Raw genomic sequence first — 72,089 nt, forward strand, 5'->3', positions numbered from 1 at the left:
TCCACAAGTATTTTCTGCCCTTGTCCTTCTGGATTCCCATGGTCTTGGATTTGGAAGATATTGTGGAAGAAGCCATGATGAGTTTCTGCAGTTCTGTTACATACTGTTTCCAATGAATGTCAGTGGTGCAAGTCATTGATGTTTGTGGATATTGTGACAATTAAGTGGCTGTTTTGTCCTGGATGGTTTCCAGCTTCTTCAATGTCATTGGAACTGTATTCACCCAGATGACTGGAGAGTATTCTATCACAGTCCTGACTTTTGCTTTGTGAACAGGAATTGGGGAGTCATGACGTAAGTTGATCACTGCTGGACTCCTAGTGTTTAATCTGCTCTGGTGGCTACCATACATGTTGAACTAGTCCACTTCTGTTTCTGATCACTGCTAACCTCCAGGGTGTTAGTATTGGTGAAATTCAGCAATGAGAATGCCATTGACTATCAAGTGAAAATGATTAGATCCTATCTTAGGGCACTCTACCTAAATGCATGCAGCACTTGCATCGAGGTAGATGATCTAGATGCATAGATAAAGATATATGGCTCCAAAATAATTGTCGGGACAATTAAATTTGATATCACTCTAAATGAGTATTTTCAAATGGTGCTGAACATTTTTCAATCTTTAGCAAACACCCCAGTATCTGACCTTATTCTGGAGAGAAAATCATTGATGAAGCAGAGAAAGACATGTAAGCCTAAGGTACTCCCCTAAGGAACTCCTGCCGTGACTTTCTGGAGCTGAGATGACTAACCTCCAACAACTACAACCATGTGGTTTTGTGCAGGTTATAACTCAAACCAATGTAAAGTTCTCTCTGATTCCTATTGAGTCCAGATCTGCTGAGGCTATGATATTAACAATACAGTGGTTTTATTTTGGAGTAATTTGTTAATATAACCACTATGCAAAAGGTGAACACAGCTCTTTACAACTCATCAAATGCTGACATGATGTTAGCACATTGTTATCAACACAAACTTCAGTGTAATGTTTATTATATCCAAGAATGATCAATTATCCATTATCTAGCAGTGGATCATATAAGTTTTCCATCACAGTAAAAACTGGTGTTAAAGTAAAATTGTTCTGGTATCAGTATAGGGCCATGTTTGAAGTGCGCAATGTCCCTCGAACTTTGCTGTTGGCCTGATTAAGTTGGAATATTCAGCAACAGTTAAACTTCACATTTTGCATAGTGTTTATATTGATTATATGACTCCACAATAAAAAAAAATTCGTTTGTGAATATCATGACTTGGCTATAAAGGAATTCATTTACATTATCTAGCTCTGTGCCGTGGGCTGAGGAGGGGTTGGCATGTGATAGGAGTTCAAATTGGCCTACCTTGCTTACAAACATCTTTTTTTCATTGTCACTCACTCTATATAATTCTGCAGCAGACTGTTAGACTTTAATCAACAACAAAAATTAGAGTAACCTTGAAACGCATTCATTATTTAAATGCGAAGGTTGCCCAAAAAAGGTTGCAGGCTTAATGGAACAAATGGCCTCCATCTGCGCTGTAGGGATTCTCTGATTCTACTGTATGATCCTAAAGTTAATTACCTGGGTCTGTATCAGCATCTGCATCATCCATCTTAATCCCTTCACAAACATTGCCAAGAAATTCAGTGATCAAACATCGCCTGTTTATGTTGGCTGTAATATCAATAAGGTCACATGCATCTCTACTGGAATATTGTGTGTAATTCTGGTCTCCCTCTTGTAGGAAGAATACTGTGAAACTTGAAAGGATTCTGAAAAGATTTCCAAGGTTGGAGAGTTTGAGCTATAAGGAGAGTTTGAATAGGCTGGGGCTGTATTCCCTGGAGTATTGGAGGGTGAGGGGTGACCTTATGGAGGTTTTTAAAATTATGGGGGGCATGAATAGTGTAAATAGACAAGGTATTTTCCCTGCGGTGGGGGAGTCCAGAACTAGAGGACATAGATTTAAGGTGAGAGGGGAAAGGTTTAAAAAAGATTGAAGGGCCAACCTTTTCACACAGGGGTTAGTGCATGAATGAGTGATCTGTCAGGGTAAGTGGTGAGGGCTGGTATAATTAGCATTTCAAAGGCATTTGAATAAATATATCAGTAGGAAGGGTTTAGAGGGATATGGGTCAAGTGCTGTCAAATGGGACTAAATTAATCTAGGATATCTAGTCAGCATGGATGAGTTGGACCGAAAGGTCTATTTCCGTGCTGTACATCTCTATGTCTTTATGTCCCTAAATACGGGTCGATTAGCTCATTTGGCTTGAACAGGTAATTTTCAATGCATAAAAATATCAACAGTGTGGCCTTGTACTATCTGAGCTCTCCATCAAGGCCCCATCTTCTGAGCTTCACCCCTCATCTTGGGTGTGGTGATCCTCAGGTTAACCCACCATCAGTCATCTTATTTTTCTGATGAGAGTGCAGTCATTTTGGACTTTGACAATATTACCTTGACCTGTTTTTAAACCTCTAATTCCAGTTTTTCCTTTCCATCTCCCCTTATTGTTTTTTGGGAGCTATCAGTTATTTGTTGCAGCAATGACGAATGGAATGTTGGCTCTTATTTCAAGGGGTTTCAAGTATAAGAATAGTGAACTCTGCCTGCCACCATACAAAAGGCTGATGAGTCCACATCTGGACTATTGTGAACAATTTTGGTCTCCTTATTTCAGGAAAACTGTTACTTCATTGGTGGAACTTCAGAGAAGATTCACTGGTCTGATCCCCGGTATGAAAGGATTGGCTTACGAAGTTGGGGCTCCATTTATGGGAGTTTAAAAAAAAGAGAAGTAATCTCATTGAAACATATAGGAGGCTTGACAGAGTATATGCTGAGGGGTGTCTCCTTTCATGGGAGAGTTTAGGACCGGTGGACACAGTCTTAGTCAAAGCAGTGTCAATTTATGACAAAGATGAGGAAGAATTTATTCTGTCAGAGGGTTGTGAGACTTCAGAACTCCTTGACACAGACAGCTGTAGAGGCAGAGTCCTTGTGTATGTTTAAAGCTGAGATAGGTAGATTCTTCATCAGTAGAAAAAGCAAGGGTTATGGGGAAAGGGCAGGGGGGAACACCAGATCAGTCATGATCCATTTGAATGGCACAGAAATATTGAGAGGCCAAATGGTTCACTCCTGACCTATTTGTTATGGTTGTATAATAGAATCCATACATTGTGGATGCAGTCCATTTGGCCTATCGAGTCCACAATGACATTCCAAAGACAATAACATCCAGACCCACTCCCCTACCCTAGCGCTGTAAACGTGCATTTCCCATGGCTGTCTGACCTATTCTGCTCATTCATGGACACTCTGGACAATTTAGCATGGGCAATTCACTTAACCTTTGGACACAGCACCCAGAGGAAACCCACACAGATATTTGGAGAATCTGCAATCGCCATACAGGCAGTCACCTGAGCACTGTGAGGCAGAAGTGCTAAACACTGAACCACTGTGCCTGCTATTTATCCTCTTAATTTCAATTCCCACATCCCTAAAGGGCATGACACCCTCAAGAATTCTCTGTGCCTCTATGTCAATGTAGAGTCATCTTTGCAATCAGATGCATGGCTGTTACAAAATCCATGGTTTTACTTTGGTAATTACAAAGCAGCTAAACCTTATTAAAATTTAGAAACAGCCTATTGCTAGCACAGATCTAGGTCTCACATGAATGGTGTCAAAGTGCCAAGGCAAAGGCTTGACAGGTGGATCTAACACTGAGAATCTTCATCCCTTTTCCATGCAAACCATGTGAACTTCACATTTTGCATTCTCTAAGAGAAAATAAATCATCCTTTTGATGTTACAGAGAATTGAGGTTCAAGCTAGAAATCAATGAAGAGCATGATCCAATAATCCCAAATTTCCATGAGGGATGCAGCTCTAAAACACTCAAGTTTCCCAATGCCATCCAGGGGAAAGCAACCTGTTTTAGTGACACCACATCTACCACCTCCCTTCACTTGTTCACCAGCATTCACGTCAAATACCATATACACACAGTGCAGTACCATGGACAAGATGCAATGTAACAACACACCAAGATTCTTTGACAGCATCATGCCTCCAAGAAAGACAAGGGTAACAGATGCACGGGTACAGGATGACTTGAAATTTTCAGTCCAAGCCATACACTTTTTTGAACTGAAAATAAATCACTTATCCCAAACTTATTCTGCATTAAAGTCTGGGAATTGCATTTCAAAGATAACTGTTGGTGCACTCTCTTCCACAGATCGCAGTTGGTCAAGAAAGCAGCTCACCACCACCACCTCCAGCGTGATAAAAAAAACAACAAATGCTGAGACCCCTTGTGACGTCCACATCCAACAAATGATCACACAATAATAGTCACAAATGCCTGGAGAAACTCAGCATATATGGCAGCAGCTGTGAACAGAAGACCAGAATTAATGCTTCCAATCCTATTTGATTGTTCTTCGAGATTCATACTGTATCAAAATTGTAACTGTTTCTCTCTCCTCAAATGCTTTCAGACCTGTCCAATCTCACTAAAACTTTCAGTTTTTATTTCAGATTTCCATCATCTGCAGTATATCACTTTGCTTTTGAATGAACAACCAACATTGTCTCTTTGATTTTCAAAGGCAAGAGTTTGATTGACTTAAAAAATTATCCCGCAAAACAAATCACAGATTATTTTTCTGCATACTTTAGGCTTTCTGAAAACTCACAACCTATTCTAAAAATATCATCATAGAAATTAAATACATTTTATGGCCATTAGGGGGCGGTTTGCTCTGCCATGCTTTTGTCAACCGAAAACCAGTTATGAGCTGCATTCCATCTTCCAGCTCTTGATATATGTTGTGCAGGGTACCAGGCATCAAGCACATATCCAAATACTATTGACCAACCAGGGTCATACCCTCTATCTGTCTTCACCTATCCCCACTTCACCACCTAGCCCCTGCCTCCCCCTTTATCTGCAACTCTGCCCATATCCACCCCTAGTCCTGAAGAAGGTTTACACCCAAAACATTGACTTCTGCACCTCTTGTTGCTGCCAGGCTTGCAGAGTTCTTCCAGCCTCTGCCTGTCTCCTCCTGTGCTGCTAATTGACAGGAATAATTTACTCCTGCTCCATTTAGGAGAAAGTGAGGACTGCAAATGCTGGAGATCAGAGCTTAAAAATGTGTTGCTGGAAAAGCGCAGCATCAAAGGAATAGGAGAATTGACATTTCGGGGATAAACCCTTCTTCAGGAATGAAGGGCTTATGCCTGAAACGTCGATTTTTCTGTTCCTTTGATGCTACCTGACCTGCTGCGCTTTTCCAGCAACACATTTTTAAGCTCCTACGCATTTACCCTTGCTTACTAAATTGTGCTTTTTTTTGGTAAAAATGGTATCTTTCTCAGAAACCATACTGAGCCACCACAGTTTAATTGCCTCTCAATGACAGTAGCACCTGGCTTTTGCAGGAATCATTGCAAACCATTCCATATATGCCACTGAAGAATAATTCAACTCTTCCAGAGCAGTTGTTGAATCATGAAATCAGACTCACTACAACAGAATGAGATTTAATGCAAGAAATTGAGGTACATGAACTTACAATTCACAATAATTAATATATTTTATTTTATTTGCCTTGCCCCAAATTACAAACCATGGTGTTACTGATTAATGTGAATCATTTCCTAGAACCAGAAATTGAGTTGGGACGAGAGCAACAAGAGCAAAAGTGTAAGATATGCAGGTTAGATGGATTGGCAATGCTAAATTGCCCAAAGTGTCCAGGGATATGTCAGCTAGCTCGATAAACCATGGGAAATGCAAGATTACAAGGATAGGGTAGGAGGTACACTGAGATGAGATGCTCTTCAGAAAGGCAGTGTGGACTCAATGGACCGATTTGCCTGCTTCCACAATGTAGGGCTTCTGTGATACTAAGTTAGAGATAAAGAAACTGCAGATGCTTGAATCCAAAGTAAACAAACAAGAGGCTGGAAGAACACAGCAAGCCAAACAGCATCAAGGAGCTAGAGAAGTCAACGTTTCAGGTATAACCCTCCTTCAGGAATGGAGGTAGGTGTAAGAGGAGCTGCAGATAAATAGTGGGGAGGGTTATGGGTGCAGATGGTGTCAGATTGGTGAAGTAATGACAGGTGAATACAGGTGGTGGGTACAACCTGGTGGGAGGAATGAATCTCGTTGGTAGTTGGAATGAAGGATTGGTAGGAGGAATGGAAAGGAGGAGGTGGGTCTGGCGAGGGAGTTGAGCGATGGGTGGGAAGATTATTTGAAATAGGAGAACTCATTGTTGAGCCCTCTGGGCTGATGGTGGCCCAGGCTGATGATAAAGTGTTATTCCTCCAATTTACAGTCTGATACACAGGGGCAATGGAGGAAGCCGTGAATGGATATGACGAAGAGGGAGTGGGAAGGGGAGTTGAAATGGGCAGTGACCCTTATGGGCTGGCTGAGATGAATGACTAAACATTCACATAGTTTATGTTTGGTCTCTCTGATGTCAACAGAACTAACAATGAATGTTGGCAACTTGCTGTTAAAAATCGCAACAAACCATCCCGCATCCTAACATTTTTTTAAGCACCCCTTTTCCCATTTTAGTTCAGAAAAGTACAGGTAAATGGAAAATAAATTATCTTTAAGTTTAATTGCATGTCTGCTTATATGAGTCACTGTATGTTAACTTCTGCTTGTTCTAACCTTGTTCATGATCAATGGCTTCTCTAAGCTTTGGTTGGCTTGTCAACACATAAATAGGACATGATCAATTTCTCAGATTTTCCAGGCTTTATATACCCAATTACTAGTTGGCTTTCAAAATCTGATAGTGTATCCTGCTATTTCCTGACTGACTCCCAAAGGTGTCAGTCACTTATGATAATATCCTTTTTTTGATTCCAGCTTTTCCCCATTAGTTTATTGAAGTTATAGCCCCCTCCCATGATAATTATGATCCACATTTAATCTCTCTGTCTGATGATGTCTCTTTGATATACCTATGCATTTTGCACTGTTCAAAGACATATCAATATATTCCAGTTAAAATAAACATTTGTTAATGTTTGACAACACAACAACTGCTCATGACTGGAAGAAATGAATATATTCACAATTGTTTTTTTTCTCTTGAGACCTTGGGGTCAAATTCCAAGCGTTAAAACTAATCACTATAGTGAGCGACAACACAATTCCAAACTTTTGTATCAATGCATGTTACACGCTTTAAATCATTACCTCTTCTCATACATCAGGAGCGTTTCAGAACTGACAGCCAGACTACTGCGACCCTTAGGACTCATAACGGCACACAAACCAACAGCCACGCTCAGACAACAACTCACTAGAACAAAGAACCCGATACCCAACATGAGCCAAACTAATGTAGTTTACAAAATACCATGCAAGGACTGCACAAAACACTATATAGGACAAACAGGAAGACAGCTAACAATCCGCATACGTGAACATCAACTAGCCACGAAACGACACAACCAGCTATCCCTAGTAGCTACACACGCAGACAACGAGCAACATGAATTCGACTGGGAAAACACTACTATCATAGGGCAAGCCAGACAGAGAACAGCCAGGGAATTCCTAGAGGCATGGCATTCATCCACAAACTCCATCAACAAACACATCGACCTGGGCCCAATATACCAACCATTACAGCGGACAGCTGAAACTGACACCCGGAAGCGGCAAGGACAGACCACTATAAATGCCGGAAGAAACATCAAAGAAGCGCTTCGCAGGAGGCTCCAGAGCACTGATGATGTCGCCTAGCCAGGGGACGAAACGTTTGCAACAAAAACTTCCAGCTCGGCGAACAGAACCACAACAACGAGCACCTGAGCTACAAATCTTCGCACAAACCTTGATCATAATACTTGGCTCACTTCATTGATTTACATGCAACTAAACTGTAACTAATTGTTGAGTACTAAACTCAGTCCTATCCTTATAATTCCTTTCACAGCTATGCATGATGCATCCACTTCCAAAGAGGTATTATGTCTAACTGGAAACAATCTGCTGAGAGTTATAAGATGTCTCTCTAAATTTCTACCTAGGTTATTTTTACTGTAGCTAGCTCTCTCATCATAAAGATTTCAAGTCCTCCATGACTACATTCTGAATCCACTTCCTCACCTCACTCATAGTCACACCCTTTGACCAGGGACTAAATTAGACAGCACTAAGATAAAAGAACAGTGTGTCACTTGCCCTACCTGTTCTTTTATCCTTTCTTGAATCGATGCTCCACTCATTTTTTAAAAATTCTCAGTCAAAATAAAGAGGAATTGTTCACCCCATCGATCAAATAAAATTAACTGCTATTCATAAAACACATTACAACTGAAAAAATCTTTGTTATTACTAAAATAAATTGAGTTCTGAAAAGTAAAACAAAACCTGATGAAGGTGCAGTGCTGCGAAAGCTCATGCTTCCAGTTAAACTGTTGGACTATAACCTGGTATTGTGTGATTTTTAACATTATCATTTCCAGTTACTGTTACTGCTGATGGTCATAACCAAGGCTTTCATATGCAGTAAGACAGAAGTAAATCATGATGGTTAAAGAAGATCTAAGGCTGATTAAATAGAAAGTCAACAATATTTCATAGAAACCATAACCCATCTTTTGTTCATCTTGAGGTGATGAAATCCAAGATGGAGGACAGGAAAATTTCTGATTATAACAGGCTGCTCCTTTTTTGAGCTATTTTAGGTATTGGAGGTGATTTCCTGGAATTCCAGGAGCAGCAATTACTGTTCTATATGCTGTTGCATTATTTTGGCACTTTGGTGAAAAAACACAGCACTTCTAAAATGGAGAGAAACAGACAAAGGTAGCACATGGTCAGGCAGTGCAGGAGAGAGAGAGAGAGAGAGAGAGAGAGAGAAAGAAACCCACACTGCTCCCTGACACAGCAGTGAACCTGTGCAGTTACTGCCTTTGCTGTTTGAATTCATGTATTGCATCTGGGAAAATTAACAAACAGTGAAATTCACTGGATAGTTTTGGTAAACAGAGTTAAGGAGAATCCAAAAGTTTTTTTACAAATACATGAAGGACAAAAGGGTAACTGGGAAGAGAATAGGTCCCTTCAAGGATCAGCAAGGCATTCTTTATGGGGAGCCGTTAGTTGGGGGAGATACTAAATGAATATGTTGCATGATTGGTTCTGTGAAAAAAGACATGGAAGATATAGCATGGGGGAAATAGATGGTGACGTCTTGAAAATGTCCATATTACAAAGGAAGAAGTGCTGAATGTCTTGAAATGCTTAAAAGTGGATAAATTACCAGGACCTGTTCAGGTGTACCCTAGAACTCTAAGGAAAGCTAGGGAAGTGATTGCTGGGCCTCTTGCTGAGGTATTTGTAGCATCAATAGTCACAGGTGAGGTGCCAGAAGACTGGAGGTTGGCTAACGCGGTGCCGCTACTTAAGAAAGGCCATAAGGACAAGCCAGGGAACTATAGACCGGTGAGCTGGATGTCACTGGTGGGCAATCCTGAGGGACAAGATGTAAATGTATTTGGAAAGACAAGGACTGATGAGGGATAATCATGATGAGGGCTTTGTGGATGAGAAATCATGTCTCAAAGACTTGATTGAGTTTTTTGAAGAAGTAACAAAGAGGATTGATGAGGGCAGAGTGGTAGACATCATCTATATGGATTTCAGTAAGGCGCTTGACAAGGTTCCCCATGGGAGAATGGTGAACCAGTTTAGATATCATGGAATACAGGGAGATATAACTATTTGGATATAGAACTGGCTCAAAGGTAGAAGACAGAGAATGGTGGTGGAGGATTGCTTTTCAGACTGGAGACCTGTGACCAGAGGAGTGCCACAAGGATCTGTACTGGGTCCACTACTTTTGGGAAAGCAAATCTTAGCAGGACTTTAACACTTAATGGTAATATCCAAGGGAGTGTTACTGAACAAAGAGACCTTGGAATGTAGGTTCATAGCTCCTCAAAAGTAGTGTGGCAGGGAGATTGGATAGTGAAGAAGGCGTTTGGTATGCTTTCCTTTGTTGGTCAGAGTATTGAGTACAGGAGGACATATTGCGGCTCTACAGGACATCGGTAAGGCCACTTTTGGGATATTGCATGCAATTCTGGTCTCCTTCCTCTTGGAAGAACGTTGTGAAACTTGAAAGGATTCAAAAAAGATTTACAAGGATGTTGCCAGGGTTGGAGGATTTGAACTATAGGGATAGTTTGAGTAGGCGGGGGGGGGGGGGGGGTGACATTATAGAGGTTTATAAAATCATTAGGGTCATGGATAGGCTAAATGGACAAAGTCTCTTCTCTAGGGTGGGGGGGGGGGGGTGTCCAGAACTAGAGGGCATAGGTTGAGGGTGAGAGGGGAAATATATAAAAGAGACCTAAGGGGCAACTTTTTCATGCTGAGCATGGTACATGTATGGAATGAGTTGCCAGAGGAAGTGGTGGACGCTGGTACAATTAGAGCATTTAAAAGGCATCTGGTTGGGTATAAGAACAGGAAGGGTTTGGAGGGATATGGGCCAGGTGCTGGCAGGTGGAACTAGATTGGGTTGGGATATCTGGTTTGCATGGATGAGTTGGACCGAAGGGTCTGTTTCCTTGCTGTACACCTGTATAACTCTATTTTCATAAGATGTGAATCTTGTGCAAGGCCAGAATTTCTTCTCCACTCCTAAATTGGTTAATATCCATCAACTTATACGGACCAATATGATTATCGGTAGGAGGAATTCCTTCCCTTGACAGATATGTCAATAACAATTGTGATGTCACCAAATAAAATATATATTGTCAGAATTAAATTTAGAGGTTGCATATTGAATGATTAGTGTGTAATTTGTGATGTGTGTGTGTGAATGGGTTTAGTTACTAACTGTTCAGTTTTTCTGGAGCCATGATTGTTTTAAAACAGCGAGAGACAGAGACAAAGAGAGACAGCGACAGAGACAGGGAGTTCCGTGTGTGATATTGTGAATTTGTTTGCATTGTGAGAAATTTATGATGCGTTATGATGATTTGGCCAGGTCATATCCATCTACCAGTTCAATGAGAAGCAGATTAGTTGTGATCTTCTCCTGTCAGAGAAAAGGTCAAGGTTGAAGTTCCACTTGTTGCAAAGGTATGTCATAACACATGTAAAAATTAAATTTAAAAATATGGACCCTAAATTTTCTACAAGTATCATTTATTTAATTTGCATGCAGTACATATGACAAAACTGAAATAGAAACCTAAAATGAATGCTTACAACTAAATTACTATTGCTGAATTGGTTGAGCAATTGAAAAAAAATTATATATTTGCATTGCTATATTCCTATATGAATGTAGATGCAAACTATAAAGACAGGTTTATATCTTTCTCGAAAGACCTTCTCTTTCTATGCAACAGTTTTCATTGATACAACTGTAAAAATGATAAAATGTAGTTTCATGCGTAATAACTTCATTGATTTTTTAAAAAATCAGTAACCATGGTTCATTGACTGAACAAACTCTGTACACTGCATCTTTAATTTGTTCTCCCTCAATTGTTTGATGAAATTGCAGTTATAAAAGTACAATTTTATTTTTTTTTGTCATTCATTCAGTCTCATTTCGTAAGAATTATTAAGTTGCATCTTTATGTTCTGCAATTTTAAATGTTGATGTTGATGTAGAGGCTGATATTTTCCTTACTAAACCTTGTTTTGCCCCAAAATACCATAAAGGAATAAAGCTCCCATATGTTTAAGATACATATTTCTTTCAGGAATGAATAATGAATAAGAATCTGTCCTTAAACAGTTAGCATTCAAAGTCTTGTTCACAGTCTTAAAGCTCATTATGACATGATAATGAGCCCTCCTGTTAATTAAACTAAACACCCAGAAAAGCTCAGCTCACGTTGTAATCTGTTAAAACATGAGGGACAGAGAACTCCCAAATTCCACTATTTAAAGAAAATAATATCAGTTTATTCTCTAACTCTAAAGGTGAACATTAAACAGCAACTATTCACAGCTCTAAGCCTCCCCTTTCACTTAACTGCTTATTACCTGCCTCCACCTTGAGAAAAATATGGTGTTCCAATAAAATGACATCAACTTAATTTCAAAACCACACAACGGCTGCCGTCTTCAGTGTCTTTCTTCTTCTGATTGAAGATCTCCCTGGGTTTTCTTCTTTCTCTTCACTGAAAATATGCTTCATATGAAAAGGTACCTTTGGTAGAGAGTGTTTCCTCATTTCTTGGATCCGTGTTGATGGCAGTTGCTCTATCCAATTTTCAAAACGCCTGCATTTTTCTATTCCCAACATTGGTTTGATGTTTGCAAAACAATACATTCAAACTTGATTGGGTTTTAGTATACTGGAACATATTTTAACTAATTGGTTACATTCAAATTGTTGTCAAAATACCAATATCCATTTCACAGCCAAATGTTACATATTTTAAATTTTCCAGTATACTCTGAGACAGCCATCTATTCACATCACACAGGTACTTGTAAGCTCTTAGTTCAGAACAGCTTTCACTCTTTCTTAAAGATACAGTACATGCCTTCAACTTCATAACACCAAAAATTCACATATATGGAAGCGATCGATAGACTGCTCACACAGAACTGAATTAGACTGAGTATGTTCAATATGAAAGACCACAATTATTTTCCTATTTCATTCATTTAACTATTTTACAACAAGCTGCAACATGTCATTATAATAACATTACAAATTAAATTGAATAACGAAACATAATTAACCAATGTGAGATATTTTGTCACACATTTTTCCTTAGTAAGGCCAGTGGTGAAAGTCATCACAGCTCCTTCTCAAATTATTGAATGTCATCATATTCTCTTCCAAATTTAGCATCTAATGAAGTAAATGAATCTAGAAAATAAAAATGAGCTTTTGTAATGAACTTATTATTTTCAAGTTAAACCCAAAAATAATCAGTATATTTTTCTGACATTTTATGAATCCAGTGCAGTGCCAACTGGTTTATTATCAATTAGATTTCTTTTAGATTACTTACAATGTGGGAACCTTTGGCCCAACAAGTCCACACCAACTCGCTGAAACGCAACCCACCCAGACCCATTCCCCTCCATTTACCCCTGCCCCTTACACTACAGGCAATTTAGCATGGTCAATTCACCTAACCTGCACATTTTTGGACTGTGGGAGGAAACCGGAGCACCTGGAGGAAATCCACGCAGACATGGGGAGACTGTGCAAACTCCACACAGTCACCTGAGGCGGGAATTAATATTACTCCATGTATTCATTCAGTTATCACCAACTCGACAAGCTATTATAACTATTTTAAATGAGAGCCCTAGTTACTGTGTGTTGTTGATTCCTCAGAAACCTACTTAATGTTTCAGAATAAAGTGATTTATATTTAAAACTGGACATAGCTTAAAGCAAGATGCATGGAAAAAGGACTTTCCCGTTGATTTGAAAAAAATGCTTAATTTCTATTTCTGTTTGCTGAGGACATGATCAATTTGTGTCTTTTCCATTAGCAATACTTCAAACAGCTTTAATAAATGTCATATAATGATACAGAATTTGACCATGAAGCCACTACATTTCTTTTTTTCTCTTCTTAACACTGAACAGAAGGATACTTGGAACATTTACAGTTATATTGAATCTGTGGTAGCTCTATCTATTTTGTTAATTGTCCAGAAAGTATTTCTGCATTCTTTCATCCAAAAAAATGCACTTTCAACTGCATAGTCCTAAAATTACCATATCAATTATCTAAAAATGAATTTGTATGATGTCCATCACAATGCATACAGAATTCAGAGTAAAATCATTCTTATAACTGCGGAGGGTTACAATAACGAGTCACTATCTCTTGAACCATACTGACAGTATACTCCACTTGGATAATGCAGCTTGAGTTAACATTCATATGTTACATAATATTCATAGTAATTAATGACTCCAAAGTAAGACAAAAGACTCTTGCTAATCTGGGAGTTTAACTATGAGGGGTTTATTGTATTTTATCTTACTCTCCATTGCAGATTAGTAATGGAATGGTGCAAGAGTGGGATGAAAATTGGCCTACCTTGCATATGTATATCATCGCATTCCTGTAACTCACTTCCTGTATAATATTCCAGCTTGTCCAGTGAAATATTGGAGTGTACATCTACACATGGAAAACATTGGAAACTTAAAATTAACATTGCATTTAAAAATAAAGGTATCAAGTGTTTAAAGCTTAAAGATAACTACCTGGGTTTGTATCAAGGTTGTGAATGTCAATCTCTTCATAAGCAGGGTCAGGAAAGCTACTAGGTGAATATGGTGTCTTTTTCTTGCCTGTGGAATGAAGAACAGCAGATTATACATGGACATGTGTCAAGGGTTACATCTATTACTAAAACCTGCTTTTTGCCTTCCATCTTCCTTTATCCTGCAAATTAGCAGTTATTGAATTTTTGTATAACATTTTAAATTGTATTTGCTGAACACGAAAGGATGCTATGCTCTCAAGAAATCTCTGCATCTGTCCATCAATTTGTATTGTCTTGGCAATGAAGTGGAAATGTTCATGAAAGCCAAGGTCATATTGAAAACAGCAATGTGGCTAAACCTCGTTAAAACCACAGCCTGCTGCAACTGCAGACCCAGGCTCCATGAGCAATGCTCTTAAAATGACAAGAGCTGAAAAATGTGTTGCTGGAAAAGCGCAGCAGGTCAGGCAGCATCAAAGGAGCAGGAGAATCGACGTTTTAGGCATAAGCCCTTCTTTAACCATCTTAAAATGACAATCCAAGGCTTTGTGCTGTGGCTATAATATTCAGTAACTTTGAATCTCTTCAATGCAAATCACTGATCAAGAACATTTCTCATGCTCTATGAGTAAAATCAGAATTTCTTTAATTGCAGAAAATCAGAGTTCAACCTAATATTGAGTCAGGAATGTGACAGAATAATCTCCACTTGCTTGGAAGGACACAAATCCAACAACGCTCAAGAAGAATGTTGTTGGAATTGCTGACAGGTAACAGTGTCTCAACTTCACATCGAGGACACATACCATTGCATCATTTGGCTCTACTACCATGCTAAATGGGATGAGCAACTGAAGGCAAGATATCCATGTGGCACTCCAGGCCATTAGCAACAGCAGAACTGTACTTCAATATAATCTGCAACCTCATTGCTCAGTACGTCCCTAATTCTACTAATACCATAAAGGCAATTGGTCAACTCTGGTTTAAATGAAGAATACACGATGGCATGCCAGGAGCAACATCATGAATAGGCGACTTGCTGAAGTGACATAACAAGCTGACTGATTTCAAAAAGCAAAGGCAGCAAACGATAAATAGGTCAAAGAAATTCCAAGCCGTCAGTTCTGATCTAAACTGATCTAAGTACTGCCAAAACCAGTGGTGATTAGTGATAGGTAACTGAAAAAAATCACTGGAGGATAAGGCTCGACAAATATTTCCATGCTCAATAACATGGAAACAGTGCAAAAGATTACACTGAAGCATTTGCAACCAGAAGCACTGCCTAATTCATCCAGATTGGTTTCCTACAGAGCTCCCCACAGTTACAGATGACAGTTTTCAGCCACTTCAGTAGATATTTTAAAAGAATGGTGAAAGGCATTGCCACTTAAAAGATGAAGGACCTTGAGAAAATGCCAGCAATAGCATTGAAAATGTGTACTCCAGCACTTGCCACACCCCTAGCAAAGGTATTCCAATATATTTAAAGCAATGGCAAGTTGAAAATTGCCCCAGAGTTGTCTTGTGCAAAAAAGAAAGAGGAATCCAACTTGGCCAATTACCACCTCATCAGTCTTTTCTTGATCATCAGGAAAATGATAGAAAGTGTCATCAACAGTGCTATCAAGCAGCACTTTCTTAGCAATAATCTGCTCACTGACACAGAGTTTGTGTCCCACCAGGTTTAGATCCTGACCTCGTGACAGCCTTAGTTCTCACATCAAGGTCATCTTTGACTGAATGTGGAATCATGGAGCCCTCGCAAAACAAGATTCACTAGAACTCAGGAGGAAAGTTGTCCATTGGTTCGAGTCATAAAACATAGAATCATAGGAAAATAGTTGTGCTTGTTTGAGATCAGTTATCTCAGCAGGAATTCCTCAGGGTAGTATTCTTGGTCTAACCATTTTCAGCTGCTTCATTAATGAACAGCATCTCATCCAGACTCACCACCCTCACACAAACACAGTAATACCACATTTATCATGTTTAATCCACCTAGCCTCCAGATCTCTGATCATGGAGCGCAATTTAGGATGGTCAAGCCACCTAACCTGCACATCTTTGGACAGTGGGAGAAACGCCAAGTACGCAGATGAAACTCATGCAGATGCTCATGCCACTGCTATGCTCTTGGGCCTAGCAACATCACGTGGATGACAGCAATTCAAGAAAGCAGCACAACACAACCTTGTTCAGGTTTAATAAGGATTTGCAATAAATTTTGTCCGGCTAGTGACTCCCGGAAATAATTATGAATTTTCAAAAAGAGTATCAACATCACCCAAACCATGAAGGCTTTTTGGTTTGCATACTGCCTATCATCTTCAACATCTGCCCGACTCACCAACAAAAAAAAAGTTTCATCAGTGTGTACTATTGACACAATGCGCTGGAGTAATTTACCAAGGCTTCCTCCAGAGCACCTTGCAAACCCTTAACCTCTATCATCTGGAAGGACAAAGACAGCAGACATTTTGGAGCACCATCACCTGCACGGTGTCCTTTAGCCATACATCCTCCATACTCCTCTTATACCAATATTAGTACTCCACTATCATCGGTTAAAACTCCCTTACCAGTAACAGTGTGGTTGCCTTGACAGTACATAAATGGCAGCATTTCAAATAAGCAGTTCACTATCACTAACCCCTGGGCTTCCTGGGATGGACAACAAATGCTGGATGATCCAGTGAAGTGCACAACCTATGAATGATCTTTTTTTGAAAAAGTCTAATTCATTTTTGGAAATGAGAAGTTGATTAATTTGACAGATTAACTGTTAGAGTGGATTTGTGCATGAATACTTACTCACAGTTTCATTTCTCTGGATATTCCATGATTCACAGCCCATTCAAACATATTAAACACTGATCAAAATTCATGAAATCATCCAAAGAACAAGAGGCTGTTTGCTCCCTATATAGTCCTAAAAGCAGCCACACTGCCTCAGGTTATACAGTCTAGATTAATATAGTTTACATATGTAGAGTCAGAGAGTTATTGAAATGTACAGCACGGAAACAGACCCTTCGGAACAATTCATCCAGACCACAGAACAATACAGCACAGAACCGGCCCTTCAGCCCTCGATGTTGCACCAACCTGTGAACTAATCTAAGCCCATCCCCCTACATCATTCATATGCTTACCCAAGGACTGTTTAACCTGGCTGAATTAACTACATTGGCAGGCAGGGCTTTCTATGCCCTTACCACTCTGAGTAAAGAACCTGCCTCTGACATCTGTCTTAAATCTATCACCCCTCACTTTGCAGCTATTCCCCATCGTACAAACTAACACCATCATCCTAGGAAAGAGACTCTTACTGTCTACCCTATCTAATCCTCTGATCATCTTGTAAGTATCTGTTAAATTCCCTCTTAGCCTTCTTCTCTACTATGACAACAGATCCAAGTCCCTCAGGCATTCCTGATGAGACTTTCCCTCCAGACCAGGCAACATCCTAGTGAAATCTACTCTGCACCATTTCCAATGCTTCCAGATCCTTCCTGTAATGGGGCGACCAGAACTTTACACAATATTCCAAGTGATGCCGCACTAACGTTTTGTACAGTTGCAGCATGACATCATGGCTCCGGAACTCAATCCCTCTACTAATAAAACCTGACACACCGCATGCCTTCTTAACAGCACTAACAACCTGGGTGGCAACTTTCAGGGATCTATGTACATCGACACAAAGATCCCTCTACACATCCACAGTACTAAGAATCATTCCTTCTTACAGAAAGCCAGCTTCTAATCCAAACTGCTAAATCACCCTCAATCCCATGCCTCCACATTTCCTCCAATAGCCTACCATGTGGAACCTTATCAAAGGCATTACTGAAGTACATGTGCACCATATCAACTGCCATACTCTCACCCACATGCTTGGTCACCTTTTCAAAAACTCAATGAGGTTTGTGAAGCACTACCTACCCTTGACAAAACCATGTTGACTATATCCAATCAAATTGTTGCTTGCCAGATGATTATAAATCCTATCTCTTATAATCCTTTCCAAAACTTTTCTTACAACACAAGTATGGCTCACTGGTCTATAATTACCTGGGTCATCGCTACTGCCCTTCTTGAAAAAGGCACAATCCTCCAGTCCTTTGGTACTAAACCTGTAGACAGTGACGACTCAAAGAACAAGGCCAAAGGCTCCGCTATCTCCTCTCTAGCTTCCCAGAGAATCCTTGGATAAATCCCATCTGGCCCAGGGGACTTTCTACTTTCACACCTTCTAGAATTGATAACACCTCCTCCTTACTAACCTCAACCCTTTCTATTCCAATAGTCTATATCTCAGTCTTCTCCTCTACAAGATTCTCCTTTCCCTGAGTGAAAACACATCACAAATATTCATTTAGCACCTCTCCAACCTTCACAGGATCCACACAGATCTTCCCACTTCTGTCTTTGACTGGCCCTATTCCCACATTAGGTCACCCTTTTATTCTTCACATACCTATAGAGAGCTTTAGGGTTCTCCTTTATTCTACCTGTTAAAGTCTGCTCATGTCCCCTCTTTGATCTTCTTAACTTTCTCCTTAAATCCTTCCCAGCTAACTCTTCATCACCTCATCTGAACCATCTCATCTCAATGTCACATAAGCCTCCCTCTCCCGCTTAACAAAAGATACAATTTCTTTAGTAAACCACAGTTCCCTTCCATTATCACTTCCACCCTGCTTGACAGTGACATATCTATCATGGACATCCAATATCTGTTCCTTAAACTGGCTCCACATTTTCATTGTCCCCACTTTGCTACCCCATTCCATGTCTCCTAAGTCTTGCCTAATTGCATTATAAATGCCCTTCCCCCAACTATATCTCTTGCTCTGTGGCATGTACCTATCCCTTTCCATCACTAAACTAAAGGTCACCAAATTATGGTAACTCTCTCCATAGTGCTCATCTACCACTAAATCAAACACCTGGCCTGGTTCAGTACCAAGTACTAGATCCAGTTTGGCCTCCCCTCTTGTCGGCCCTTCGACATACTGTGTCAGGAAACCCATCTGCACACGGACAAAAACCGATCGATCCAACATACTGGAGTTACAGCATTTCCACCGCCTCATGCTCCCACAAGGAGGTTGAACAGTTCAACTTTACCAACACCTTCCACTCTGACCTCAAGTTCACCTAGACCATCTCGGCAACATCCCTCCCCTTCCTGGACCTCTCCATCACCGTCTCTGGTGACCGACCAACCACAGACTCCCACAGCTACAAGCCCATTGACTTCCACAGCTACCGAGACTACACCTACTCCCACCCTACCTCCTGTAAAAACACCATCCCTTATTTCCAATTCATCCGCCTCCACTGCATAGCACCTCAGAAAGTCCTAGATGGCCTCCTTCTTCCACGATTGCAACTTCCCTTTCCACATTGTTGACGATCTCCTCCACTTCATGCACCACCACCCTTGGATACCACCCCTCCCAAAACACCTTCCACCCTACCAACCTCCGCATCCAATGCATTATCCTCTGCCACTTCTGCACAGATCCCACCACCAGAGATATATTTCCCTCACCACCCGTATCAGCATTCCAAAAAGACCATTCCCTCCGCGACTCCCTCGTCAGGTCCACACACCCCCACCCTCCCCCACCAGCCCACACCACACTCCTGGCATCCTTCCCTGCCACCGCATGAAGTGCAAACACTGCATCCACACCACTCCCATCAGCTTCGTCCAAGGCCCCAAGGGATCCTTCCACATCCATCAGAAATTCACCTATACTTCTACCAATGTCATCTCCTGCATCTGTTCCACCTGATGTGGTCTCCTCTACCTTGGGGAGACAAGACATCTCTTGTAGATTGTTTCAGAGAATATCTCTGGGACAGCCGCACTCACCAACCCCACTGCCCTATGGCTGAACATTTCGACTCCCCCTCTCACTGCATTAAGGACACACAGATCCTGTGCCTCCTCCCCCGCCAAACCATTACCACCAGATGTTTGGAAGAGGAATGCCTCATAATTTAGCCTCGGGACCCTAAAACCCTACAGGATAAATGTGGATTTCAACAGCTTCCTCATTTCCCCTCCCCCCACATTATCCAAATCCCAAGCCTCCAACTTGGCACTGCCCTCCAGACCATCCATCACTCTCCCCTATGACCTATCACCTTCTCCCTCACCTTCATCTACCTATCATATTCCCAGCTACCCACCCCTCCAACTCCACCCCCCCCCCCCCCACCCATTTATGTCTCAGCCTCTTTCCTGATGAAGGGCTTATTTCTGAAACATCAATTCTCCTGCTTCTTGGATGCTGCCTGATGTGCTGTGCTTTTCCAGCACCACACTCTCAACACGTGAAGCATTTCTAGTCAATGTTGGGGAAGTTAAAGTCCCCTTTAATGACCATCTGTTTCTTTCACTCCAACCCAGAATCATTACGCCAATCCTCTCCTCCACATCCTTGGAATTTTGCGGAGGCCTATAAAAGACTCCCAGCAGTGTGGATGTCTCCTCTCCGCTTTCTAACCTTAGCCCATACCACCTCAGTAGACGAGTCCTCGTCAAAAATTCTTTCAGCCACCATTATACTGTCCGTGACTAACAAAGTCACACCTCCCCCACTTTTACCACCTTCCCCAATCTTAATGAAAGATCTAAACTCTGGAACCTGCAACATCAATTCCTGACCCTGCTCTAGCCATGCCTCCGAATTGACCATGACATTGAAGTCTCAGGTACCTATCCATGCTGCAAGCTCACCTATTTTATTCCGGATGCTCCTGGCGTTGAAGTAGACACACTTCAAACCAGCTTGCTGTCTGCCAGCACACTCCAGTGACTGTGAAATCCTGTCCATGTCCTCCTTACTCTCATTCTCCTGTGCATTGGAACTACACCACAGGGTCCCATCACACTGCTGAGCTAGTTTAAACTCATCCGAATAGCATTAGCAAATACCCCAGGATATTAGTACCCCTCTGGTTCAAATGAAGACCATCCTGTTTGTAGAGGTCCCACCTACCCTAGAATGAGCCTCAATTATCGATGTACCAGAAATCCTCCCTCTTGCACCATCCCTCCAGCCACGTGTTCAGCTGATATCTCTCCCTGTTCCTCACCTTGCTATCACATGGCACAGGTAACAAACCAGAGATAACAACTCTTTGTTCCAGCTCTCAGCTTCCACCCGCTCCCTGAAATCCTGCCTTACCTCCCTAACCCTCTTTCTACCTATATTGTTGGTAAGTATGTGGACCACAACTTGGGGCTGGTGTGAGGGAAAAAAAAACTCACTTATGTAGCTGAGGAGAAAGAAAAAAGTCCCTCCTTTCCCTGAAACCTGTAATCTCCGATTAAATGTGAAGATTTAAAATAGTGACATCTTTCCCGGCAGGCCCGTGGTCCAAGCTCCCGCTCTTCCTGTTGCTGAAAACAGAAACGGAGGGCTCCGATGCTCGAGGTAACATTTTAAAGATTTGAATTGAATTATACCAACCAGATGTCCTAAATTAATCTAATCCAATTTGCCAGCATTTGGCCAATATGCCTGTAAACACTTCCTATTCATATATCCATCCAGATGCATTTTAAATGTTGTAATTGTACCAGCCTCTATCACTTCCTCTGTCAGCTCATTCCATACGCGCACCACCATCTGTGTGAAAAAGTTGCCCCTTAGCTCCCCTTTAAATCTTTCCCCTCTCAACTTAAACCAATACCTTCTAGTTCTGGACTCACCCACCCCAGGGAGAAGGCCTTGTCTAATTACACTATCCATGCTCCTCATTATTTTATAAACCTCTCTAAGGTTACCCCTCAGCCTCTGATGCTCCAGGAAAAATATCCCCAGCCTATTGAGCCTCTTCCTGCAGCTCAAACCCTCCAAACTTAGCAACATCCTTGTAAATCTTTTCGGAACCTTTTGACATTCCTCATCCACTATACCCATGCTCCTCATTGCTGAATTACATCAATTTAATCTCCCTTAAGCCTCCTCTATGAAACAAGTAATTGCTATATAATCAAATACTATCCAATCTTTGCTCACAACAAAAATTGTGTAAACTTTTCTGATAGGAAACTAGATATTAAAGCTGTTTGTCTTGCACTCATCTGAACGATAATGCAAGAAACATGACATTTGCAAAGCAAAGTTGTTTTTAAGATGGCTAATGTCGGCTGTATTCTGATAGCAATGCCCTGGCCAACCCTAAACTACTTGATTGGTCTGAGAACTAAAATGGGCAGTTAACTGTACCACTTGCCTCATCTCTGTGCCAATTATGCTCTCATCAACTAGCACCCTCTTCTCATGCTATATAAAATGCTGTCTCTCTTTTTCAATCTGATTTCACATCAACTCGTCTGATGAGTGCTAGATAAATATCTGGTCTCCTTTCAGCAGCATTTAGCTAAAATTCTCCAATTTGTGTAACATCATTGCAGATTGTCTCTGTAACTAACATGATCACATCTTTCTTGCAAACTGTCAGAGTTGGATAATGAAAAGATTAGCAGGAATCAACCAAAATATTTATGGGCAGGGCTATTAATGTTGAATTAACCAACCTTTCTGGGAGCTTCTTTGTAATTCTGCAGCCAAAGCAAGTGACACAGCAATCAAAAGGGTCACAAAAATACAAGGTATGATAAAAATCAGAGGTCTCTGCTGGTTGAAGGACTCTGTGAATTTTTGATAGCCTGAAAGCAAAAACATTTAATAATAACACAAAGTAAAATGGCCTCATGAATTTCATTTACTTACAAATACACCAACAGTATGCAGGAGCAATGAAAACTTACAAAGGCAGTAATATGAAGGTTGAGGCATATATTAAAGGTTAACGTTGACATGTAGAGAGTTGGCAAAGTAATGAGAAACCTGCAAATGATACATGAACTAATTGGTGGCAAATAATGCTCAGTCTAGGTATGCATTCAGTGACACTGTTTCGACTTAAGATTGATGGATTAGAGTATATTCTAAATAAACAAATTATGGAAATGGTGAAAGGATTGTAATTGGTGATACACACAATGCAACAATTGGAGAATTCTAACAGTTGTAGTACAATTTTAGATCAGAGAGAGAGGACAATAAGAGCATGGAGTGTTTTGAATGCAAGAATGAGTGCGTTAAAATCAAGATTCAATTTAAAATGGCATACCAGAGCAAATCAAATTGACATCTTCTTTATGTTCACAGTCATGATTGCCCATAACTGACAATTGGCAGTCCCACAGGAATAATTCACTCCCCTTGCATTTAATTTCATCAATCCATATTGTGCCATTTCCTCTTTCAAATAGCATCTCTTCCGGAGCTGACACTGGATGACCACAGTTTAACTGTCTACAGACGACAGCAGCAACATGCTTATTCCAGGAATCATCACAAACCGTTCCCCATATACCATTGAAGAATATTTCAACTCTTCCAGAACAATTATTAAATCCCGCAGCCAGCCGCAATTCTGCAGAAACAAAACATTACGTCTGAGAATTTCAGCTGTTTTAACTTTCATTTGAATACAATTACTTTATTTTGGTTGTCTTGCTCAGAATGAAAAAAAAATTATGACACAGTTTGTTCCATTTACAAAATGGGCTGCAGTAACTCACCAAACCTCCTTCAACGGCTTTTTCGATACACAAAACCTCCAACTCAAAGGTAAACACGGTCACTATATGCATGGGAGGACCAGCAGCTGCAATGTCACTGCAATCTAGACCTCATCTAGATTTTCACCTTTTTTCATCTTGTCTTTATTGTCGCTCAATCAAAGTCACCTACGTCCCCTACAGAGCAGAACTATGAGTGTTCCTACATCCCAAGGAGTGCTGTGGATCATGAAAGCAGATCACCACCCCACTCTTATGAGGAATTAGGGACAAAGGATAAACTCTGGATTAGTCAGTAACAGCCAGGTCTCATAACCAATTTTTTAGAACAAAACTAAACACACAGGTCTGGAATAATTTGCTGCAATATAAAGTATAAATTAATTAGCTAATTTGTATAGCAGAAGAAGTTAACTCCTCACTCTCGTTTTTACTAATGTTTAAAAAAAAAGAGTTTAAAACATGGAAATGGCATCATATTCATTTACATTAAGCCTAAGTGTAACTGAAAGTGTGACATACAGTTATGCAGAACTTTGCCAAATTTCAAAAGGTTTCAATGACCTCTAAAAGGAACAATGTGTTAATTTCAGTGTGAAATACTGAATAGATGTGGACTGACAGCTGATGTTGTGTTTGCTTGTTCAGATTCTTTTCACCAATATTTTGTCCCAGGATTAATCATTCAACCCTTTCCATTAATTAGCAATATCAAATTATCAAGTTTTTAATGGCTACTTCAACCAATCCTGATAGGGTAAAACCTGCTGGCATAAAGACAATCGCGCACTGGACATAACTCCGACAAGTGCACTTGTTACTGTACTTAAAATAATTGGTATTAATCATGCAAAATAATTCATATTAGTGGTGTAAAAGTTGAGGTGATAGATAGATTGTAAAGAATCTCTTTGGTATTGACCTCTGAAATTCCACAAAGAAACAAAAACAGGAATCCGACTGCAGAACATTTAATCACATGCATATTAATAATTACCAAAGTTTTCTGAAACTCGTTCAGTTTTGCTCTTCTTCATATCTCCCTTATTAATCATTTCCCTTGGTCTTCGTTCTAAAAAAGAAAATTCAATTACTTCAGCAACAACTTGTTTGTACAGCATACTAAACGTCCCAAGCCACTTCACTGCACCATCTTAAAACAAAATCTAACATGGGAGAGGCACAAAGGAGATGTTGGGTCAGAAGATAAAAGTCATGGTCAATCATGGTTAGATTTTAAGGAGGATTGTAAGTGATGTACAGCTGTCGGGAGGTGTAGTGAATGAATTATGAATCTGAGAATCTAAGCAATTGAGTATAGCTCTGTGAATTGTGCAGCAACTATAATTGGAAATGCCCAAGAGACCAGGCTTAGAGGATGGCAGGTACTTTGGAGAGTTATGGGGCAGAAGGAATTTAAAGTAACAGGGAGTTGTTAAGCCATGAAAGGAATTATTAACGGGGGTTAAAATTTCAAAACAAATTGGTGTTTGATCAAAAAGACATTCAGCTGTGACAGCAAAGGCTTCATCTGCACACTGACAATAAAAAATGTGCATAATCTCAAATTTATGAATGATAGAAATATTAAAACATTGGTGAAATATTTCAAGAGAAATTGGTTCCATTTGCAGTTCTCACCTGAACAGATGACTCCAACATCCTCCCCATGGTTACAGTTGTGTTCACCCCATGGTAAGGATGGACATTGCCACAGGAATGTATCCTGCAACCGACAGCTCACATCATCGAGCCAGATCTGTCCAGAACCGCTTCCAAATGTAAGAGCACCTTCCACAGATTGGGCAGATCCACAGCTGAGCTGCTTACAAACAACTTCTGCTTCCGCCTTTCCAAAGGAATCAGCACAAACAGTCCCCCAGGTCCCATTGTAGAAAACTTCGACTCTGCCCTGACAAGGGTTCGTTCCATCCTGCAGCCTAACAGCTCTGTGGTCTATAGAAGAAAGAGTGAATTTAAATCTGAAACAAAAGCAGAGATTGCTAGTGAAACTCAGCATGTCTGGCAGCATTTGTAGGAAGAAACTAGAGTTAGTGTTCCAAGTCCAGTGACTTGATCAGAACTGATAATATGTGTGAAAAACTGATAGTTATGCTGAAAAAGAGATTGGGCGGGGAGTGGGGGAAAGCAGAGATAATCACCTAGATCGAAATGGAACTGAGAGAGAGAGAGAGAGAGAGAGAAAGAGATGAAATGGATAATTGAACACGGGATTATGGGTGGCAAGCCAGGAGCAAAGATAACCTAAACAAGGCATAATGAGGACAGCAGAGAATGGATAGGCTGTGCTAAAGGTAAACTACGCAATGTGATAATAGGCCTGTGAGTGGGTGAAAATCGGTTGACTGTGCTAAAAGCAATCCCATGTCATAACAGGACTGGGTGTGGAGATGGATAAAAACAATAGAGGGGTGGAATCAGGCTGTAAGGTTATTGACAACAAAAACAGAAATTACTGAAAAAGCTCAACAGTTCTGGCAGCAATTGTGAAGAGAAATCAGAGTTAATATTTTGGATATGGTGACACTCCCTCAGAAGGGATCCGAAACCTGAAATAGACCTGAAACGTTAACTCTGATTTCTCTTCACAGATTCTGCCAGACCTGCTGAGGTCTGAGCTTTTCCAGCAACTTTTGTTTCTGTTCTTGATTTACAGCATCCACCATTCATTTGGTTTTGTGAAGTTGTTCAACTTGATATTGATTCCCAGTGATTGTAAGATCCCCAAGTGGAAAATGAAATGTTCATGTGGAGGCTTGCTGGAACAGTGCTGCAGGCCTGTGACAGAAATGTTGGTGTAGGAACATAGTGATGTGTTGAAGTGGTCGGCAACCGGAAGCTCTGGATAATTTTTATGGGCAAAACACAGGTGTTCTGTGAAGTGGTCACCCAATTTGCATTTCATCTCCACAGTATACAGGAGACCATGATTGAACAGTGACTGCAGAAGACTAGATTGAATGAATTACAGGTAAACCACTGCCTAACCTGCGAGGTATATCTTAGGTCCTTGGATGGTGAGGAGGGAGTAGGTAAACAGGCAGATGTTACACCATCTGCGATTGCATAGGAAGGTGACATTCGAACTTGAGGAGATGCTGAGAATTAAGGAGGTGTGGACCAGAGTGTCCCAAACGGAATGGCCTCTGCAGATTGCTGACAAAGAACTGAAGGGGAATATGTACCTGTTTGTGGCAAACTGTTGGAGTCGATGGAAATGGCAGTTTACAATCCTTTGGAAGCAGTCCGGTGGGGTGGTACATGAGGGCAGGGGGACACTATCGTATTTATGGGAGGGAAGAAAAAACGTGAGGGCAGATGTTCAGGAGTGGAATGGACATAGGTAAGGACCCTGTTGGCCACAATAGCAGGGATACTTTGATGGAGGATAAAAGTGGGCATTTCCGGGACCCCTTCTGCACAAGGTGTCATCATTACAACAGATTTCTTGGAGCTGGAGAAACTGGGAGAATGGGTTGTAGTCCTACCAGGAAGAAGGGTGTGACAACACATGGTCCAGCTAACTGTGACAGTTGGTTCGTTTATAATGAATATTGGTAGCCAACCTGTCCCCAGAAATGGAAAACAGGGTGGTCAAGAAAGGGAAATGAGGTATCAGAGTTTAACCCAGATGAAGGTGACAGCAGAGCAGAAATTGTAAAACGAAATTGACAGTTTTTTCCAGTTCAGAGTGAGAGAAGGAAGCAGCATTGATGATATCATCAATTTTTCAGAGAAAGAGTAGTGAGGGGGCCATGTAAAACCCGAACAAGGAATGTTCAAAATACCTGACAAAGAGACAGGCAGAACTGGGGCCTATAATGGTACCCATGGCCACACCATTGTTCCGAATATAGTGAGAGGAGTTAAAGAAGACATTGTACAAAGTAAGGATGAGCTCAGCAAGGTGGATAAGAGTGATGGGAGAGGCTCAACATCATGTCTAGCCTATAACTCATTGAGGTGGGGGCAAAGAGAGATAAAATTAAGGCCTTTGGCAAGGTCAGAATGTTTCACATCGAACTTTAAACTTCATTGGCTGTTAATTCAATTGTGCATTTGAAACATCAGGCTTTCTGTTCAAAACTAATGACTTTTCTCAATAAGATCCAAGAACCAGCCTAAAAGAACAATTATAGAGTCATAGAGTCATAGAGATGTACAGCATGGAAACAGACCCTTCGGTCCAACCCGTCCATGCTGACCAGATATCCCAATCCAATCTAGTCCCACCTGCCAGCACTAAAAATATGTGATTTAGAATCTGTTCCACTGTCTCTCCTCCTTTCCATTATAAATTCATGGCTTTTCCCATTAATGACAGTATTAGGGGAAAAGAAAGTGTAAAAAATCAGTTATCACCATGCCTATATATGAATGTGAACCCATTCAGAGAATTGTTAAAAGCCTTCTGTTTGACAGGACTGGAAAGAGTGAATATTTGAAAGGGCATGTTACCTGAGCAGATAACTCCAGCATCTTCTTTATGATTGCAGTCGCTTTCACTCCACCGCCCCACCAGACATTCCCATAGAACAGAATCATTCAAGCTGCAGTTCACATTGCCTAACCAAATAGGCCCCAGGCCTGGACCAAACCAACTGGAAACTGTTGCATTTAGAGCTTGTCCACACTTCAGTTGGTTGCAGACAGCTTGGGCATCTGCTAAATCCCAGGAATCATCACACACAGTCCCCCAACTTCCATTGTAGTAAAGCTCCACTCTTCCAGCACAGCGACTTCCACCATCTACTAATTTTAACTGAATATGATCTGAAAGACAAATAATAGTATCAAACATTTTCTTGTCCAGATTACAATTCCTGTCTGTATGTAACAGATTTGTTGCAAACACATATCCCATTTCTCATTTTTTGCATGCAATGATCAGTTTGTTCCATGGTTTATGCTTTTTCTTCCCCATTATCAATTCAAATTTTTAATCAGTAAAGGATCAAGGATTATAAGGCAGAAAAGTGTAGTTGAGGATTATCAGGTCAACCATGATCACATTCAATAGTGCATTTGATGGGCTGAGTGGCATACATCTGCTCCTTTGTCCACAGTCAAAATGAAAATGACCTGCCAAGGATTATCAACTACAACCCCTCACAACATTAAAAATAATCATGGGTTTGAAAGGAAAATGTAAAATGACAAAAACTATGATTTTAATATGCAGAGCTCAACTCCATTTGAACCTTGTTGAAAAATGATGGTCTACAACTTTTAAAATCCAGTCTCTTTACAAAGGCATCATAGTTTTTTCAGCATTTTTGTCAATCTCTAGCTGAAAGTTAATGTTGATTAGCTTGTTATATGTGCCAAATATATTGTCATTAACTCAATCGGCGTTGAGATTCAAAATTGTCAGGCTATACAGTATTATAGGTTTACTTCACAAAATTACATTAGTGAAATTATTAGACACAGTGAAAATACTACCTCCACTGAGCACTTATAAAATCTGAAGTTGACTCTTGCTGTAACCCTTACTGTCAACATTCTAAGTGGTTATCTTAAACTAGAAACTGAGTTGGAGGCATATTAAAATTGTGACAACAAGAAACCAGGAATTATTTGGTGAGTAGCTCATGACCTGTCTCCCCAACAGTCTGCCTATCATCTATAAAGCACAAAGCAGGAGCATAATTAAATATTCTTCATTTGCCTGGGAATGTGCAGTTCAAATAACACATCTTCCAACAAAAATCATCCCACTTCCCAAGGACTGCAATTCATCACCTTAAGCATTCATTTCCTTCATGATCAATACACATGGCAGCTGTTTGTGCCTTCTGCAAGATGCGCTGGAATAATGCAAAAGACTCATCTGACAGAACCATCCAAACTTGAAGTCGTTGTGGTTCTGCTCGCCGAGCTGGAAGTTTTTGCTGCAAACGTTTCGTTCCCTGGCTAGGGAACATCATCAGTGCTGTTGGAGCCTCGTGTGAAGCGCTGCTTTGATGTTTCTTCCGGTATTTATATTGGTTTGTTCTTGCCGCTTCCGGGTGTCAGTTTCAGCTGCAGTGATTTGTATGTGGGGTCCAGGTCGATGTGTCTGTTGATGGATGTTCTTGCCGTTTCCGGGTGTCAGTTTCAGCTGTAGTGGTTTGTATATGGTGTCCAGGTCAATGTGTCTGTTGATGGAGTTTGGGGATGAATGCCATGCTTCTAGGAATTCTCTGGCTGTTCTCTGTCTGGCTTGTCCTATGATAGTGGTGTTTTCCCAGTCAAATTCATGTTGCTGGTTGTCTGAGTGTATGGCTACTAGAGATAGCTGGTCGTGTCGTTTTGTGGCTAGCTGACGTTCATGGATGCGGATTGTTAGCTGTCTTCCTGTTTGTCCTATATAGTGTTTTGTGCAGTCCTTGCATGGTATTTTGTAAACTACGTTAGTTTGGCTCATGCTGGGTATTGGGTCCTTTGTTCTAGTGAGTTGTTGTCTGAGCGTGGATGTTGGCTTGTGTGCTGTTATGAGTCCTAAGGGTCGCAGTAGTCTGGCTGTTAGTTCTGAGACGCTCCTAACGTATGGTAGAGTGGCTAGTCCTTTTGGTTGTGGCATGTCCTCGTTCCTCGGTCTATCTCTTAGGCATCTGGTAATAAAGTTGCGTGGGTATCCGTTTTTGGCGAATACCTTGTATAGATGTTCCTCTTCCTCTTTTCGCAGTTCTGGTGTACTGCAGTGTGTTGTGGCCCTTTTGAATAGTGTCCTGATGCAGCTTCGTTTGTGTGTGTTGGGGTGGTTACTTTCATAGTTTAAGACTTGGTCTGTGTGTGTTGGTTTCCTGTGTACCCTTGTGGTGAATTCTCCGTTGGGTGTTCTCTCTACTAACACGTCTAGGAATGGGAGTTGGCTATCCTTTTCTTCTTCTCGTGTGAATCGGATTCCTGTGAGTGTGGCGTTGATGATTCGGTGTGTTTTTTCTATATCTGTGTTTTTGATGATTACAAAGGTGTCATCAACATATCTGATCCAGAGTTTGGGTTGGATTTGTGGTATGGCTGTATGTTCTAACCTTTGCATAACTGCCTCTGCTATGAGTCCCGAGATTGGTGATCCCATGGGTGTTCCGTTGATTTGTTCGTATATCTGATTGTTGAATGTAAAGTGTGTGGTGAGGCACAGGTCCAGTAGTTTAAGTATGCCGTCCTTGTTGATAGGTTCGGTCTCCTGTGTTCTGTTATGTATGTCCAGTAGGTTGGCTATTGTTTCTCTATACAAAATACCATGCAAGGACTGCACAAAACACTATATAGGACAAACAGGAAGACAGCTAACAATCCGCATCCATGAACATCAGCTAGCCACAAAACGACACGACCAGCTATCTCTAGTAGCCATACACTCAGACAACCAGCAACATGAATTTGACTGGGAAAACACCACTATCATAGGACAAGCCAGACAGAGAACAGCCAGAGAATTCCTAGAAGCATGGCATTCATCCCCAAACTCCATCAACAGACACATTGACCTGGACACCATATACAAACCACTACAGCTGAAACTGACACCCGGAAGCGGCAAGAACAAACCAATATAAATACCGGAAGAAACATCAAAGCAGCGCTTCACACGAGGCTCCAACAGCACTGATGATGTTCCCTAGCCAGGGAACGAAACGTTTGCAGCAAAAACTTCCAGCTCAGCGAACAGAACCACAACAACGGATACCCAAGCTACAAATCTTCAATCAGATTTTAAACTTGAAGTCTTTATCATCTGGATGGACAGATACATCAGGCACATGGCAACACCACATTCTGAAAGCTCGCTTCAAGACACACACCATCATGTCTGGGAGATTCTACGACTAGCATATTAAATGTTTTAAGTACAAATTGCTTTTGATATAAGGATTGCTTGTTTCCTTTTAGAATTATTGAGGGCTACAACAGAGAAAAAGGGCCTTTCAGCCTATCAAGTCTTTTGCAGTTAAGATGCATGCGCCTGATTGTTCTAATCAACTTAGGGCACTTGGTCCACAGCTATTTCCTGATGAAGGTCTGATGCCTGAAATGTGGATTTGCCTGCTCTTCGGATGCTGTGCTTTTCCAGCAACACATTGTCAACTCTGATCTCCAGTATCTGCAGTCCTCACTTTCCCTACAGTTATTTATGCCTTGACATCACAAATGCATCTAAATACATCTTAAATATTGTGAGGATTCATAGGCGTACCACACTGAGATAGAATCTCTACACAGTGGCTCAGTGGTTAGCACTGCTGCCTCACATCAGCAGGGTCCCAGGTTCAATTCTAGCCTCTGGCGACTGTCTGTGTGGAGTTTGCACATTCTCCCTGTGACTGTGTGGGTATCCCCCTGGTGCTCTGGATTCCTCCCACAGTCCAAAGATGTGCAGGCCAGGTGAATTGGCCATGCTAAATTGCCCATAGGTTAGGTGCGTTAGTCAGATGGAAACAGGTCTAGGTGGGTTACTCTTCGGAGAGTCGGTGTGGACTTGTTGGACCGAAGGGCCTGTTTCCACACTGTAGGGAATCTAATAAAATTCCAGTGTGGAAGCAGGCCATTCGACCCATTCTGAGCACAACTCTATTTAGCATCCCACCCCCGATCCTACAGTCTTGTCACTATGGGCAATTTAGCAATCCAGGGAAGAAACCATCGCAGGCATTGGGAGAATGTACAAGCAGACAATCGCCTGAGGGTGGAAACGATCCAGGATCGGTCTGCTATGAGGCAGCAGTGTTACTACTTAGCCAACTTTAGTGAATTTCAGATTCCCACAACCCTTTGAGTGAAAAGTTTCTCCTTACATCCCCTTTCAACCTTCTGCCCCTTCCCCTTCCCTTAAATCTCTGCCCCGGGTCAATGATTCCTCCATCAAGGGCAAAATGGTTCTTTCTGTCTAATCTAGATAACTTTATACTGTACACCTTGAACATGTCCCTTCTCTGACTCCTCTGCTCCAAAGAACCTAATCTCAGACAATGAGGGCGGTGTAGTTCCCTGCTGATCGAAATAGACCCGAATCTTACCCGGCTGGGGAGGATGATGTGCCATTGCAATTAAATATTAAACCGTCATCTGCGTACCCAAGTCAGCGTCGGGATCGACCACAATCCCATGTACACTGGAGACTCAATAGCGATCTGTAATCTACCTACCTTACCGGAATAGGGAGAGAGAGAGCTTAGAAACCCTGACCAATATGACAACAATGGAAAGGAAAATCCACGAGAAAAAGCTATTAACCTTTCCTTGCACACTTCATAACCATTGCAGGATAGTTACAGCACAGAAACAACCCATTCGAATGAACACTGCTATTCGAATTCAGGCCTCATTATCTAAACCAATCTTAACCTCAACTTTTTTTTAGCTCTTCATATGGCACCTACTTTCCCATTTCACGACACAATGGACAGACCTATCCAGTCCACGTCGTTCTAGACACCCTCTGGGAAAGAAATTGCTCCTGAATATTACATTAGTTTTATTTTTTACTCTTTATCCCATAGCTGGCAGCAGGACATTGGTTAGACCCGAGGATATAAAGAAGGTCATACCAGAGCACACCACTCCCCCGTCATCTCCAACTGATGACTGCTCCGTTTTTGTAAAACTGCAATTCCAAAGGAAGGGTTCACTTCCGTTGCACCTGACATTACTGATCCAGGTCGGTCCGCTGCCTTTCCCAAACTTCAAGTGGTTGTAAATGCTTATTGCAGAGCCACACTTCAGCTGTCTGCACACCACTTCTGCTTCATTGAAATTCCACTGAGTGTCAATCACTCTCCCCCAAACACCGTCATAATAAACCTCCACACGGCCTTCGCAAATGCTCTGTCCGTTAGCCAATCGTAATTGCCAATCTTCACCTGTAAGAATGCAAATTTATAATCAACGTTCATGCAATGTTTCAAAAAGACATCATCTGAACATAAATTATGACCATTAGTCTCATTGCGCGATTTATCTATTCCCTCAATTAATGAGTAGAGAATAGAAAGCAGACAAAGAAAGTAGCCAGCATTTGAAATGTTGAGATCGTCAGGAAGATTAATGATCTCATATGCTCAGGAGAACAAGGTCTTTATGAGTGCACAAAATAAAAAAATGCGTGTTGTCAATTGCACTATTTTATACTCTTTCAAGGGATGTAGCTATCGCTGGAAAGGCCTGGTGACAGTTTGTGACTTCCATGAATCTTTACAATCTTATTCTGCAGGTCAAGACGTAACTCTTTAAGGGAGTGAGTTCCAGGACCTGAAGGAGTACGATAGTGCTGGAAAGTTGGTATCTTACCAAGTAAGTGTGGTGTCCCAGTTGAAAGGAAATTTATTGGTGCAGGTGTTCCCCTGCTTCTGTTGTCTTAATCTCACAAATGATCAACGTCTTAGTCTCAGAAGTTGTTGTCATGGAGTCATACAAGCACAGACACAGACACTTTGTTCCATCTCTTCCATGCTGACCAGATGTCCTCTCCTAATCTAGTCCCATTTGCCAGCACTTGGCCCACATCCCTCTAAACCGTTCCTGTTCATATACCTATCCAGATACTTTTTAATGATGTAATTATACTAACCTCCATCACTTCCCCTGGCAGCTCATTCCAAACTCACACCACCCTCTATGTGAAACCCTTAGGTCTCTTTTATACCTTTCCCCTCTCTGTTTAAACCTATACCCTCTAGTTCTGGACTACCCCACCCTAGGGAAAAGACCATATCTATTTATTCTATCCATGCTCCTCATTATTTTATAAACCTCTATAAGGTCACCCCTCAGCCTCTGATGCTCCAGGGAAAACAGCCCCAGTCTATTCAGCCTCTCCAGGATAGCTCAAATTCTCAAACACTGGCAACATCCTTGTAAATCTTTTTGAACCCTTTCAAGTTTCACAACATCTTTCCAACAGGAAGGAGATCAGAAATGCACATAATATTCCAAATATGACCCCACCAATGTCCTGCACAGCTGCAACAAGACCTCCCAAGTCCTCTACTCAAAGCTCTGCCCAACAAAGGAAAGTACATCAAACACCTTCTTCACTATCCCATCTACCTGTGTCGCTACTTTCAAGGAACTATGAACCTGCACTCCAAGGTCCCTTTGTTCAGCTACATTCCCCAGGAACTTATCATTAAGTGCACATGTCCTGCTCTGAATTGCCTTTCCAAAATGTAGCATCTTATGTTTATCTAAATTAAATTCTATCTGCCACTTCTCAGCTCATTGTCCCATCTGATCAAGATCAATGGGGCTTTGATGTATTGTTACAGTGAATCTTTGATTTAGTGCATGGTTAGTTGCATATCATAACTGAAGGCACCCTCTCAAGATGGGGGTTCATCTCCACAAGACCATTCGCTATAAAAGCACAAATAGGCCATTTGGCCCAATTGAGTGCCATCATTGGATTGTGGCCGATATGTTTATCAACTACATTCTCCTGTATTCTCCACATAACCCTGCCTTAAATCAACTCAATACCTTGTCCTCTTCAGTCCACTGCAGCAATGGGTTTCAGAGAGTCACCACCCACTGGTTGAAGAAATTCCTCCTCATCTCAATTCTAAAGGAGGTCTCTTCATTCTGAGGCTGTGCCCTCAAGTCCTCATCTCTCCTACGGATGGAAACATCTTCTCCATGTGCTCTGCATTCAGGCTTCTCAGTATTCTGTAAGTTTCAATTAGATCTCTCTTCGTCCTTATAAACTGTTTTAAGTTCGTGCCTCGAGTCCTCAACCACTCCTCATATGACAAGCCCTACATCCTTTGATCATTCTTGTCAACATTGTCTGGATCCCCTCAAGGCCACCACATTCGTGCTTAGGTATCGGGTCCAACACCATTGGTAATTTTATAAATGCAGTCTGATTACAGTCTCATTACATGCTCAGCTGTACATCTCTGCTCTTGTATTCTCTTGTACTCTCTTGAAATGAATGGCAACATTGCATTGACTGCTAACTGAATCTGAATGTTAATCCAAAAAGAATCCTGGACTAGGACGATCAAATCCCTTTGTGTTTCAGATTTCCAAATCTTTCCCTATTTAGAAAATAATCTCTGCCTCTATTCATTTTCACCAAATTTCTTAACCTCAACTTTTCAACATTATATTCCATTTACCACTTTTTTGTCCACTGTCTGAGCCTGTCCAAGTCCTTCTGCAGCCTCCCCTGTTCTCTCAACATGGCCAGTCCCTCCACCTATCTTTGTGTCATCTGAAAACTGAGCAACAATGCCCTCAGTTTCTTAAACTAGATCATTAATGTATAACATGAATAGTTGTCCCAACATGGACCACTGCAGAACTCCACTAGTCATCAGCTGCCATCCTCAGAAAAACTCCTTTATCCATACACTCTGCCTGCTGCGAGTCAGACAATCCTCTCTCCGTGCTAGTACTGTCCCCCTCACACCAGGAGCTCTTATATTATTTCACAGCTTCCTGTGCAACACCTTGCCAAAGGTGTTTTGAAATCCACTATCGTATTCACTGGCTGTCCTTTGTCTAATTTGCTCATTACCTACTCAAAGAATTCTAACAGATTTGCCAGGCATAACCTCTCCTTGACAAAACTGTGCTGACCCAGCCTTATTTTAATATACAGTTTTAAATACATTGCAACCTCATCTTTAATAATAGACTCTAAATGTTTACCGATGACCAAGATCAGACTAACCAGCTGAAAGCTTCCTTTCTTCTGCCTCCCTCCTTTCTTAAATCAAAGCGTCAAATTAGCCTTTTTTCCAGTTGTCAGGGACTCTCCCTGACTCCAGTGATTTCTAAATGTTCACCACCGATACCTGAACAATGTCCTCAGCAATATCCTTGAGAACTCTGGGGTATAGTCTTTCTGCTCCAGATGATTTATCCACCTTCAGACCTTTCGGCTTCTCACCACATTCTCCTTAGTGATGGTCTCTACACTCTGCCCCCGACTCATTTGAAGTTCTGGTATACTGCTGATGTCTTGCACTGTGATATATGATGCAGAGTACCTATTCAGATCCTCCACCATCTCTTTGTTTCATCTTCCCCTTAGCATGTTTCTTCTTTCTTGGGATGAATTTCTGCTGTGCCTCCAGAACTTCCCCCCAGAGTTCCTCCCATTATTGCTCCTCTGACTTCCCTGCTAGGCTCCCCTTTCAATCTCTTGAAATGAATGGCAACTTCTTCCTCATGTCTTAGTGGTTTCCTTACTTAATTGGAAAACTGATACATCTGATGCAATCCTCTCCCTCTCAAACTGTGAGGTGAATGCTCTCATATTATGTGGCAGAAAATTAATCAGGAGACAGAAAATACATTTTAAAAAACCCACTGAGGGGCTCTTTCACCTTTAGATCCCTCATCAAGACTACCATATTACACATCACTAAATCTGGAGTTGCCTGTTCCTTAGTGGGTTCAACCACAAGCTGTTCCAAAAAGCCATCTCATAGATATTCACAAATACCATTTCTTGAGATTCACTACCAATCTGATTTCCCCAGTACACCTGCATATTGAAGTCCCTCATAATTATTGTAATAATGCCTTTTTCACATGCTTTTTCTATCTCCTGATTAATTTTCTGCCCCACATCATGACAACTGTTTGGAGGCCTTGGCCCAATCCCAATCAGAGTCTTTGTTTCCTCACCTCCACACATACATATTCTACCCATTCTGACTCCATTTCATTTATTGCTGGGGCAATTTTGCTTCTGAGGAACAAGGAAACTCCACCCCCTCTGCCCAACTACTTCTCCTTTTGATGCAATGAGTAACCTTGCATATTTAGTTCCTAGCCCGAATCTGTTTGCAGCCACATCTCTGTGATGCCCATAATATCATACCTGCCATTTCCAATCTGCACTACATGGTCATTTCACTTGTTTCATGTACTGAGTGCATTTAAGTACAAGATACTGAGTCCTGCTGCCCTTCTCATAGTTATCTCTTTATCTTGTGCTTGACGTTGGATTCTTGACCCTTTCCATATTCTCTGTCCTAATATTTGTTCTGGAAACTTGAATAATCTTTGATGATTTGCCCTTCACCATTTTTGACTATTTCCATAATTTCCATGCAACTGATTACCCTCACTACATGTATTTGGTTGAAAGACCTATCCGCAGACTTAGTTAGGCAATTCGCCAGGATGCCTGACCCATTGTGGTTCAGGTGGAGACTGACTGATCACAACAGCTTCCTCCTTCCCCAGTACTGGTGCTGTTGTCCAACAAATTTAGATCTATTTCTCCAAAAAATTACAACAAAAAATATGTAGACATTGACATTTCTATTGCATGTAAAAGTCCACACATGTCACAGGCAACAGATGATTAAGTAGTGCACTGAGGACCAATTTAAACAGGTTTATATGTTTTCAGTACTACAACTAAGGTTTTTTGGAATATCTAGCCTTTATTGTAACCATTGCACTCATTCATTTTATATTCTAAATATCCAGCAGACCAAATTGAATTGACTGATATTTGACCTCTGGGACTTTAGGAAGATGCCAAAATGGGTGATCTTCTGGGCATTCCTGGTCATACTTGCCTGCACAGGTGTCAGCATTGTCTTTTACTGTGGTAAACTGAGCACATCCATTATTGTCATAGAGTCATAGAGTCATAGAGATTACAGCATGGAAACAGATCTTTCCATCCAACTCATCCAAGCCAACCAGATATCCCAACCCAATCTAGTCCCACCTATCAGCATCCAGTCCATAATTCCACCAAACCCTTCCTATCCAGATGCCTTTTAAATGTTGCAATTGTACTAGCCTCCACCACTTCCTCTGGCAGCCCATACACGTACCACCATCTGCGTGAAAAAGTTGCTCCATAGGTCTCTTTTTTGTCTTTCCCCTCTCACCTTAAACCTATGCCCTCGAGTTATGGACTAGCCTACCCCAGGGAAAAAAGACCTTGTCTACTTATCTATTCATGCCCCTTGTTATTTTATAAACAAGGTCACCCCTCAGCTTCTGAAACTCCAGGGGAAACAGCCTGAGCCTATTCAACCTCTCCCTACAGCTCAAATCTTCCAACCCTAGCAACATTCTTGTCAACCTTTTCTGAACCCTTTCAAGTTTCACAACATCCTTCCATAGGAGGGAGACCAGAATTGCGTGCAATATTCCAAAAGTGGACTGTCCTGTACATCCACAACATTACATGCCAACTCCTTTAATCAATACTCTGACCAACAAAAATGAAAGCATACAAAACGCCTTCTTCACTATCCTATCTACCTATGACTCCACTTTCAAGGAACTATAAACCTGCACTCCAAGGTGTCTTGGAGTGATCAGCAACACTCCCTTGGACCTTACCATTAAGTGCATATGCTCTGCTAAGAATTGTTTTCCAAAATGCTGCACCTCACATTTATCTAAATTAAACTCCATCTGCCACTCCTCAACCCATTGGCTCATCTGATATAGATCCCATTGTAATCTGACATAACCTTCTACACTGTCCAAAACACCTCCAATTTTGATGTAATCTGCAAACTTACTAATTGTACCTCTTATGCTCGCATCCAAATCATTTACATAAATGACGAAAAGTAGTGGACCCAGCACTGATTCTTATGGCACTCCACTGGTCACAGGCCTCCAATCTGAAAAACAACCCTCTACCACCACCCTCTGTCTTCTACCTTTTAGCCAGTTCTAGATCAAAATGGCTAGTTCTTGTTCTATTCCGTGTGATCTAACCTTGCGAACCAGTTTCCAATAGGGAACATTGTTGAAAACCTTAACTGAAGTCCAAATAGATCACGTCTACTGCTCTGCCCTCATCAATCCTTTTTGCTACTTCCTCAAAAAACCCAATCAAATTTGTGAGACATGATTTCCCATGCACAACGCATGGGCATTTATCTACTTTTGTGCATTTCAAGACATCCAGCACTTCCTCCTCTCTAATATGGACATTTTTCCAAATGTCACCATCTATTTCCCTACATTCTATATCTTCCATGTCCATTTCCACAGTAAACACTGATGCAAAATAGTATCTCCCCCATCTCCTGTGGCTCCACACAAAGGCAGCATTTCTGATCTTTGAGGGGCCCTATTCTCTCCCTAGTTACCCTTTTGTTCTTAATGTATTTGTAAAATACCTTTGGATTCTCCTTAAGATTATTTGCCAAAGCTATGTCATGTCCCCTTTTGCCCTCTAGATTTCCTTCTTAAGTATACTCGTACTGCCTTTATACTCTTCCAAGGATTCACTTGATCTCTCCTGTCTACACGTGACATATGCTTCCTTCTTTTTCTTAACCAAACCCTCAATTTCTTCAGTCATCCAGTATTCCCTATACCTACCAGCCTTTCCTTTCACCTTAACAGGAATGTACTGTCTCTGGACTCTCGTTAACTCATTTCTGAAGTCTTCCCATTTTCTAACCATCCCTTTACCTGTGAACATCTGCCCCCACTCAGCTTTTGAAAGTTCTTGCCTAATACCGTCAAAGTTGGCCTTTCTCTACTTTAGAAATTCAACTCTTTGATCTGTCTATCTTTTTCCATCACTATTTTAAAACTAATAGCATTTTGGTTGCTGCAATAGGAATGTTTTTGTAATTAATTAATTTTCCAGAATTCCAGACAGGATTTGACACGGTGACATGGGATTAATCTGATCAATTGGTTCACTTAATTTTGGGTTTATGATTCTCTGCTTTAGGATGGCATATAGCCTAATGTCAAAACTTCTCAAAGTTTTATCCATCATTTGGGGATTTGCCTTTTGTTAGTCTTTTCTTCAGTATTTCTCATTGAGGGAGTGTTGGCCATCTAGCTTGAAGATAATGGTGCAGCATGAGGAATGATGCAGCAAGGATTTACTGTTTTTTGTCAAATAAAACATTGCTGTTTATTATAACCAATAGAACCTGATAGATACCCAGACTGAGTTTTTCGGTTTGCAATGGAACTATCCAATTTAGTGCTGTGTTAGTGGCAAACAATTGTCCTGGGCTTCCTCTGTACAAACATTGCATTTGACCACAATAATAAGTCTATTGTAGTTGCAGCCACCAATATTGCCATCAATATCTGAGATGAGTAGACATGTTTAGGTAGTATTCTTCACTGCACCTGTTCCCTCATTACTTACTGCACAGCTAGATCTTCACAACTGGCCAAACACAATTAATGATGATGGTGATGACACAAAGTGGATTATAGGCATTGAAGAATTTGACACACAATGGTATTGAAGCCCTCCGATTAGTCTGAAAGCAGGCAGACTGTTAACTGATGCAAAATATAAGACCATAAGACATAGAAGTGGAAGTAAGGCCATTCGGCCCATCGAGTCCACTCCACCATTTAATCATGGCTGATAGGCATTTCAACTCCACTTACCAGCATTCTCCCCGTAGCCCTTAATTCCTTGTGACATCAAGAATTTATCAATCTCGGCCTTGAAGCCATTTAGCGTCCCGGCCTCCACTGCACTCCGCGGCAATGAATTCCACAAGCCCACCATTCTCTGGCTGAAGAAATGTTTCCGCATTTCTGTTCTGAATTTACTCCCTCTAATTCTAAGGCTGTGCCCACAGGTCCTAGTCTCCTCGCCTAATGGAAACAATTTCTTAGCGTCCACCCTTTCCAAGCCATGTATTATCTTGTAAGTTTCTATTAGATCTCCCCTTAATCTTCTAAACTCCAATGAATACAATCCCAGGATCCCCAGCCGTTCCTCGTATGTTAGGCCTGGCATTCCAGGGATCATCCGTGTGAATCTCCGCTGGACACGCTCCAGTGCAGGTATGTCCCTCCTGAGGTGTGGGGCCCAAAACTGGACAAAGTACTCCAAATGGGGCCTAACCAGAGCTTTATAAAGTCTCAGGAGCACATCGCTGTTTTTATATTCCAACCCTCTTGAGATAAATGACAACATTGCATTCGCTTTCTTAATCATGGATTCAACCTGCATGTTTACCTTTAGAGAATCCTCGACTAGCACTTCCAGATCCTTTTGCACTTTGGCTTTATGAATTTTCTCACCGTTTAGAAAGTAGTCTATGCTTTTTTTCTTTTCCAAAGTGCAAGACCTTACATTTGCTCACGTTGAATTTCATCAGCCATTTCCTGGACCACTCTCCCAAACTGTCTAGATCCTTCTGCAGCCTCCCCACTTCCTCAGTACTACCTGCCTGACCACCTGACTTCATATAATCAGAAAACTTCGCTCGAATGCCCCCAGTCCCTTCATCCAGATCATTAATATATGATGTGAACAGCTGCGGCCCAAACACTGAACCCTGTGGGACACTGCTTGTCACAGGCTGCCATTCCGAAAAAGAACCTTTTATCTCAATTCTCTGCCTTCTGTCAGACAGCCAATCCTCAATCCATGCCAGTAGCTCACCTCAAACACCATGGGCCCTCACCTTACTCAATAGCCTCCCATGTGGCACCTTATCAAAGGCCTTTTGGAAGTCTAGATAGACCACATCCACTGGGTTTCGCTGGTCTAACCTACTTGTCACCTCTTCAAAGAATTCCAACAGGTGTGTCAGGCACGACCTCCACTTACTAAATCCATGTTGACTTGTTCCAATCTGACCCTGCTCTTCAAAGAATTTAGAAACCTCATCCTTAACGATAGATTCTAGAATTTTACCAACAACCGAGGTTAGGCTAATTGGTCTATACAAAGTTTGTGAGGAGATTTGTAGCTCGGGTGCTCGTTGTTGTGGTTCTGTTCGCCGAGCTGGGAGTTTTTGTTGCAAATGTTTCGTCCCCTTTCTAGGTGACATCTTCAGTGCTTGGGAGCCTCCTGTGAAGCGCTTCTGTGCTGATTCCTCTGGCATTTATACTGGTTTGAATCTGCCGTTTCCGGTTGTCAGTTGCTGTCCGCTGCAGTGGCCGGCATATAGGGTCTAGGTCGATGTGTCTGTTGATAGAATTTGTGAATGAGTGCCACGCCTCTAGGCATTCCCTGGCTGTTCTCTGTCAGAGAATTCCTAGAGGCATGGCACTCATCCACAAATTCTATCTACAGACACATCGACCTAGACCCTATATACCGGCCACTGCAGCGGACAGCAACTGACAACCGGAAGCGGCAGATTCAAACCAGTATAAATGCCAGAGGAATCAGCACAGAAGCGCTTCATAGGAGGCTCCCAAGCACTGAAGATGTCACCTAGAAAGGGGACGAAACATTTGCAACAAAAACTCCCAGCTCGGCGAACAGAACCACAATAATTGGCCTATAATTTTGCATCTTTTGTCTTGATCCTTTCTTGAACAAGGAGGTTACAACAGCGATCTTCCAATCATCTGGGACTTTCTCTGACTCCAGTGACTTTTGAAAGATCTCAACCAATGCCTCTGCTATTTCCTCAGCCACCTCCCTCAGAACTCTAGGATGTAGCCCATCGGGGCAAGGAGATTTGTCAATTTTAAGACTTTTTAGCTTTTCTAGCACTATCTCTTTTGTAATGGCAACCATACTCAACTCAGCTCCCTGACTTCCTTTAATTGTTGGGATATTACTCATGTCTTCCACTGTGAAGACTGATGCAAAATACTTATTAAATTCTCCAGCCATTTCCTTATCTCCCATCACTAGGCTTCCAGCATCAGTTTGAAGTGGCCCAATGTCTACTTTTGCCTGTCGTTTGTTTCTTATGTATTGAAATAAACTTTTACTATCATTTCTATTATTACTGGCTAGCCTACCTTCATATTTGATCCTCTCCTTCCTTATCTCTCTCTTTGTTATCCTCTGTTTGTTTTTGTAGCCTTCCCAATCTTCTGATTTCCAAGTGCTCTTGGCCACTTTATAGGATCTCTCTTTTTCTTTGATACATTTCCTGACTTCCTTTGTCAGCCATGGCTGTCTATCCCTCCCCGGATAATCTTTCTTTTCTTGAGGATGAACCTCTTTACAGTGTTCTCAATTATACCTATAAACTCCTGCCATTTTTGCTCTACTGTCTTCCCCGCTAGGCTCTGCTTCCAGTCAATTTTCATCAGTTCCTCTCTCATGCCCTCATAATTACCTTTATTTAACTCTAACACCATTACATCCGATTTTGCCTTCTCTCTTTCAAACTGCAGACTGAACTCTACCATATTATGATCACTGCTTCCTAAGTGTTCCCTTACTTTAAGATCTTTATAAAGTCTGGTTCATTACATAGCACTGGGTCCAGAATAGCCTGCTCCCTTGTGGGCTCCATGACAACCTGTTCCAAAAAGCCATCCTGTAAGCATTCCATGAATTCCTTTTCTTTGGATCCACTGGCTACATTATTTACCCAGTCCACCTGCATATTGAAGTCTCCCATGATCACTGTGACCTTGCCTTTCTGACATGCCTTTTCTATTTCCCGGTACATGTTGCACCCCTGGTCCTGACCATTGTTAGGAGGTCTGTACATAATATGGACTTTAATATGGACTATTACATATGGACTGTAATAGTTCACAAGAAGGTCCACTTTCTCAGAGCAGCTATAAAGAGCAAAGTGAAGTCATATGTGCTTCCCAACTGTACATCCTATGCAGAGTTATAGTTGGGTCCATCACGAGAAGTGCTCAATAGATCCATTTCAATTTCCTCTGATAATGAAGATAAATTGAAGAGAAATGCGTAACTGACATCTTGGTTACAGATACATCATAAATTAAGAGAACATGCTATTGCACATTTCCACTCATAAACAAGTAACAACATAATTATCAGAATAATTGGTATTTGACAATGAATTAATGCCTACCTGAACAGATGACACTAGCATCATTTCTGTGTGTGCACTGACGGTCTCCGCTGGATGCAATTGGGCATTCAGTCAAACGGATTTCATTGCCAGTGCAAATGTGGATATAATTCCATATTGGTCCATTTCCCTCTCCAAAGTATGCACCTCCTGGAGTTGAAATCGCAGTCCCACAACCGAGTTGATTGCAGACAACAGCTGCATCTTGTAAATCCCAATAGGTATCACATACTGTGTTCCAGGTATCATCGAACATTATCTCCACTCTTCCTGAGCAGGTATCATTACCACCAACTAACCGTGGTCTCCTTTTTCCTTTGTCCAAGAACAATGAACATTTTTCATTGAATTTATGTTCATCTGGATGAATTTATTCTCATTTAAATTAAAGTAGGCAAAAAATGAATCATTCAAACAAGGAAAGAAAAATCATGAAAAACTTCATAAAGAACTAATCATGAGACCCCAACGTATTCTCATCTATCATAGGAGTGAAATATTCCAGTGCCACAATGAAAGAATTTGAATTGCTTTGGAACAGCTGTTGGAACTCCTGTTGGAGCTAATGTAGCTCGTACTGTCTGAAAAGCTCAGAATTTTCTGAGTAAAGGAACTATAAGGGCCTACCTCTTACTGTAACTATGTCCTGTCTGCATGCACCATTAAAGTGAAATTTACATTTTAAGTAAAATTGAAGTTTCTGCCAAGTTTATACAGAGATAAATCAGTTCTCCACTGGAGAACAGTCATAATCAACTCATTAATTAGTTAGTTTTAACTGGTTACTGCAGCTCCGGTAGAACTGGCTTTCTCTGCATCTGCAGTAATGTAAATACGTGGACCTAAATGCAGCTTCCATGGAATACCGCTGGTTAATATGTAAAGCTGAGAATTTGGTGAGTTAACAATTTTAGTGAAGGGGAAGGGGGGGTTGATTTTATTTTCCATTTCTAAGGTATACCAAGGCAGTTTGGCCAAATTGAGTATGCATCCTGCAGTAGGTACAAGTCATGAATGCACCATGTGCCCTCAACAAGTATATTTGCAGGAAATATCAGTTGCTGCAGAAGATTTAGATTGGGCTTCAGAAGTCAAATAGTATCTGCAGCCATTGAGGTGCAACTGCTATGCAGAGATGGTTGTGCTGCTGATTTAAGATATGCATGCAACAAATGATTGGGTTTCCAGGAGATAGTCTCTGAGAACTGCAGAGGTAGTGCAGGGATATTCTTCTGAACAAATGTCATTGGATAACAATTTTGGGTTGAGATACTGATGAGGATGAAATTGTTCAATACAACACAGTAAGAGTGAAGTCCCTGACAACACAGTGACTGAGCCCCAGATGAGGAGAAAGAAGAGTAGAAAAGCCATGATAGTGAATTCATTAATAATGGGAAAAACAGGCATTTCTGAAGCCACATTTTTGACACCAGGAAGGTATATTATCTCCATGGTGTCAGGGGCAAGGGTGACAAAGATTGACTGCATGCTATTATTCCAGGGGAACATTTTAGTATCAACAGTATTAGCAAGAATGGGAAATAGAGTCTGGAAAACAGGTATTTGATGAGCTAGGAGACAGAATAAAATGAAGGACTTCAGCAGCATTAATATCAAGAGTATTTTCAGTGCCAATGGCTATCAAACATGCTTAGCTCAAAAGATTGATAGACAATAAAAGGCTTCAGATTTTGGTTACATTGGAACAATGTTTCTGGGGCAGGGGCAACTTTTATGACATTGGTGAGTTGCATCTTATAAGCAGGGCTATTATCCTGGCTGTGACACATTTTTGCTGTTGTTGGCCAGTGTTTAAATTAACTTACCTTTTGGATGGAATCCTGAGAGGTCACTCAGAATGACTGAAAGAACAACTGGGAATTGGAAACAGAAATGTAGTCAGCAATATTATTTGAAAGATAACGTTAACGGAAGTATTTATTAGAATCAGTTTGTGGAATAATGTGAAAAAAGGCAAATAAAAGCATTCTATCTGAATACTTGATGCAGGATTCTGGGTAGTCCAAGATGGAGGACGGGAAAAATTTCTGACTGTAGCAGCTGCTCCTTTTTTGAGGTGTTTAGGTGCTGGAGGTGATTTCCTCGAATTCCAGGAGCAGCAATTACTGTTTTATATGCTGCTGCATTGTTTTGGAACTTTGGAAAAAAAACCAGTGAAAACAACAGCAGTTTTAAAAGGGACAAGAACAGACAAAGGAAGCACATGGTGAGGTCAGTGCAGGAGAGAGAGAGAGAAAGAAACTGACACCACAGTGCACCTGCACAGTACTGCCTTTGCTATTTAAATTCATGCATCACTGGACATTGGAGTGCATCTGGGAAAATTAACAAACAGTGAAATCCACAACTGATCTTGGAGGAACTGTTTGAACAAAGTTCACAGCACAGAATCAGATAAGTGGATTGTTATAATTGTGGCCTACAGAAAGTCTACAGTTGTGAGTAGGCTGGGTTCTTTATTGATCATATGTTTTTTTGAAATATGTCTCTTGATTAAACTTAAAATATAATCCATAACTATTAATTTAACCTGGGACTTTTTTTTGCAGAGGAATAAGACAGTGTTATTTTCTGGGTCTGTGCATTGTGAAGGGGCAAAAATGGCCTTTAGTAGAATGATGTGTGCTTCTTGTCAAATGTGGGAGTTTAAAGAGAGTTTAAGGGTTACTGCGGATTATATCTGCAATAAATGGTGTTGCTTGCAAAACTTGTTAGATCAAATGGATCTGTTGGAGAGACAGTTAGAAGCAATGAGGAATTTGCAACAGCAACAGTATGCAATGAATGGCAGTTATAGGAAAGGGGGAAAGTCTCAGATACAGTCACATAGATAGGTTAACTCCAGGAAAGGTAAGAAAGCTAGTGCAGAAGTCTTCTGTGGCTATACCCATTTCAAACAAGTATGCTGATTTGGAAAATGTGGGTGGTGATGGATTCTCAGGGGAACGTAGCATGAGCAGCCAAGTTTCTGGTATTGAGACTGGCTCTAATGCAACGAGGGGTACATCGGGTTCCAAGAAATCAACTGTGTTAGGGAGTTCTCTAGTCCGAGGTACAGACAGACATTTCTGTGACTAGCAGCGAAAAATCAGCATGGTGTGTTGCTTCCCTGGTGCCAGGATCAAGGGTGTCTCAGAGAGAGTACAGAATGTTCTCAAGGGGGAGAGGGACCGGCAAGAGGTCATTATTGGAACCATTGACATAGGAAGGGAAAAGATTGAGATTCTGAAGGGAGATTACAGAGAGTTAAGCAAGAATTTTAAAAGGAGGTCCTCGAGAGTAGTAATATCTGGATTACTTCTGGTGCTACAAGCTAGTGAGGGTAGGAATAGGAGGATAGAGCAGATGAATGCATGGCTGAGGAGCTGATGTATGAAAGAAGGATTCACATTTTTGAATCATTGGAATCTCTTGTGGGGTAGAAGTGACCTGTACAAGAGGGATGGATTGCACCTAAATTGGAAGGGGATTAATATAGTGGTAGGGAGATTTGCTAGAGCTGCTCAGGAGGATGTAAACTACAAAGGTGGTGGTGGGGGTGGGGGGAGCGGGGACACAGGGAGATAGTGAGGTAAGAGGCCAATCTGAGACTGGTACAGTTGAGAACAGAAGCGAGTCAAACAGTCAGGGCAGGCAGGGACAAGACAGAACTCATAAATTAAACTGCATTTATTTCAATGCAAGAGGCCAAACAGGAAAGGCAGATGAACTCAGGGCACGGTTAGGAACATGGGACTGGGATATCATAGCAATTGCAGAAACATGGCTCAGGGAGAGGCAGTACTGGCAGCTTAATGTTCCAGGATACAAATGTTACCGGAAGGATTGAAAGGGAAGCAAGACAGGAGGGGGATTGGTGTTTTTGATAAGGGAGAGCAATACAGCTGTGCTGAGGGAGGATATTCCTGGAAATACATCCAGGGAAGTTATTTGGGTGGAACTGAGAAATAAGAAAGGGATGATCACCTTATTGGGATTGTATTATAGACCCCCTAATAGTCAGAAGGAAATTGAGAAATAAACTTGTAGGGAAATCTTAGCTATCTGTAAGAATAATAGGGTGGTTATGGAAGGGGATTTTAACTTTCCAAACATAGACTGGGACTGCCATAGTGTTAAGGGTTTAGATGGAGAGGAATGTGCTAAGTGTATACAAGAAAACGTTCTGATTCAGTATATGGATGTACCTACAAGAGAAGATGCAAAACTTGACCTACTCTTAAGAGATAAGGCAGGGCAGATGACTGAGGTGTCAGTGGGGGAGCACTTTGGGGCCAGCAACCATAATTCCATTAGATTTAAAATATTGATGGAAAAGGATAGACCAGATCTAAAAGTTAAAGTTCTAAATTGGAGAAAGGCCAATTTTGACAGTATTATGCAAGAACTTTCAAAAGCTGATTGGGGGCAGATGTTCGCAGGTAAAGGGACGGCTGGAAAATGGGAAGCCTTCAGAAGTGAGATAACAAAAATCCAGTGAAAGTATATTCCTGTTAGGGTGTAAGGGAAGACTGGTAGGTATAGGGAATGCTGGATGACTAAAGAAATTGATGGTTTGGTTAAGAAAATGAAGGAAACATACATAAGGTATAGACAGGATAGATTGAGTGAATCCTTAGAAGAATATAAAGGCAGTAGGAGTATACTTAAGAGGGGAATCTGGAGGGCAAAAAGAGGACATGAAATAGCTTTGGTGAATAGAATTAAGGAGAATCCAAAGGGTTTTTACAAATACATTAAGAACAAAAGGGTACCTACTGAGAGAAAAGACACCTCAAAGATCAGCAAGGCGGCCTTTGTGTGGAGCCGCAGAAAATGGGGGAGATACTAAATGAGTATTTTGCATCACTATTTACTGTGGAAAAGGCTATGGAAGATATAGAATATAGGGAAATAGATGGTGATACCTTGCAAAATGTCTATGTTACAGAGGAGGAAGTGCTGGATTTATTGAAACGCATAAAAGTGGATAAATGCCCAGGACCTAATCAGGTGTACCCTAGAACTCTGTGGGAAGCTAGAGAAGATATTGCTGGGCCTCTTGCTGAGATATATGTATCATCGATAGTCGCAAGTGAGATGCCAGAAGACTGGAGGTTGGCTAATGTGGTGCCCATGTTTAAGAAGAGTGGTAAGGACAAGTCAGGGAGCCTGACATCAGTGGTGGGCAAGTTGTTGGAAGGAATCCTGAGGGACAGGATGTACATGTATCTGGAAAGGCAAGGATTTATTAAGAATAGTCAACATGGCTTTGTGCGTGGGAAATAATGTCTCACAAACTTGATTGAGTTTTTTGAAGAAGTAACAAAGAGGATTGATGAGGGCAGGGTGTTAGATATGATCTATATGGACTTCAGTAAGGCGTTCAACAAGGTTCCCCATGGGACACTGGTTGGCAAGATTATATCTCATGGAATACAGTGAGAACTAGCCATTTCGATACAGAACTGGCTCAAAGGTAGAAAACAGAGGGTGGTGGTAGAAGCTTGTTTTTCAGACTGGAGGTCTGTGAACAGTAAAGTGCCAAAAGGATTGGTGCTGGATCCTCTACTTTTTGTCATTTACATAAATGATATAGATGCAAGCATAAGAGGTACAGTCAGTAAGGTTTGCAGATGACAGCAAAATTGGAGGTGTTGTGGACAGCAAAGAAGGTTACCTTAGATTACAACAGGATCTGAACCAGATGGGCCAATGGGCTGAGAAGTGGCTGATGGCGTTTAATTCAAATAAATGTGAGGTGCTGCATTTTGGGAAAGCAAATCTTAGCAGGACATATACACTTCATGGTTCTCAGGAGTGTTACTGAACAAAGAGACCTTGGAGTACAGGTTCATAGCTCCTTGTAAGTGGAGTTGCAGGTAGCTAAGATAGTGAACATAGAACATAGAACATAGAAAAATACAACGCAGTACAGGTCCTTTGGCCCTTGATGTTGCGCCGACCCAAGCCCACCTAACCTACTCACAGCTTGAAATAATTCGCTTTCTCATGAATGCAGTATGTCATAGAGCCATAGAGTTATAGAGATGTACAGGATGGAAACAGACCCTTTGATCCAACCTGTCCATGCTGACAAGATATCCCAACCCAATCTAGTCCCACCTGCCAGCACCCAGCCCATATCCCTCCAAACCCTTCCTATTCATATACCCATCCAAATGCCTCTTAAATGTTTCCTATTGTACCAGCCTCCACCACTCCTCTGGAAGCTCATTCCACACATGTACCACCCTCTGTGTGAAAAAGTTGTCCCTTAGGTGTCTTTTATATCTTACCCCTCTCACCCTAAACCTATGCCCTCTAGTTCTGGACTCCCCGGCCTCAGGGAAAAGACTTTGCCTATTTATCCAATTCATGTCCCTAATAATTTTGTAAACCTCTATAAGGTCACCCCTCAGCCTCCATCGCTCCAGGAAAAACATCCCCAGCCTGTTCAGCCTCTCCTTATAGCTCAAATTCTCCAAACCTGGCAACATCCTTTGAATCTTTTCTGAACCCTTTCAAGTTTCACAACAGCTTTCCGATAGAAAGGGGATCAGAATTGCACGCGATATTCTAACAGTGGCCTAACCAATGTCCTGTACAGCTGCAATACGACCTCCCAACTTCTGTACTCAATACTCTGGCGGTTGTTTAAAGGTGAGAAGTGTATGAATAGGGAAGATCTTGGCAAGGTACTCATCCTCATAGATAATATTTTGCTGGCTGTGAAGAACATGATTATTTTCTCTGCTCCTGGGAAGTAATGGACAACAAAGGATACCCTATCGGTTGCATCCCATGTCTGTCTCCTGAGAAGGTCATTACAGTTTCTCGTTCTGGCACATTGGAATTGGCGATCAATGAGTCGAGCATTATATCCTGTTCTTATGAGGGTATCGTTCAGGACCTTCAAATGTCTGTCACATTCCTCCTCATCTGACCAGATCCTGTGTATGCATAGGGCTTGTCCATACATGGAGGCTGTTTTAATATATTTGGGGTGGAAGCTAGAGAACAGCAGCATTATGAGGTTATCCATGGGTTTGCAGTAGAGAGAAGTACCGAGGTGTCTGTCTTTGATGGTGATCCGTGTGTACAAGAATGAGACTGATTCTAAAAAGTGATCCATGGTACATCTGATGGTGGGATGAAACTTGTTGATATCAATGTGTTGTTGTTTCAGTGACTCCTCATCATCATCCAGAGGAAGGAAATGTCATCAATATATCTGGTGTAGAGTACTGGTTGGAGGTCCTGTGCAGCAAAGAACTCTTGTTCGAACTTGTGCATGAAAATGTTGACATAATGGGATGCAAATTTGATGCCCACAGCTGTTCTGTGTGTCTGTGTGGATGAAGAACTGGTCGTAGATGGAGAAGATGTTGTAGTTGAGGATGAAGTGGATGAGTTGTAGGTTGGTGTCTGGAGATTGGTGGTTATTGGTATTGAATGCTGAGGCTGTTGCTGTGATGCCCTCATCATGTGGAATTCTGGTATAGTGTACTGAAATGTCCATTGTTACAATGAATGTTCCTAGTTCGACTGGTCTGTGGCTACTGAGTTTCTCTAAGAAATCTGTTGTGTTGTGACAGAAGATGGGGGTTCTCTGTACAATGTAGAAACCAGAACCTCCACATAATTTCTGAGAAAGGATGTTCTTACTCTCTAGGGAGTGCAGCAAAGGTTTACCAGTCTGATTCTGGAGATGGCAGCACTGACGTACGAAGAGAGATTGGCTGGGTTAGGATAGTTTTCACTGGAGTTCAGACAAATGAGGGGGGAGTCTCATAGAGACTTACAAAGTTCTTACAGGACTAGACATGGCAGATGCAAGGAGGATATTCCTGATGGTGGATGCATCCAGAACCAGGGGTCACAGTCTGAGGATTCAGTATGGATAATTTAGGATGCAAATGAGGAGACAGTTATTCACCCAAACAGTGGTAAGCCCGTGGAATTCATTAACACAGGAAGTAATGATGCCAAAACATGAAATGTATTCAAGAAGGGGCTAGATATAGCACTTGGGTCAAACGTGATCAAAGATTATGGGAAGAAAGCAGGATTAAGCTATTGATTTACTTTTCATCATTTATGTCAATGATTTGGATGTGAATATAGGAGGTATAGTTAGTAAGTTTGCAGATGACACTAAAATACAGGTGAGGAGGACAGCAAAGAAGGTTTCCTCAGAGGACAATGTGATCTTGATCAGATGGACCAATGGGCTGAGGAGTGGCAGATGGAGTTTAATTTAGATAAATGCAAGATGCTGCATTTTGGAAAAGCAAATCAGAGCAGGACTAATATACTTAATGGTAAGGTCCTTGGGAGTGTTGCTGAATAAAAAGACCTGGGAGTGCAGGTTCATAGTTTTTTGAAAGCTGAGTCGCAGATAGATAGGATAGTGAAGAAGGTGTTTGGTATGCTTTCCTTTATTGGTCATTGAGTAAAGGAGTTGGGAGATCTTATTGCGGCTGTACAGGACATTGTTTAGGCCACATTTGAAGTATTGTGTGCAATTCTAGTCTCCTTCCCATTGGAATGGTGTTGTGAAACTTGAAAGGGTTCAGCAAAGAACTCCCATGATTTTGCTAGGGTTGGAGGATTTGGGCAATAAAGAGATATGAATAGGCTGGGGCTGTTTTCCCTGGAGTGTCAGAGGCTGAGGGGTGACATTATAGAGGTTTATAAAATCATGAGGGGTGTGAATAGGATAAATAGACAGTCTTTTTTCCTGAGGTGAGGGAGTCCAGAATGAGAGGGCATAGATGTAGGGTGAGAGGAGAAAGATATAAAATGGACCTAGGGGGCAGCTTTTTCATACAGAGCGTGGTGCATGTATGGAATGAATTGCCAGAGGAAGTGTGGAGGCTGGTACAATTGCAGCATTTAAAAGGTATCTAGATGGGTATATGAATAGGAAATGTTTAGATGGATATGGGCCAAGTGCTGGCAAATGGGGCTAGATTAGGTTAGGATATCTGGTTGGAACGTAGGGTTTGTTTCTGTGCTGTACTTTTCTATGACTCTATGACTGTGTTGGATGATCAGCCATGATCATGATGAATGACAGTGCAGGCTTGAAGGGCAGAATAGCCTCCTCCTGCTCCTATCTTCTATGTTTCTATGATTGCAGCGTGATTAAATTCAAGAACTTCATCATTTAGGAAGAATAGACAAAAAACGAAAAGAAGTGAAGTAGTACTTTTGATTAATACTAATTTCTTCAACTTTCCATTTTCAAAGTCCCTACCACTTCTGAGAAATATTTCTGCATCATCCTCCCAAAGACAGGCACAAAGAAATTGTTTTTCAAATACACCAATTTCTTATTCTCTGTTCTCCTGTCTAGACCAGTAAAGGATGAGTTGTTTGATGAGAAAGACAGAAAACAATGGTGTGATATTGTGCAGTGTTGATAGCTAAGAGATCCTTGTTCGGAAGTCACAAAAAAAACAGCATTATATTCAGAAGGCAAGTTGTATTTTGGTCTTCATTGCAAGGGACTTTGAGTACAGGAGAAAAAATATTTGCTGCAAATGTATATACACCTATAGATTAGATTAGATTACTTACAGTGTGGAAACAGGCCCTTCGGCCCAACAAGTCCACACCGACCCGCAACCCACCCATACCCCTACCCCTACATTTACCCCTTACCTAACACTACAGTCAATTTAGCATGGCCAATTCACCTGACCCACACATCTTTGGGCTGTGGGAGGAAACTGGAGCACCTGGAGGAAACCCACGCAGACACGGGGAGAACGTGCAAACTCCACACAGTCAGTCGCCTGAGTCGGGAATTGAACCCGGGTCTCAGGTGCTGTGAGACAGCAGTGCTAACCACTGTGCCACAGTGCTGCCCACTATATTTATGGTATTGTTCTCAGTTTTGGTCTGCTTACCAAGAAATGATACACACTCTCTCGAGGTAGTGCAAAAGGATAGAACAGACAAATCATAAAGTCAAAGAGTCATAGAGTTATATGGCACAGAAACAGAAACTTCAGTCCAACTTGTCTGCACCAACCAGATATCCTAAAATTATTTTGTCCCATTTGCCAGCTTTGGCCCACATCACTTTGAACCCTTCCTATTCATGTACTTATCCAGCCTTTCAAACGTTGTAATTGTACCTACTTACACTATCTCTTCTTGTAGTTGATTTGATACACATAACACCCTCTTCATGAAATGTTGCCTCTCAGATCCCTTGTAAATCTTTCCTCTCACACTATAAACCTATGCCCACTTCTTTTGAACTTCGCTACTCTGGGAAAAAGACCTTGGTTATTCAACCCAGCAATGTCCCTCCTGATTTTATAAACATCTATAAGATCACCCCTCATTCACTGACACTCCAGGGAAAGTATCCCAGTCTATTCAGCTTCTCCCTACAGCCCAAACCTCCAATTCCAGCACCATCCTTGTAGATATTTTCTGAACACTTCCAAGTTCAACAACATTATTCCTATGGCAGGCAGACCAGAATTGAATGCAGGATTGTCATTTCAGGCAAACTTTGGGAAACTATCCCTGCATTCTTTAGACTTTCAAAGAACGAAAGGTGATTTCTGTTACTTTGAAACTGTGACAGCACAATACATGGTCAATGTAGATACGATGTTTCTCTTCCTGGTGAGTATAGAATGAGGAAACCACTCAAAAGATCATGCGTCATTGGAATTTTCTAACCTCGTGTGCTGTTCAAACTCCATAAATGAAGAAAGGAATGTACTACTATATATCCATTCACCAATACTGAAAATGCAACTACAGTCTGGATCTCACACAAAGCATGAACTACGGTTCCCATATTGATGATTAAGATGGAAAAAAATAATGCTGCAAATCCATGGCTAAAAATGGTCAGATTTTAAACTATCTTCCACTTGAAAGCAGGTATAAGAAAGTATGAAATACTTACCAGAACAAATAATGCTGACATCATCTCTGTGCGTGCAGTTCTTTTGAGTTGTTTGTGTCGTGGGGCAGTACCAGAGAATGGTCTCATTTCCCTGGCATTCATAGACATCCTGCCATATGGGACCACTGCCTTCTCCAAAGTGAGTTGTTCTGAGCACCGATATTACTTCTCCACATTTCAGTGATGCACACACAACACGGGCATCCAGTAAATTCCAGTGAAAATCGCATACAGACCCCCAAGTCTCTCCTTTCTGAACCTCTAACCTTCCAGAGCATCTATCTGCTCCACCAACAAGTCTGGGCTGTTTGTGATCTGTTTGTAAAAACAATAAAAACCTTTCAATATACAGGTAAGCCAACCTCTCCATAGCTAGTTATCTTGTGCTGAAAATTGTAACAGCAATGTTATTTTAGATTGGAACAGTTTCACTGTGAAGCTATCACAATCCTTTTCTCATTAGATTATCTGAGTGGTCATCTGCATCTTGCCATTAATATTTATACATTACTGAACAAAATTGCTGTTGAGCAAGATTATTGCGTTTCCATGTCCATTAGAATCCTTAATCGTTACATTTGACTGACTTCCAAATACAACATCACATTTTCAGTAAATTCTCTACTCAATCGCATTACAGCAAATTGCTAGAACCATATAGTTTTTTATTGGAAAGAAAACTGGAAAATTGAACTTCTGGACATTACTTCGGGAATGGGTTACTTACCATGGACTTGTGGAATTTGAAGGTTATAAGACAAGTTGTGTTGTAACTTAGTTGTTGATTACAAAGATCACAGGGCTATAAGAGAAACCTAACTGCTGAGAGAAAAGTAAAATGGACCTTGATAGACAAACCAGTGGAAGGGACTTTGCTAGGTAGGTTGCCTCCCAACAGATGTTTGGACTATTAGTTTCTGTTTTACTGCAAATTGGGGAGTAATATAGTTAATACAAGACCTCAATGACATCTACAGTAAAGATCTGTCTCTTCCTCTCTGAGAAAAGAATAAAATGCTTATAGTTGTGGAGAGGTTTATTAGGAAGCATTGATCACACTCTCTCTCCCTGTGAAAGTCAACACTCAAAGACTCCGAAAAAAAACCTACAAAATCAGTAAGAGATCTGACTGGTCACTATGATCAAAACTGAAGATCTACTATTATCCTGTGGCCTACAGCAAAATGATCTCATCAATGGAAAATGAACCAACTGTCAGAAAGTCCCAATATTCCACCCATGATGTTTTGACACTTGATACATAATTTTTCTTTATTGCTTTTGTCTCATTTCAATAAAAAAATTACAGAACAATGTCTCTTCTTGTTCTAAGAATGTATGTGCATATGGATTTAAAGCAATGTGATTTTCATAGCAGTATGCAATAATCCATATGGATAGTTGTTAAAGATTGTGTGTTTGCTCATAATAAATGCTTATTGATGAATTCTCCTCTTTGTCCTCAATAAAAATAATAGTCAAGTAATTTAACAGTTTTGGGGAATCAATTGGACATTTAAATTTTTGAGATGACTTGTGGAGTTGTGTGGCTGAATCAGCAGTGCATTTCAGTGTCATAACAGAAGTGAGAATGTGCGTGGAGTAATAATAATTTGGTAAAGGATAAAAGAGATTAAAAATGATGTTTTTCATATTTTTAACTTACCTGGAACTGGAAATGGCTAAAGCCATCCTACAAATGAAGGAATTAACTCTGATTGGTTTGCATGATTTATCTAAGTCTGAAGTAGTATAATTGGTATGGGAATTAAATGTGGACTTTCTTTGTAGAGGCTAAAAATGCAGAAATAAGTAACATACTGGAAGATGAAAAAGGGCTGGCACATGACTAAGCAACACAAAATGGCTGACGGCTGCCCATGGCTAATGTAGCAAAATATCACTGACAGTAGGTGGAGACTGTGGGGCAATTTTTTACTTCATTTTGTCTTCACAAGTAGAACAATAATCATTCTGTAGACTCAAGGTTAGTGGACTGGGATAAAATGTGCAGCTTTAGTTGCTTGCACATTAGATATAGATAAGCACATTTCACACTAATTAGATGTTTCTCTTGGATTAGTTAATGAATCTGTTATAATATTGAGAGGATTTTTTAGTTAAGACCCTTCAAATAATTATAGATATTGATCCACCTATGTATAAAATATTACTAAAAATACTAGAGGAAAAGATTCAAACCAGCTTCAGATGGTAAATTAGCAGTTATTGCATTGTAGTGTGCATGAGCACATTTAAGCCACAACTTGATGGCTAAAGAATTCTAACACTAGATGAAACCACATAACATTATTTGGAACTCATCAAAAGTCGATATTGTTTTATATTTCCTATAATGAGAAATTTAAAGGTGCTGAAGAGATAGGCAAGTATTCAATTAATTGGCAGTTAACAAATGTTACTTGAGTACAGTATCTATTGTGAAATGCCTGAAGAAAGATGATAAGATAGTTTGGGTAACATCAGAAAGAACTGAGGTGGATCTCAAGCCTGTCTATCTATTTGTCATTCAGTGATATGATTAGCTTCATTGGAACTACATTGAAATTGCTGAGGCAAGCTTGAAATGTATAAAATGCTGTACCAGACAGCCAATTACAAAGGGAAAACTTGGTACCACAAGGGGTGTGTCTATGTGTGTGTGTGTGTGTGTGTGTGTGTGTCTGTGTTTGTATAGGAGTGTCTGCCTGTGTGTGTATATAGTGCAGTGGGGTCACCTGTAGTGTGACATGAACCCAAGAGCCCGGTTGAGGCCTCAACTGGGACCTTTGGTTCATGTCACACTACAGGTGACCCCACTGCACTACACACACACAGACAAATGGACTCTCACAAATAGACAGATTAACACAGACACTCCTCCACACACTCACACACACACAAAACATTCCTGCACACACTTTCCTACAGACATACACACTCATGCAGACCCTCTCTCATTGGCTCACACATATGCTCCCACACACACCCTCTCACATACTTATTTATTTTTGCACTCACATGCCCACACTCTCTCACAGACACTCATAACCCAACCACTCCCCCCACCCCCTCCACACACGCACCCTCATGCATACATACACATATACATTTGTACTTGCAGAATTACGTTTTCATTTGCTCAAAAACTGCATGAATCCATGTAAGATTCTGTAAATCCATTTTTAGGTTAGAATCAGTCTGACCATTGTGGCACAGACAGCCTCACAGGGAAGCTCACACTTTCAACACATTATCTGGGCCAACATGACACTAACTGTTAAAGTTCACTTGAGAACGTAACCTTTTTAAAAAGCTTTGCGATTTGCATATGAAAGAACTGAAACCAACACGGTCATTCTAAAAGGTGAGAGACTTAACAAATAATCCAGGTCTTTTTCAATATATAATTTCAGTTACATCACCCTCTAAACGTTTGCTATAAATTCTGTGCCTTACAACCTTATTCTCCACAACCACCTGATGAAGGTGTGAGTGCTCTGAAAGCTAGTGCTTCCAAATACAGGTAATCCTGTTGGATTTTAACCTAGTGTTGTGTGATTTTTAACACAATAATTGTTACCTGACACCACCCAACTCAGACTCAGACTCTTATTGGAACTTATGAGCTCTAATAGGGAAAGGACAGTACTGGATTCCGGATTCTTACAGGTATGTATTTAAAGTTAGAACAGGTGAACATGTAATAATATGATTGGATAATATAATCATATGTGCTAGTTTGAGTGTGATTAGAAAATATAGTCCTGTGTAACAAACTGGAATGGAGACTATGTGGATGCTGGTGGACAGAGATAGGGATAAGTAAACGTGTAGCACTTTGAATGTAAGCTTAGAATCCCTAAAATAGTATAAAACCATGGCTTTTGCAGTAAAGATTTTACTTGCGTGCAACTTTGATGATTAGACCTCCATTCCATGCAGGAATAAATGTTTAAACAAAGAAGACTGAGCCTCATCAGGTCTAAAGGGGGAATAAAGTATAAAAATCATCCTCTCAGTGAAAATGCAAAAGAGCCACCAGGTACTCCAAACAATGAGTCATCAAAAGTAGCTCTAATTGAATTAAGTTAAAATAGATTAAGTGAGAAAAAGAAATGAGGTAGCTTGAGGTAATGAATGAAGGAAGATTGGAACTGAAAATAATGGAAAATGGAATGAAAAGACTTGAACTTCAGGGAATAAAAAGAGAAATAGGATTTCAGAAACTGGAATAGCAATCAGGAAAGAGCAAAGACGAAGGCTAGAGAGCTGAAAACAGAAAACTACCTGAAAAAGCTGGACTTCAAAATGAGGCTATGAATGCAGTGAAAGGTTCTGTTAAGTATTTATCTGAATTACAACAATTGATATGCAGGGTACAGCAAGTAATTAGGAAAACAATTAAATTAATTGTTTAATGCCGGGCAATCTGTAGGAAAAATTGTAAAGGTTATGTTTCAATTATATTGTGCATGTTTAACACACATATTTAAGGATGTAAGTGCTGCAAAAGCAGTTAAGAGAATGGTCATTTGTCGATTATCAGAAATGGATGAGTTGTGTTTTGAGGAAAGGTTTTACATTGGATTCAAGGGTTAGAGGCAATTGATTGAACCTACAAGATCACAAATGTCTTCAGATGATGGAATTGGAAATCTTATTTTCTGTTTGCAATGTTGAACAATGACTCTTTATTTAAATTAAACTGCGGGCCATTTATGACAAAGACAAGAAAGATCTGTGCTAGCCCAGAGAACTGTGAGTCCTTGGAAATAAAGTGTGGAAGCATAGCCCTTGAATATTTCAAATCAGAGCTGAATTGTGTGGTGATGCTGTGGTTTTAAGATGTTGATTTTTCATGGTTGCTTTTTAGAGAGTTTTAGAGAAGTGGCTAGTGAAGGCCCATGAAATAAACAGCTTGACAGGCCTTGGATTTTTTTAAAGTTGGAACAAGAGAAGCTGTATGTATGGCTGTACCTAGCTCTGAGACCAAGGTTTCTAGTCTTTAGATTTTTTGTTTTGAGATTTAGCATCAGTTACTGTTGGAGTCTCATCAGGTTTGGAAGCTGCAGTAAATGTCTCCTGGCTATTACCCTCTCTGAGTTTTTGCTTGATATTTTCCTCTGTCCCTGCTGCTGAATTGCAAGTGAAGCAATCTGTTCCTGACTGTCTTTTTGTCAAGTGGTGTTCTTATGGGACGTTTCTGTATTCAAACATTTAATTAGTAATTGTTACCATATCTATTATTCTGTAAAGTTTTCCAATAACGTTAGTTATTCAAAGTTCTTCTCTTTTTTGTTGTATTTTAACTACAGAGTTTGTATAAATTGTGTTTTGCTTAACCCCAAGTAGTTTGACCAGCCAAATTCTATCTGGAACACAGCACTTTACAGTTGCCGAAAATAAATAGCTAAAATTAAGTTCGGATCTAGGCTACCCTTCTGAAAATATTCTGAAGGAGTCTGGTCTGGTCCATACCAATGGACACTTAATAAGCAGGCAGTTGAAAAACTAACAGGGTTGGTGGAGATTTGAAATAATCAGGTCAATTGTGGTCTTATTGAATGGAGGAGCAGGTTTGAGGAGCAAAGTGACCTTCTCCTACTCCAGGTTTGTCTATCCATATGCTTGTATGTATTTAGATAGGAAATCATAACTACAGCAGCATTTTTCCATAATCCATACTTAGAAAAACATCTTGGCCTCTGCAAATATGAGGACACAATATTTATATAATTTTCCAAACACTCATCTGCATACAATGACAACAGGGGAAAGGGATAGGTTGCCTCAGTTGGCTTCAAAGCTGGCATACCATTTAGTATAAGACCAACACTATGAATTATCTTCTGTCTCTCAGAATGTAAAGTAATAACAAGCCACCAACAACAAAATAAAACTTCCAAGAAGATGGTGATGAATGCAGATTCAGTATTGCATGAGCAATGGATCTGCCCTGGACGAGAGCATGTGTGCCATAATTTGAATGTCACTAAATCATGACCAAGTTGGAGATAATTGTGCAAGGCAGTTGTTAATTGTGCCTGGGCACTGCGCAACTGTCAATACTTGGGATGGACTTCACATGCATAATTTCTAGTTACTGTCCTATACTTACTATTATTTGCTTTGTTTGTTCACTTTGCACATGTCTCTGCATAAGTATTCTGACTGTAATTTCTTGTGGCTTTTAAGTGTTTTCAAACTATTTATTATGCTGGCTTTTGCTGCCAAGTTTGTGGTAGTATCCAATCCCTTTTAGTTTTAATTAATGGAAGGCTGTCTCTCTTATTCATGTTCCTATTGAAGGACAATAGTTTCAAGTTATATGTGAAAGGTAACATGCATAATGTCTGCAAGTGTAAAATGTTAAGAATAGTTAAATTTCATTTCCAAATCTGGACCCTCCAATCTGACTTAGGTGACTTTTGTCATTTTACAATGTTGTGTTTTCATGTAAATTGTGTGCAATGTCAAAAAGTGGTACCACTTCCCACATGGTTTTTACTGTTTCAGACAGGAGAGTTACCTGAACAAATGACACCAGCTGCTTCCACTTCACTGGAACAGTTATTGTGAGCCAACTGCTTCAATTCACAATTCCAGGGGTCTTCCTCCCTGCCATTGCAGCCAATTTCAACGTTAAGCACAGGCCAATTGCCAGCTCCAAATTGAGAATTCCCAGATGCTGACACTGCATCTCCACATCCGAGGTATTTGCACAATACACGAGCATCATTCATATCCCACCTTCGACCACAGATGTTACCCCATGTATTAAAGCTGCGAGCTTGAACTCTCCCAGCACAAGGGCTATTTCCATCCTTGAGAATCACATCTTGTTTCACTGTCAGAGGAGAAAATGCAGTTTCAGTTTAATCATGTTAACTCTGATGTGCCAAAATTGGACATGTTGGCAAGAAGTAAAAAAAGAGCCCTGATGTTTCTTTTCTTCTGGGATATACTCAAACATTTGAAGTTTGACTGAAGCAACATTAAATGCTCACCAATAATTTATGGTTGAAAAGTGTGGCACTGGAAATACACAGGAAGTCAGGCAGCATCTGAGGAGCAGGACAACCAATGTTTCAGGCGTAACACCAACTTTCTTTTCCAATTTATCGATACTGGTCTGCTCTTATTATCCCATATGCAATTTTTAAAAATTCTAGTCTATCCCTTGTATTTTTCAAAAAATTAACTTAAAATAGAAAAATCATTGAACCCTGCATATCCCAAGGCTTAATTATATTTACACATCACAATTCAAGATCTGAGTCCAGGAATGCCTCCCTTCTAGTTGAACTGGAAACATTATGCTGTGGAAAATTCAACTGAACATACTCCATGACCTCTTTTAACTTCTTTGGGGCCTTCAGACTATGACTATCACAGTTAATTGGTTAACCAAAGTCCTCCATCCCATTTTACTGCCTAAAATTCTTGCCCTTTCCAGTAATTTCCATGCCAATCATTCTCTTCACATGTTTGCAAGCGACTGATCCGGAGACTGCAGCAAACATTTTTTGCTTAGCTCTAGAAAATTTAACCCAGCTCTTGACTCTGATACCACCACACCTGCATCTTCTGACCAACGCCAGCGATATCATCTTTCTTCCAGTATTGCAATGTCCCCATGATCATTACTTCCAGCTTTGCTATTTTCCCACTTACTTTGTTTCCAGGAAACTGAGAGGAATGTAAAGGCTGTCTTGTTGTTTTCATTGTTGTGTATGTTTGTGGTCTCAGTGGGAAAGGGAAGCTTTAACAAGCAAGGATTGTGAAATGAGTTTCTGAACCTTTTTTAAAAAGCAAATTACTGAAGTTGATTGTGTAGTAATAACACTGCTCTTTGTTCAGGAGTATAGAAGGCTATTTGGAGAAGGACCAACACCAGAGATTGTGTTAAAATCTTTTATTCATATTCTTCTATCACTGAGCACAGAAAAAAAATGGAACTTGTCATATTGGTGTTTCTTCAGGTTGAACCATACTACCCAAGAACAATTCCAGCTCCCTGAAGCATCATATTGTCGGAAGATGGGACTCCAGCTCGTCAAATGAAATTAAGATACATTCAATAAGACTGATTGTCTGCATGAGATCAAAAGAAATCTTGTGACGCTAATTTTGATCTGTGGATCCAGTTTCTGGCAGATGACCTGCAGGAGTTAAAGTCAAAAGTCACACCACCCAGGTTAGAGTGCAATCGTTTTTTTTCAAATCACAAGCTTTTGGAGCGTTGCCCCTTCATCAGGTGACATTCAGAAAGCCTGTGATTTCAAATAAATCTGTTGGGCTATAACGTGGTGTCATGTGAATTTTGACCTTGTCCACTCCAATCCTGATGAAGGGCTTTAGCCCGAAACGTCGAATTTCCTGTTCCTTGGATGCTGCCTGACCTGCTGCGCTTTAACCAGCAACACATTTTCCACTCCAATCCAACACCAGCACTTCCACATTACATTTAAAGTAGGCCTTTTATTGACATCCACCCCACCATTTATTGCCCATTTCTAATTGCCCTTAGGAGTTTATTTTGTTCTTGGGATACCATCTCTTCTTCTGAACCAGAGGATCTGGGTTCAATCACAATTCCAGATCTTATTATTCTCCATTCATGATATGCCAACATCATTGTCTTGGCCAGCTTTTATTGCTGATTCCAGTTGACCGTGAGAATTTGCTGTTGACCAATGTTAGAGGGATAGTCACAGTCTATCAAGTCTGTGCCAGTTGAAAGTGAATGCACCTAACTATTCTAATCCCGTTTTCTAACAGTTATATGCCACAAGTGCACTTTAAATATTTCTCCAATGTTGTGAGAGGTTTTGTCTCTACCACTCTTACAAGCAGTGAGTTCCAGATTTCCACACGCTCTGAATACATAACAGGTTTTCCTTACATCCCCTCCTGCCCTTTACCTAAAATCTATGCTGCCTCATGACTGATTCCTTTTCCAAGGGGAAATGTTCCTTCCTGTCTTCCCCATCCATGCACCTCATCATTTGAAACATCTCAATCATGTACCCCATGAAAGTTTCAAATTGTTTGTGATGATTGAGAATTTCCATGTGGTGGTGATGTCAGTTAGCAACACATTTTCCCCTTCATTGGTTCTTTCATCACTTGCCTTGGCAGTAATTTTATTTGAAGGACGTGTAAGGTGAGTTTGTAACAACCAAACTGGGATAGTATCCACCTGCAAATCTTTCCGTTGTATGCTAATGTCAGGCAGTGAAAGAGTTGCAGAGGTTCATGTTTGGCTGTCTGGGGGAAAGGAATCAGAATCTAATCACTATCCATCACTCCAGGCTACAATATGTCCATAAAAGAACTCCACCTCCTTGCAAGATTGGTTGGTTCGGATGGCTGTATTGCTGCTCTGAATCAGATCGGTGAGAATGCCACAGGGGTCAATTGAGTTGTGGTAAATCAGGACCTGCATTTTTGTCCTTGTGGAGATTGAAAAACTCTGCATCAGACCTGCGACTGATCACAGAACTGAAGAAGATAAGGAAACGTTGCCCTTATCAATGACTCTTAAACAGTGAAAATGATTTTTTAAAAATCCTCATTGGATATCTCGCCCTGCTTGCGCAATGACCAGTTCTTGGTGATGTGGAATCCATCATCTTTACCCCAATGTCCCAGCGTCCCGGAAGAACATATAACCTGTTCACTTCTATTTCGAATCTCTGTTGAGCAATTTTCATTGGCGTTGAGTTTGCCATCACTTAACAGTGAGCATTGTTCTTCCTTGCCACATCCCTTTAAGAGGGACAGCCAGATTTTGTGAACTGCTGAACCACGTAGTTTCCTTGCTGAATGTAGAGGTGGGCTGACAGATTTGAGAAACAAAAGGCAGGAACCTGTGGTCCGCTTTTCAGATGCTAAACCCGCCAGCTTTTCGTGGAGCGCAGGTCGATTGAGCAGGCATCGGCAAATTTTGATTCATGACACTATAAGCAGTAAACATGGGACAGAAATTCAAGCCTCCTGAAATGGATCTTTTTTCAAACTTTCTAGGATATAATTTGCAACATCCTCTATATATATGTGTGTGTGTGTGTGTGTTGCATTGTCAGTTATTCAATTATTACATCGCTATTTGCTTTTACAATTTAAAAGGGAAATAATGAAATGTATAAGCAAACAAACACATCTATCACATTGGTATCAACCCAACATCCTGACACCAAAGCGGCATTCCTGGCTGTGCTACCTACAAGAGTTTAGAAAGAGTTGGATGATTAGAAGACAATTAAAGTTTGATGTAGGATCAGAACATTGAATATTGGAAGGCTAACCCTAACCCTATCGCTGGATACCACCGACCACCCCATGGCACAACCATCTCTTCCTGAACTACTACTATATAGATGAAGGGCCACAGATACATGGGAGCACCACCAATGACAAGTTCGCCTCCCATGAACATGCTATCGTGACCTGGAACTATGCCGCGCTATCTTCACTGTCGTGGGTTAAAATTCTGAAACTTACTTCTTTACATCTTGTACATCCCCACCCCATGCACAGGAGCTGTTCAAAAATGAAACTCACCATCAATCACTCATCAGCAGCTGGGGATTGGGAGTAAATGGACGAACGTTTAGAGAAGATTCATACATTGCCGGTGGGCTTCCTGCAAACGCTGTCTGTCGTTCCTCCGCCTTGACTGAACGAGGGAGCGCTGATCTCTCGGTTCGCCAGTTAACTACTGAGATACCGGGCGCCTCGACAACATTCCACTCAAAGTTAAAGATTGCCACCCATCTTCCTGACTAATCCCCATGTTAGCTAATAAAGTATGCGGACAGGAATAGTCAACATTAATGAGCAATTCATTAATACCTTTGCAGAAGATGACTACACTCGTCCCAGTATCGCACTCCTGCTGGCCGGAAGGACTGAGTGCACACTCCGACAATGAAGATTCTGTTCCTTTGCACTGAATCTTATCCAGTAACATAGGTCCTGTTTCTTGTGTAATGGGATTTGTAGATGTTGTGTGATAAGAACCGCAGCCAATTTGCTTGCAGACAATCTTTCCGTATGCCGAATCCCACAGACTACTACAAACGGAGTTCCACTGACCTCGGGAATAAACCAACAAATTTCCAATACATGGTGCATATTGCCCCACCAACGTGGGACTTATGAGCTCTGTTAAAATCCAAAAGGGAAGAAACATTAATTTTGCAAAACGCTTCCCAATTGAACTGAACTAAGTGTCCTGGGATAATTATAAACCACGTTATAATTTAGCACAAAGCAGCACTGATTCATCGGAGTCTGTTAGCTCAGTTGGTTGGACGCCTGGTTTGCGATGCAGGGTGATGGTGCGGTTTGATTCCTGCATTGGCTCAGGTTAATATGATAGATTCTCATTCTCAAACTCACGCCTCATCGGAGACGTGTGACCCTCAGGTTAAACCGCTACCAGCCGTCGGTCTCCATTGAGAGAGCAGTTATAGGATCCATAGCGACTTGACCTCTATACTGATTCACAGATTTATAAAAGTATTATCGTCATATATTTCAAAGTGCTGCTGTGCACACATATTTTGGTTTGACCACTCTCGCTCGATCTCTAATAAATCCCACTGCGTGTTTGTGTTGTGGCAGAATGACTGAGACAACTTTTTTTTCGCCAAATGAAATGACAACATGCAAGAATACGGATCAAGTGATTAAAAATTGAATTAGAATCAATGGCTCTTTGGCAACAGGTACACGATGGGCCGAATGGCCTAATTTGCTATTGTGAAATCTCACACAGATCGGACAGTAAGGGCATAAAGCGCTCCAACTCGATCACAGTCCCATTGAAAGGCAGGAGAAGAAATTGTCAACAGTTTGGAAAACATTTATAGTCATCTCTTTAATTGCTGAAGGATTGTGAACAATTCTTGACAAGATACTTCGTATTATTGGCGCTATTTCATGATTATTACAAATCCAGGATGTTTCCAGAGCTGGAATGATTTAGCTTTGAAAAGAGACCAGTTAGGCCCGAGTTGTTTTCTTTACGGCTGTTAGGGAGGGGTGGTCATCCCAATGATACCTGCAAAGTTACACGGGGCACCGCAGGGCAGATGGAAATAATTTTACCCCTTATTCCAGATGTAACATGGATGAGGTGGATTTATGGAAAATATTTTTCACTCAGAGGGTGGTGGGCATCCAGAATTCACTGTCGAGAGTGTGGTGCTGGAAGAGCACAGCAGATCAGGTAGCATCCGAGGAGCGGGAAAATCCTGATGAAGGGCTTTTGCCCAAAATGTTAATTTTCCTGCTCCTCCGATGCTGCCTGACCAGCTGTGCTTTACCAGCACCAAATTCTGGACTCTAATCTCCAGCATCTGCAGTCCTCACTTTCACCTATCGAGAATTCACTGTTGAAAAGGATGTTGGACAGGGAAATCATTACGTTATTTGAAACATATCTTCATGAACACTTGATATGCCATACAATGTGCACAAGTCGTCAGGCCAAGGGCTGGGGAAAGGAATAGAGTAGATTGGTGCTTGATGACCAAATAGCTACTGTGGGCTGAAGGGCCTCTTTCTGCACTGTAGTACTATAAGGCACCAAGACTCTGTCACATTGCTTTGACATCAATGCTGTGACAAAAAAAAGTTGAACGATTTGAGGCCACTCTTAATTAGTACAATGCAGATAAAAGTTCATGCTGGCCTACTATCAGGATGCCTGAGAGTTCATGAATGCATTCAGTGCACATTTTCCTCCATGGTTGTGAATGTTTGTTTTTAGCCTATTATAAGACGTCATACTGTTAGACTGCAAGAGAGACCCAGGCAGTGATTTGAAGATAAATTCACATTTGATATGTGAGAGACTTTTAAATAGACGTTGATGAGAGTTCAAGAGAGATATGGTCCTGTGAAAATGGGGGACTGAAATGGCAAGATTAGCGAACCATGGATGACAGGTGAAATTGTGAGACTAGCTAAAAGGAAAAATGAAGCATACATAAGGACTAGGCAAATGAAGGCAGACAAAGCTTTGGAAGAATATCAGGAATGTAGGACCAATCTGAAATGAAGAATTAAGAGTCCTAAAAGGGGTCATGAGGTATCTTTGGTAAACAGGGTTAAGGAGGGAGGAAGTGTTGGGTAGTCTAAAAGGCATTAAGGTGGACAAGTCCCAAGTCTGGATAGGATCTATCTCAGGTGACTGAGGGAAATGAGAGATATCTTTGCAGCATCCTGGAACATGGGTGAGGTCCTGGTTGACCCGAGAATTGTTAATGTTGCCCCCTTGTTTAATAAGGGTAGTAGGGATAATCCAGGTAACTATAGACTGGTGAGCCTGATGTCAGTGGTAGGGAAGCTGCTGGAGAAGATACAGAGGGATGCAATCTATTCCCATTTGGAAGAAAATGGGCTAATCAGTGATAGGCAACATGATTTTGTGCAGGGAAAGTAATGTCGTACCAACTTAATAGAATTCTTTGAGGAAGTAACAAAGTTGATTGATGAGGGAAGGGCTGTAGATGTCATATACATGGACTTCAATAAGGCACTTGATAAAGTTCTCCATGGTCGGCTGATGGAGAAGGTGAAGTCACATGGGACCCCAGGGTGTAGTAGCTAAATGGAGAGAGAACTGGCTGGCAACAGGAGACAGAGAGTAATAGCGGAATGAGCTTCTCAAAATAGAGACGTGTGACCAGTGGTTTTGCACAGACATCTGTTGTTTGTAATATGCACAAATGATTTGGAGGAAGGTGTAGGTGGTCTGATTAGCAAATTTTCAGATGACACTAAGATTGATGGAGTAGCATATAGTGAAGGGGACTGTCAAAGAATACAGCAGAATATAAATAGTTTGGAGAGTTGGGCCGAGAAATGGCAGATGGAGTACTATTCCGGCAAATGCTAGATAATATATTTTGGAAGATACAATTCAAGAGCAAACTATACCGTAAATCAAAACGTTCTGAGGAAAATTGATGTACAGACAGATCCAGGTGTTCAGGTCCATTGTTCCCTGGAGGTGGCAATGCAGGACAATAGAACGATCAAGGAGGTATATGGCATGAGTACAAAAATTGGCAGGTCATGTTCCAGTTGTATTTGACTTTGGTTCCGCCACATTTGGAATACAGCATACAATTCTGGTTGGCATGTTACCAAATGGATGTGGATGCTTTGGAGAGGGTGCAGAGGAGGTTCACCAGGATGTTGCCTGGTATGAAGGGCACTAGCTATGAAGAGAGGTTCAGTAGATAAGGATTATTTTCACTCGAAAGACAGAGAGTAGTGGTGGGGGTGAGGGACCTTATTGAGGGCTATAACATCATAAGAGGTATAGACAAGGTGAATAGCAAGACACTTTTCCCAGAGTGGGGGATTCAGTTACTAGGAGTCATGAGTTCAAAGTGAGAGGGGAAAATTTAGGGGAGATATGCATGGATACTTCCTTTTGCAGAAGGTGTGGGTGTCTGAAACGCGTTGCTAAAGGAGGCAGTAGAGGTGAGCACGATAGTGCCATTTAAGATGTATCTAGACAAATACATGAATGGGTAAGGAGCAGAAGGATATAAACCATTAGAAAATAGGCAGCAAATTTAGATTGAGGATGTCAATTGGTGTAAGCTTGGATGGCCGACGGCCCTGTTCCTGTGTTGTTATTTTCTTTGTTCTTTGTTTTTTGTCATTACACCGTACTTTCTTTACCTATTAGTAGAGTGCTTAGGAAAGTTAAAAAATACTTCAAATTGTTTTAGAATTCGGGGTCACAGCAATTAGTTCTATTGATATCTATCCTGTGTGTTTAAAAGCCCAAGGTGTTCTAGCTGTTCGTTACATTGGACTTCATAAACCAAACAAAATATGACCCAGCTTCATAAAGTTTTAAAGTGTATATCCTACCACTATGCAGTTTATGGGTGACTACCTGCATCCAGCTTTAAAAGTAGTTGTTATTTTTTGAGGCTGTAATGCATTTCATTTCTTCAAGCTTCCACCCCACCATTTTCATGTACAAGAGGCCAAAGACTCTCTCAGCAATAAATTATGTCCGACATCATATTATTTCTTGATATTTCAGTAATGTGATCATACCAAATCTGGACTTTGTTATGAAGGCCGGATCTTAATCATGGCCCATATTTGGTGGAAATATATGTATCCCATCTACTCCTTGGCAATGCACAGTGCTATAAAGTAATGTTGTATGTTGTAAAGTATCTAGAATCATAGTGAACATTAGTTGCGATCTAAAAGCTTCTTCAACGAGATGACCCACAGAACTTGTTCATTCTGCATATGTGTATCAGGAGGCACAATATTCATGGGAGGATATATTTCAGAAACAGAGGAATCACTCTGGTTCTATTATTTGATGAGTAATTTTTATTTCTTTTAAATGTTTATAAAAGCATATGAGAGCATATATGAATGTTCAGAGTGGATGGTGTGCATTTGTTTGGAGAATGGGATGGGAGACTATAATCTTACAAGTCTTATTTGTTATTTTGATGCAAAAGATTTGTTTTTATCTGCCTTAAATGTAATATTTATGAATTTAGCTCTGAATGCAGAAAATCTTTACCTTTTTTATTCACAATTTCAATTGATGTGGTTTCAATGGAAGGTTGAACTGTTGAGGCTGAAATGCAAAAGGGGTATAGATTGTTAATATCTGCAATGCATGTTTCGTCACATGACATATTTGAACATGAACACTTGAAAATCAGAGAAATGCTCCTAAAGTTCATAAAATTATAGAATGTTGCAACATAAGACAATATTCATTACTGAAAGATCTTTCAAAGACCAGTTCAGGGAATCCTTTCCAAATAAGTCCAAAGGTCTGAAATTGTTCTCATAATCTACCATCATAATATATGTGGAACCAAAGAGTGAAGGTTTAAATGACTGAAAATATACTTTTAACATTCTTTGGGATCTCGTTAATTACTGAATTGCATCCAGAGGACGGTGAGATGTAGAAGGTTTAAGGGGAATACACGCGGCAAGTACTTCACACGGCGGGTGGTGGATGTCTGGAACGCGTTGCCAGCAGAGGCGGTAAAGGCAGGCACAGTAGATTCAGTTAAGATGTGTCTGGACAGATGCATGAGTAGGTGGGGAGCAGAGGGATACAGATGCTTAGGAATTGACCGACAGGTTTAGACAGTGCATTTGGATCAGCTCAGGCTTGGAGGACTGAAGGGCCTGTTCCTGGGCTATAAATTTTCTTTGTTCTTTGGGTAACACCAAAATTTCAAGCGCTTAGTAAACGAAGACAAATCTAACATATTCCTTATGAAACATTACTTACCTCACTAGATCAGATAGCAAAGTAGCCACACATTTACTTTCAATAACTGTATCTGGCATTTCATTCTCGAGTTATAGAGTCATGGTAATGCACAGCATGGAAACAACCACTTCAGTCTGACTTGTCCATGCCAACCAGATATCTTAACACAATCTAATCCCACCTGCCAGCCCATATCCCTCCAAATG

At 40.9% G+C, this 72,089-nt stretch overlaps 1 protein-coding gene across 1 annotated transcript; it reads right to left on the minus strand.

Moving 5' to 3' along the window:
* Positions 1 to 23,426: 23,426 nt before the first annotated feature.
* Positions 23,427 to 44,894, minus strand: LOC132821709 (scavenger receptor cysteine-rich type 1 protein M130-like). Its single transcript, XM_060834416.1, has 6 exons — positions 44,639 to 44,894; positions 33,554 to 33,763; positions 28,374 to 28,742; positions 25,536 to 25,850; positions 24,892 to 24,966; positions 23,427 to 23,746 (listed from the first exon to the last, which is right to left on the minus strand). Exons 1-6 carry the CDS (start codon positions 44,892 to 44,894, stop codon positions 23,427 to 23,429), a joined length of 1,545 nt encoding a protein of 514 aa, XP_060690399.1.
* Positions 44,895 to 72,089: the final 27,195 nt, after the last annotated feature.

Source organism: Hemiscyllium ocellatum, chromosome 13 (genome assembly GCF_020745735.1).
Source record: "Hemiscyllium ocellatum isolate sHemOce1 chromosome 13, sHemOce1.pat.X.cur, whole genome shotgun sequence".
Lineage (NCBI taxonomy): Eukaryota > Metazoa > Chordata > Chondrichthyes > Orectolobiformes > Hemiscylliidae > Hemiscyllium > Hemiscyllium ocellatum.

What these genes read in the sequence shown, in the direction of transcription:
- LOC132821709 (XM_060834416.1), bottom strand. Translation starts at nt 44,894, where the DNA reads ATGTTCGATGATACCTGGAACACAGTATGTGATACCTATTGGGATTTA. An exon ending in TGTTGGAGTCATCTGTTCAG is followed by an intron (nt 24,967 to 25,535) that starts GTGAGAACTGCA and finishes TTTCTTTTTTAG; the next exon opens with AACGAAGACCAAGGGAAATG. An exon ending in ACGAGTTTCAGAAAACTTTG is followed by an intron (nt 23,747 to 24,891) that starts GTAATTATTAAT and finishes TTGTTTCTGCAG; the next exon opens with AATTGCGGCTGGCTGCGGGA.